The sequence below is a fragment of the Schistocerca americana genome, chromosome 4 (genome assembly GCF_021461395.2).
Source record: "Schistocerca americana isolate TAMUIC-IGC-003095 chromosome 4, iqSchAmer2.1, whole genome shotgun sequence".
Taxonomy (NCBI): Eukaryota; Metazoa; Arthropoda; class Insecta; order Orthoptera; family Acrididae; genus Schistocerca; species Schistocerca americana.
This window is the reverse complement of record NC_060122.1, coordinates 150,694,436-150,766,524: the sequence shown is the minus strand read 5'-3', so window position 1 is coordinate 150,766,524 and position 72,089 is coordinate 150,694,436.

Here is a 72,089-nt window from a genome sequence, read left to right as displayed (position 1 = left end):
TTCATTTCCTTTCCCAGCAATGAGTTATCTGTTTTCTCAGTGACTTTAATATTGCTGTCATCAGTGAAGAGAATTTTTTCACCATGAGTAACATTACTGGAAAAGTCATTGATGTATATCAGGAATAGTATTGGTCCTAATATGTTACCTTGTGGAACACCCGTATTAATGTATTTTGGTTCTGATAAGTGTTTTACTATATGTTTGGATCTATTTGAAGTGTGTGTTATCTCTACTCTTTGTACCCTATCTGCTAGGTATGATCGAAACCAGTCATTAGCTACCCGTCTTATTCTTAATGCTTCTAATTTATTTAATAGAATCTTGTGATCAGCTGTATCAAAGGCCTTAGAAGGATCCAAAAATATGCTTGTGACACACTCATCTTTATCAAGAGCATCAAGTACAACTTTTGTGAATTCTACTATGGCTGACTCCGTATTTTTGCCACTTCGGAAGCCAAACTGTGATTCGCTTAGAAGATTATATTTATTCAGCTAATTCATTAATTTGTCTTTCATAATTGCTTCTATTATTTTTGAGAATGGTGACAGCAGGGAAATGGGCCGGTAATTTTCTATGTCTTCTGCATTACCTTTCTTAAGCAAAGATACAACTCTTGCCTGTTTTAACTATTCTGGAAATGTCCCTGATGTGAAGGATTCATTTATTATATATGTTAAGGGGCCTTGTATAATCCCTATGCATTGTTTCAGTTCACACATTGGTACTTCATCTAAGCCTACTGACCTTTTATTTTTTAGTTTTTGAACAGTCTTATTGACTTCATTCTCTGTGGTTGGAAGTAACATAATTGCAGTTAGTGCAACATTATTTACAGGTGCTATATTTTTTGGGGGAATTTTTGCTGTAGCTTCTCTGCAATACTTGAAAAATGCTCGTTTACATAGTTTGCTAAGTGTTGTGGATCATTTATTACCATATCCAGCTCCCTTAGCAGTATGTTATTCTGCATTTGTTTGCCTCTCCCGGTTTCGTTTTTTATAACATCCCAGACTGCTTTGCTTTTATTCTCTGTATTCTATATTTTTTTGTCATTAAATGACTTTTTTGCAGCAATCAGCACCTACCTATAGATATTTATGTATCTATGATAGAAATTTAAGTATTCTGCATCATTGCGAATCTTTTTCATGGAGCTGAGGTGTTTAAGTGTTTGGGAAGACTTCTTAATACATGCTGTTATCCATCTGTTTTTGTGACATGTTGATACAGACATGCATACTTTTGGAAATGCCTTTTCAAAGTTCTATTTAAACTATGTGGAGAATTTAGAGAATTTTATATTTACATTCGTTTCCTTATACACTTCATCCCAGCTTTGTTTTTCTAGTTCTTTTGAAAAATCTTTTATTTTCATTTCTGATAGATGTCGTTTGAAGGCTTGTAGTTTAGGGATTGATTCGATGTCTGCTGTTATTTGATAGAGATGGTTTGATATTCCAAAATCTTTTGCAGCTACATCACATTTTTCTCTGTCAGTATTTGTGGCCACATGGTCAATTACTGATGCAGTCATTGTAGTAACACTTGTTGCACTATTGACCAATAGGGACATGCCAAAACTTTGAAGGATGTTTATGAAGGTGCTGCTGGATTCATTTATGATGTTAGTGTTGATGTTCCACACAGAATTATGTTGACCATTGTACTTGAGACTTTGTCAAGAACTTCTGCTAATTTATTGAAAAAAGTGTTCACATTACCACTGGGAGATCTATACGAACACAAAATGGTTAATTTCTTGGTGATATCAAGCCTTGTCATTGAGTTTCTTTAGGCAAAAAAGCAGAACACCTCAGGTATCTATAGGCGCTTGCAGAATGGCTACTGAGACCTGGCAGTGAACAAAAGCTCGGTGAGTCGTTGAGCGAGGCGTCTGTCACCATCGCAACACGCTCGCGCAAACTTGGCCACTCTTCCGTGTGCCGGTCGGAAGCACACACCTGTGACTTGTGCAGTGTTGGAACGTGCGAATAGTCTCATTCGAGGCCGTGACGGACGGATCACAATTAGACTCCCCGCTGTACAAGTGGATGTCTGTGTTAGTAGTGCTGACACACTGGTCCACCATAAACAACAACGAAGGACTTTGAAGGGTGTGTTCTGTTTGATGTCCTCTCTCGAAGTGCAGTGATCAACTCTAAGGTGTATTGTGCCTGCGCATAGGGAACTGAAGACACGACTTCAGCGTGTTCGTCGCCATAAAAATGCAGACGAACTTCTCTTTCTTGATGACAGAGCAGCTGGCCGAGGGGGCCGAGCGGTTCTAGGCGCTTCAGTCCGGAACCGCGCAGCTGCTACGGTCGCAGGTTCGAATCCTGCCTCGGGCATGGATGTGTGTGATGTCCTTAGGTTAGTTAGGTTTAAGTAGTTCTAAGACTAGGCGACTGATGACCTCAGATGTTAAGTGCCGTAGTGCTCAGAGCCATTTGAACCATTAGATTAGATGTCAGAGCAAGACCTCAGACAAGTCTGCCCACCTGAGAGGAACTTACAAAACTTCATTTTACTGTTCTTCCTGATCCACGCTACAGGCCATATTTCGCACCTTGCGACTTCCGTTGCACTCTGCGGGAAGCAGTACGTGATTGATGGGGAGGTTATTGATGTAGCAAGACATTGGCTGCGACGTAGCGGGGGATACAAAAAACCTCAGGGAGGGGGCGCTAAAGATATCTTGAACTACCTTTACTTTTACCATAATAAAAATAATCAAGTCACATGCAAAGTTTAAATAAATTTTATTTAAACTGATTATACACATGTACAAGACAATGCCATCTTATGACATAAAAAAGTAACAATTGTGGTTCTCTTCCTTAAATGATGAATTCTATGCTCCTATTCTTCCTGGCAAATTGGTTAATTACATTGTCAATAGGGCTATCGATGCCAGGGTGAGTGTTCAACAGAGCTAAGCCATTAAGTCTATCCTCCTTGTTTGTCGACCACAGCCATGTCTTTGTACGTTGCAATGTTGAAAAACTTCTTTCTACTGTAGCAATAGATGCAGGCAGACAAGCAAATATTTTGTACAGCGTTTGCAAAGTATGATAGTCGGATCTCGGACAAACAGACAACGCTTGCATGACAGTATCACGATGATTAAGGGCGTTTATGCTCGTTTACTTGTATTTAAGAATCTCTCCCATTAGTCTCTTTTTAATCACAAAGAGTGATTCTTCTTCAAAGAACGGTAGCTCAGATAAGCACGGGTTCAGTTTATGTGCCAGATCATCACCGTCATGTTTCAGTAGTTGTGAGGGCAAAAGTATGTTGAATTTTAAACGATAAATATTTTCTTCAGCTAAATATTCTTTCATGTCAGTCATAACATGGGAAAGTACAACTACTCGATAACTCGAATCAGTCGAGACGCCTGACGAAAGAAACGAACGAATAGGGTGCGGGCTGACTGGCGGGAGCGGCGCGGGTGGCAATGCGGTGGGCCCCACAAGGGGGGGGGGGCGGGGGGGAGGGGGGAGGCGCCCTTCCCGCCTGCCGCCCTAAGTGTCCGCTACTGCTACGATGTCGACCTGTAGAGTGATACTCTGCGAGCATACGGGGTCTCCCAAGAAGGTGGCGTGAGGCCGTCGTGCTAAACGGAGATTATGTTGAAACATAGGGTTTTGTAGCCAAAAGATTGGGGAACAGTATGGTGTACTAGTATCCTGACTAAAACTAACCTGCTTTCAGAAAAAAAAGTGTTTCATTATTTATTGAACGCCCTCTTGAAACAAAATTTCAATTAAGTCCTACATTTTATACTTATCGTTCTATTTTTGTAGGCGTATAGTAAAAATCCTATAAACTATTGCCTTAGTAACAGTCTAAGTACTCTGTTACCGGTACTTTTAATTTTCAAACTTTCCCTTTTTTTTTATTTCCTCATAGAACTTTCATCAGAAGTAAGTTTCAGAGTCAGAATTCTTCGTCATAATTGGAACCCAAAATATCTTGGTGTCACCCTGGATCGTACACTATGCTTCAAACAACACCTTCTTAACTTAGCTCAAAAGTTGAGGACTCGAAACAACATCCTCCATAAGCTATGCGGAACTACCTGGGGATCTTCAGCAACTACCCTGCGATCTTCAGCTCTGGGCTTGGTGTACTCAAGTCATCATACAAGGCTTGTTGACACCCAGCTGAACACGACAATGCGCATAATATCTGGCGCAATCAAATACACTCCAGTTTACTGGCTTCCACTGTTAACCGCTATAATGCCTCCTGATCTACGCAGATGTACTGCCCTTATGAGAGAATTCCACAAGATCTCCAGGAATTCTAACCTACCCGTGCACAGCGACCTGCCGCTTTTAAATCGCAAGAGACTGAAATCACGACATCCAACTTTGTGCGATGCTGCTGACATGGTTGCTAAGGATTTCAAACCTCTTGAAGAATGGAAAGGTCGGTGGGAAGCAGTGACAGATGTACACCTGCACAACATCTTCTCAGGTGCTAAACTTCCAAGTGGATTCGACCTACCACGCAAGACCTGGACTACTCTCAACAGAATCTGTACCGGCCATGGCCGATGCAGGGATGGTCTCTTTAAGACTTTAAGTGGAAGGTGCTGCCTCATCCAGCCTGTGACTGCGGGGCTCCATACCAGACTCTTCACCACATTGTCAGTGAATGTAGGATTCGAGCCTATCACAGCGCCAAAGAGGACTTTCTGCTAGCAACTCCAGATGCAGTGCGCTGGATTGAAGGACTGGATATTCAGTTGTAAAGACAAAATTAAGTTTCTTGTGTGTTAATATGTACATATGTATATGTAATTTAATTTCATGATATGTCTGTATTAGCCATACGCTAAATAAAAATAAATAATTACTGTCTCTCTCCAACACCCAACAATAGTTGGCTACCACACTTTCAGTTCATCTCCTTAATACCCTTGTGAAGTGTTGACCTTCCTCTTCACTATAATGCCACAGATTTTCAGAGAAGTAGCCAATATTTGAGGGTAGGAGTGGACTTTTACATTCATGATACAACGTAACTTCTTGAAATTTTTCAACACGGTTTTGTCCGTGTTCTTGCAATTTAATGTTTTCAATTTTCTGGAAAGTTTTTAGTAAACGGAGCTGAAATTAGTCCGTGCATATTTTGGTCTTAGATTCATTGCATTTTCAAATTCGTGGTCTTTCCTCAGTTTGTGAATTTGAGGGCTAACAAAAATTCCACTTTTCACTTTTCCTTCATTGATGAAGGGTTATTTCATACTTAAAAGGTACTTAAAAGCAGGACCGATCTTGTAGAAGTGCACTTACAAACTGCTTTACAACCCAAACTTGATAAAAAGCAGGCATTTTTGGGTAACTAGCTTGCTGTTCTAATAAAAGTCTTGTAACTATAAAAATAAATTTTTTCGATACGGAAAAGCTTTATGTGGAAATCAGCATAAAAATTTAATTTAGAACCGATATTTATTCTCAGTCATCTGACATGAAACTGACTGTTGCTATTACCTGGATACATCAAGAAAACGAGAAAGAAGGTTTGCACGAAAAGTATATGGGTGCAATATGATCATAAGATGGATTGAAAACAAGAAAAAAATTTGAGAATTTGCGGAAGTATTCGGATATTTGCGAAATGAATGTAACGATCAGAAAATATCTAAAAAAATAAATATCCAAGAACTATAAATGTAGGAGGATATCTATGACTGAAGTCATAGGTAACTGAACCAGTATGCAGAGAAAAAAGAAAAATTATAGCGTGGGCAGGGGAAGAACTGAAGTTGAATGTGATGCTAGTTGGAAAACATGGAACATAAAAAATTCTTCTTCTAGCATGGCACCGACAGATCTGGCAGATGCCAAGAATCGAGATACCTTCGAAGAACCAGAACCGGTTCGCTGACGTGTCAGCTTTCGTCACTGTCGTCCGTTCACCGTGGAACACATAACATTTCCATAACCAGCAAGCAATCTATGTGCGTATAGCATAGCGAACGCCGTAGATCAAGCCTTTCAGGAGTACTCTTACCCCTCGATTTTCGGGTATTTTTTTGGCAGTACTGCACTGCGGAGTAACTTATGGCGTCGCACGGGTGGGATCCTCGCAGCTAGCACAGGGATCTCCCCGCGCTGCGTAATTCTACGTTGTCGTGGCACTGTCTCTCAGGTACTTCCCCACGCTGTATAGCTACTGATTCCTGTGCACCCGGCTACCTTTCAGGGATTTACCCCGTTCTGTATTCGCGCTCACACCAATACCTCTTAGGGTGTTCCCCGTTCTATATGCGGATTCGCGTGCATACCACGTAACCTCCTGTTCACGTGCAAAGTTGTGTAGCCTTATGAATCAATTGAAATGCAGCAGAACTAATTTTTTACCAAACCATGTTATGGAGGATGCTTTAAAGGGCGAAGTTACAAGGTATGACGACTTCTGGCTGGTTGGGTTAAGGCCAGGTTCTCATTCAAATGAGCAAGAAATAGGCAAAGTTTGGAAATTTTTTTGGAGGCAATGAAAAGACGTTCAAAGGACCCATTTGGCGGTTATGCTTGAGCATACTTTGAACTTTTTTTTTAGATTTTCAGTTTAAAAAAATGGTGTCCGTAATGAAGGTTAGATCAAGGGCCTGCCAGTTTGAAGCGTGCAGACTGCGTGCAGTGTAGTAGCCCCTCAGGAGTTACCTGAAATCAAAAATGGATAATATAATAGGTTTGTTTATAAATAAATAAATCTTCTGCTACTAGTCATGATCGTGATTGGTAGCAGAAGATTTATTTATTTATATTTTTATTATATTTATTTATAAACAAACCTATTGTATCTACAGTCGCAGGCTTTCAAAAACCATTTATAATGGATCAAATCAAAAAATGGATAACATCAGTCGAGACTACATTAAATTTATAGGCACTTATACCCAACCACAATGAAATAACTTAAAATTTAACGTTATAGTGCTAACTCGGTCTTGGGAATACGATTTTTGGGGTTTTCTTCACTTTTAAAATAGGTAATGTTAACAAAACTCCTATATTACAGGTATAAGCTCCCAAGAAAGGTGTTTGCTTTTCGGGGGTTATAGGTGGAAGTTAACGGGTTGAACCGTTTTATTTTATCCAGCACGCAGTTTTGAAAAATCGTTTCTTGAGAAAAACTTGCTTAAGATTCTGGGAAAAATTTTATATCTATTATTATTCAATTTGCATAAAAACTACATATTATTATATATTTATGATGTCGCAGGATACAAATCTGAAGTTAAGATTTTCAAAATACAGGATGGTTAATCCAGTATGGCGGACCAAAAGTCATGTTTAAACCAAAATTTGATCAAAAAACGTGTTCTCGTTACTTACGTTTAGTCTAAAATTCCAGGACCGTACATAAACCCATCCTCTAATTCCAAATATTCGGCTGTAGAAACATTTGTAACGCACAGATTAAAAAAATTTTTCGTCCCAGCACTGTAGACACAGATACATTTCAAAAAATGCCATAAAAATTAGAATTTTCTGCCTTTTTGAATAATAAGCGACCTTAAGGGACCCTAACACGCTCAATATTTATTGCGCAATAATATATTGGCAATATAATGTGCGAAAGTGCGAGGTCAAGAAAGACACAATATTACTGCGCAATATTTATGCCCGGACCACGTTGCTTAGAACTCTGTCCTACGTGAAACTCGCGTGTACTGAGATTGTAGTCGCTACGTGATGGAAAATGCAAAGCAAGGGGAAGTGATTGGCGAAAAAAATGGCTTGGAAGGCGTTCGACTCACGGCCATATTCACATGTTAAGGGAACTCGCAGCAGAGCCAGATAACTATCTGAATTTTTTTAAGAACGAACGAGAAATCTTTCGACGAATTGGACACCTTCGTTACACACAAAAGATACTGATCACATATTCGTCAGATTTCACTTTCCGCAATTCTGGAAGGATCTACAAATCTGAAAAGCGTAATGTACATTATTAAAGAGGATCGGTGGGTAGTGCTGTTATGTATTTCTCCAAGAAATAATTCAATCTTCTGAAACAAAGAGATAAGAAGTTGCAACGTTATTTTCCTAGACTTTTGTCAGATGTTCCTGCAGCTAATTACTGCATAAGTTTTAAATATATTATCAACTACTTCCCTGAATGTGTTTCAGCAAGATATTTCCTTTCATACGTTTTTTTCTGACGTATTGATATTCATATGGCTGTGGCGTTGCTGAGTCAGTTACTTGCATGTCCACAGATCACGACGACTCAGCAGGAACTGCCGAATACTGCACAGCATTGTCCCTAACGCGTTAATATACTTAGCTACCGTCAATTTTTAAAGCTTTTTCGATATAGTGCGCAAACCGTGAATAAACCTCTTAGACGGTATATATTAATTCGCAATACTGAGTACTACTGAGCGCGTGAGGACCTCTTAAGACGAAATCGGTAATTTAATGACTTTTTTTTTAAGATCTCAGATTAACTCTTAAATGTGAAATTTTGCAGTTCGCTATTGATTCAAAAGAAAATTCCGGCCTAGAATTCAAGTCTGGCTACAATTAGCGTTTCACAAATTATTGGAGTTTCGTACTTTTTCGTGTTTTTTAATTAAATTTTCTAGATCATGTAGTAGAAATATTTGAGATACTATAAAGGTTTTATAGCCGTATTTGAAGTTGGTACAGGTATGGCTAGGGAGGTACACTTTTCCCAGCTGATTACATATCACAATTCTCAGGAATGACGAGAGGTGATAAACTTCCTGGGAGTGTCACGTTCAAAATTATGCTCCCAAAGTAAGCCGCACTACACGAATCAACAGAGTGTATAAATTTAACTGTGTTAGCAGTGCACAGGGTGTGTTCATTTCATTAGGTCAGGCTGTAAAAACTTCGACCGTAATATTTGTTCTATATTATCACTTCGAATACGCAACTTTAGCGGCCAGGCTCCCTCTAGCAAACACTTTCAGAGGTGAAAGTATGAAAATAATCATTGTTTGTACTAATTATTTTCACATTTATAGCTCTCTCTCCCTCTCGCTCTAGTAGTCAGCTTAATATTTGAACTCGCGATCTTTTATTCAAAGAAGCCCTCTTTTATCGGTTAATACGCAGTTTGTCCCCCCCCCCCATGGACCAAGGACCTTGCCGGGATGGGGAGGCTTGCGTGCCTCAGCGATACAGATAGCCGTACCGTAGGTGCAACCACAACAGAGGGGTATCTGTTGAGAGGCCAGACAAACGTGTGATTCTTGAAGAGGGGCAGCAGGCTTTTCAGTAGTTGCAGGGGCAACAGTCTGGATGATTGACCAATTTGGCCTTGTAACATTAACCAAACGGCTTTGCTGTGCTGGTACTGCGAACGGCTGAAAGCAAGGGGAAACTACAGCCGCAATTTTTCCCGAGGGCATGCAGCTTTACTGTACGATTAAATGAATACGGCGTCCTCTTGGGTAAAATATTCCGAAGGTAAAATAGTCCCCCATTCGGACCTCCGGGCGGGGACTACTCAGGAGGACGTCGCTATCAGGAGAAACAAAACTGGCGTTCTACGTATCGGAGCGTGGAATGTCAGATCCCTTAATCGGACAGGTAGGTTAGAAAATTTAAAAAGGGAAATGGGTGGGTTAAAGTTAGATATAGTGGGACTTAGTGAAGTTCGGTGGCAGGAGAAGCAAGATTTCTGGTCAGGTGAATACAGGGTTGTTGTTGTTGTTGTGGTCTTCAGTCCTGAGACTGGTTTGATGCAGCTCTCCATGCTAATCCATCCTGAGGAAGCTCCTTCGTCTCCCAGTACCTACTGCAACCTACATCCTTCTGAATCTGCTTAGTGTATTCATCTCTTGGTTTCCCTCTACGATTTTTACCCTCCACGCTGCCCTCCAATGCTAAATTTGTGATCCCTTGATGCCTCAGGACATGTCCTACCAACCGATCCCTTCTTCTAGTCAAGTTGTGCCACAAACTTCTCTTCTCCCCAATCCTATTCAATACCTCCTCATTAGTTACGTGATCTACCCACCTAATCTTCAACATTCTTCTGTAGCACCACATTTCGAAAGCTTCTATTCTCTTCTTGTCCAAACTATTTATTGTGCATGTTTCACTTCCACACATGGCTACACTCCATACGAATACTTTCAGAAACGGCTTCCTGACACTTAAATCTATACTCGATGTTATCAAATTTCTCTTCCTCAGAAACGCTTTCCTTGCCATTGCCAGTCTACATTTTATATCCTCTCTACTTCGACCACCATCAGTTATTTTGCTCCCCAAATAGCAAAACTCCTTTACTATTTTAAGTGTCCCTAATCTAATTCCCTCAGCAACGCCCGACTTCATTCGACTACATTCCATTATCCTCGTTTTGCTTTTGTTGATGTTCATATCAAGCCTTGTCATTGAGTTTCTTTAGGCAAAAAAGCAGAACACCGCAGGTATCTATAGGCGCTTGCAGAATGGCTACTGAGACCTGGCAGTGAACAAAAGCTCGGTGAGTCGTTGAGCGAGGCGTCTGTCACCATCGCAACACGCTCGCGCAAACTTGGCCACTCTTCCGTGTGCCGGTCGGAAGCACACACCTGTGACTTGTGCAGTGTTGGAACGTGCGAATAGTCTCATTCGAGGCCGTGACGGACAGATCACAATTAGACTCCCCGCTGCACAAGTGGATGTCTGTGTTAGTAGTGCTGACACACTGGTCCACCATAAACAACAACGAAGGACTTTGAAGGGTGTGTTCTGTTTGATGTCCTCTCTCGAAGTGCAGTGATCAACTCTAAGGTGTATTGTGCCTGCGCATAGGAAACTGAAGACACGACTTCAGCGTGTTCGTCGCCATAAAAATGCAGACGAACTTCTCTTTCTTGATGACAGAGCAGCTGGCCGAGGGGGCCGAGCGGTTCTAGGCGCTTCAGTCCGGAACCGCGCAGCTGCTACGGTCGCAGGTTCGAATCCTGCCTGGGGCATGGATGTGTGTGATGTCCTTAGGTTAGTTAGGTTTAAGTAGTTCTAAGACTAGGCGACTGATGACCTCAGATGTTAAGTGCCGTAGTGCTCAGAGCCATTTGAACCATTAGATTAGATGTCAGAGCAAGACCTCAGACAAGTCTGCCCACCTGAGAGGAACTTACAAAACTTCATTTTACTGTTCTTCCTGATCCACGCTACAGGCCATATTTCGCACCTTGCGACTTCCGTTTTGCCCAAAGAAGGATGCACTCTGCGGGAAGCAGTACGTGATTGATGGGGAGGTTATTGATGTAGCAAGACATTGGCTGCGACGTAGCGGGGGATACAAAAAACCTCAGGGAGGGGGCGCTAAAGATATCTTGAACTACCTTTACTTTTACCATAATAAAAATAATCAAGTCACATGCAAAGTTTAAATAAATTTTATTTAAACTGATTATACACATGTACAAGACAATGCCATCTTATGACATAAAAAAGTAACAATTGTGGTTCTCTTCCTTAAATGATGAATTCTAAGCTCCTATTCTTCCTGGCAAATTGGTTAATTACATTGTCAATAGGGCTATCGATGCCAGGGTGAGTGTTCAACAGAGCTAAGCCATTAAGTCTATCCTCCTTGTTTGTCGACCACAGCCATGTCTTTGTACGTTGCAATGTTGAAAAACTTCTTTCTACTGTAGCAATAGATGCAGGCAGACAAGCAAATATTTTGTACAGCGTTTGCAAAGTATGATAGTCGGATCTCGGACAAACAGACAACGCTTGCATGACAGTATCACGATGATTAAGGGCGTTTATGCTCGTTTACTTGTATTTAAGAATCTCTCCCATTAGTCTCTTTTTAATCACAAAGAGTGATTCTTCTTCAAAGAACGGTAGCTCAGATAAGCACGGGTTCAGTTTATGTGCCAGATCATCACCGTCATGTTTCAGTAGTTGTGAGGGCAAAAGTATGTTGAATTTTAAACGATAAATATTTTCTTCAGCTAAATATTCTTTCATGTCAGTCATAACATGGGAAAGTACAACTACTCGATAACTCGAATCAGTCGAGACGCCTGACGAAAGAAACGAACGAATAGGGTGCGGGCTGACTGGCGGGAGCGGCGCGGGTGGCAATGCGGTGGGCCCCACAAGGGGGGGGGGGGCGGGGGGGAGGGGGGAGGCGCCCTTCCCGCCTGCCGCCCTAAGTGTCCGCTACTGCTACGATGTCGACCTGTAGAGTGATACTCTGCGAGCATACGGGGTCTCCCAAGAAGGTGGCGTGAGGCCGTCGTGCTAAACGGAGATTATGTTGAAACATAGGGTTTTGTAGCCAAAAGATTGGGGAACAGTATGGTGTACTAGTATCCTGACTAAAACTAACCTGCTTTCAGAAAAAAAAGTGTTTCATTATTTATTGAACGCCCTCTTGAAACAAAATTTCAATTAAGTCCTACATTTTATACTTATCGTTCTATTTTTGTAGGCGTATAGTAAAAATCCTATAAACTATTGCCTTAGTAACAGTCTAAGTACTCTGTTACCGGTACTTTTAATTTTCAAACTTTCCCTTTTTTTTTATTTCCTCATAGAACTTTCATCAGAAGTAAGTTTCAGAGTCAGAATTCTTCGTCATAATTGGAACCCAAAATATCTTGGTGTCACCCTGGATCGTACACTATGCTTCAAACAACACCTTCTTAACTTAGCTCAAAAGTTGAGGACTCGAAACAACATCCTCCATAAGCTATGCGGAACTACCTGGGGATCTTCAGCAACTACCCTGCGATCTTCAGCTCTGGGCTTGGTGTACTCAAGTCATCATACAAGGCTTGTTGACACCCAGCTGAACACGACAATGCGCATAATATCTGGCGCAATGAAATACACTCCAGTTTACTGGCTTCCACTGTTAACCGCTATAATGCCTCCTGATCTACGCAGATGTACTGCCCTTATGAGAGAATTCCACAAGATCTCCAGGAATTCTAACCTACCCGTGCACAGCGACCTGCCGCTTTTAAATCGCAAGAGACTGAAATCACGACATCCAACTTTGTGCGATGCTGCTGACATGGTTGCTAAGGATTTCAAACCTCTTGAAGAATGGAAAGGTCGGTGGGAAGCAGTGACAGATGTACACCTGCACAACATCTTCTCAGGTGCTAAACTTCCAAGTGGATTCGACCTACCACGCAAGACCTGGACTACTCTCAACAGAATCTGTACCGGCCATGGCCGATGCAGGGATGGTCTCTTTAAGACTTTAAGTGGAAGGTGCTGCCTCATCCAGCCTGTGACTGCGGGGCTCCATACCAGACTCTTCACCACATTGTCAGTGAATGCAGGATTCGAGCCTATCACAGCGCCAAAGAGGACTTTCTGCTAGCAACTCCAGATGCAGTGCGCTGGATTGAAGGACTGGATATTCAGTTGTAAAGACAAAATTAAGTTTCTTGTGTGTTAATATGTACATATGTATATGTAATTTAATTTCATGATATGTCTGTATTAGCCATACGCTAAATAAAAATAAATAATTACTGTCTCTCTCCAACACCCAACAATAGTTGGCTACCACACTTTCAGTTCATCTCCTTAATACCCTTGTGAAGTGTTGACCTTCCTCTTCACTATAATGCCACAGATTTTCAGAGAAGTAGCCAATATTTGAGGGTAGGAGTGGACTTTTACATTCATGATACAACGTAACTTCTTGAAATTTTTCAACACGGTTTTGTCCGTGTTCTTGCAATTTAATGTTTTCAATTTTCTGGAAAGTTTTTAGTAAACGGAGCTGAAATTAGTCCGTGCATATTTTGGTCTTAGATTCATTGCATTTTCAAATTCGTGGTCTTTCCTCAGTTTGTGAATTTGAGGGCTAACAAAAATTCCACTTTTCACTTTTCCTTCATTGATGAAGGGTTATTTCATACTTAAAAGGTACTTAAAAGCAGGACCGATCTTGTAGAAGTGCACTTACAAACTGCTTTACAACCCAAACTTGATAAAAAGCAGGCATTTTTGGGTAACTAGCTTGCTGTTCTAATAAAAGTCTTGTAACTATAAAAATAAATTTTTTCGATACGGAAAAGCTTTATGTGGAAATCAGCATAAAAATTTAATTTAGAACCGATATTTATTCTCAGTCATCTGACATGAAACTGACTGTTGCTATTACCTGGATACATCAAGAAAACGAGAAAGAAGGTTTGCACGAAAAGTATATGGGTGCAATATGATCATAAGATGGATTGAAAACAAGAAAAAAATTTGAGAATTTGCGGAAGTATTCGGATATTTGCGAAATGAATGTAACGATCAGAAAATATCTAAAAAAATAAATATCCAAGAACTATAAATGTAGGAGGATATCTATGACTGAAGTCATAGGTAACTGAACCAGTATGCAGAGAAAAAAGAAAAATTATAGCGTGGGCAGGGGAAGAACTGAAGTTGAATGTGATGCTAGTTGGAAAACATGGAACATAAAAAATTCTTCTTCTAGCATGGCACCGACAGATCTGGCAGATGCCAAGAATCGAGATACCTTCGAAGAACCAGAACCGGTTCGCTGACGTGTCAGCTTTCGTCACTGTCGTCCGTTCACCGTGGAACACATAACATTTCCATAACCAGCAAGCAATCTATGTGCGTATAGCATAGCGAACGCCGTAGATCAAGCCTTTCAGGAGTACTCTTACCCCTCGATTTTCGGGTATTTTTTTGGCAGTACTGCACTGCGGAGTAACTTATGGCGTCGCACGGGTGGGATCCTCGCAGCTAGCACAGGGATCTCCCCGCGCTGCGTAATTCTACGTTGTCGTGGCACTGTCTCTCAGGTACTTCCCCACGCTGTATAGCTACTGATTCCCGTGCACCCGGCTACCTTTCAGGGATTTACCCCGTTCTGTATTTGCGTTCACACCAATACCTCTTAGGGTGTTCCCCGTTCTATATGCGGATTCGCGTGCATACCACGTAACCTCCTGTTCACGTGCAAAGTTGTGTAGCCTTATGAATCAATTGAAATGCAGCAGAACTAATTTTTTACCAAACCATGTTATGGAGGATGCTTTAAAGGGCAAAGTTACAAGGTATGACGACTTCTGGCTGGTTGGGTTAAGGCCAGGTTCTCATTCAAATGAGCAAGAAATAGGCAAAGTTTGGAAATTTTTTTGGAGGCAATGAAAAGACGTTCAAAGGACCCGTTTGGCGGTTATGCTTGAGCATACTTTGAACTTTTTTTTTAGATTTTCAGTTTAAAAAAATGGTGTCCGTAATGAAGGTTAGATCAAGGGCCTGCCAGTTTGAAGCGTGCAGACTGCGTGCAGTGTAGTAGCCCCTCAGGAGTTACCTGAAATCAAAAATGGATAATATAATAGGTTTGTTTATAAATAAATAAATCTTCTGCTACTAGTCATGATCGTGATTGGTAGCAGAAGATTTATTTATTTATATTTTTATTATATTTATTTATTAACAAACCTATTGTATCTACAGTCGCAGGCTTTCAAAAACCATTTATAATGGATCAAATCAAAAAATGGATAACATCAGTCGAGACTACATTAAATTTATAGGCACTTATACCCAACCACAATGAAATAACTTAAAATTTAACGTTATAGTGCTAACTCGGTCTTGGGAATACGATTTTTGGGGTTTTCTTCACTTTTAAAATAGGTAATGTTAACAAAACTCCTATATTACAGGTATAAGCTCCCAAGAAAGGTGTTTGCCTTTCGGGGGTTATAGGTGGAAGTTAACGGGTTGAACCGTTTTATTTTATCCAGCACGCAGTTTTGAAAAATCGTTTCTTGAGAAAAACTTGCTTAAGATTCTGGGAAAAATTTTATATCTATTATTATTCAATTTGCATAAAAACTACATATTATTATATATTTATGATGTCGCAGGATACAAATCTGAAGTTAAGATTTTCAAAATACAGGATGGTTAATCCAGTATGGCGGACCAAAAGTCATGTTTAAACCAAAATTTGATCAAAAAACGTGTTCTCGTTACTTACGTTTAGTCTAAAATTCCAGGACCGTACATAAACCCATCCTCTAATTCCAAATATTCGGCTGTAGAAACATTTGTAACGCACAGATTAAAAAAATTTTTCGTCCCAGCACTGTAGACACAGATACATTTCAAAAAATGCCATAAAAATTAGAATTTTCTGCCTTTTTGAATAATAAGCGACCTTAAGGGACCCTAACACGCTCAATATTTATTGCGCAATAATATATTGGCAATATAATGTGCGAAAGTGCGAGGTCAAGAAAGACACAATATTACTGCGCAATATTTATGCCCGGACCACGTTGCTTAGAACTCTGTCCTACGTGAAACTCGCGTGTACTGAGATTGTAGTCGCTACGTGATGGAAAATGCAAAGCAAGGGGAAGTGATTGGCGAAAAAAATGGCTTGGAAGGCGTTCGACTCACGGCCATATTCACATGTTAAGGGAACTCGCAGCAGAGCCAGATAACTATCTGAATTTTTTAAGAACGAACGAGAAATCTTTCGACGAATTGGACACCTTCGTTACACACAAAAGATACTGATCACATATTCGTCAGATTTCACTTTCCGCAATTCTGGAAGGATCTACAAATCTGAAAAGCGTAATGTACATTATTAAAGAGGATCGGTGGGTAGTGCTGTTATGTATTTCTCCAAGAAATAATTCAATCTTCTGAAACAAAGAGATAAGAAGTTGCAACGTTATTTTCCTAGACTTTTGTCAGATGTTCCTGCAGCTAATTACTGCATAAGTTTTAAATATATTATCAACTACTTCCCTGAATGTGTTTCAGCAAGATATTTCCTTTCATACGTTTTTTTCTGACGTATTGATATTCATATGGCTGTGGCGTTGCTGAGTCAGTTACTTGCATGTCCACAGATCACGACGACTCAGCAGGAACTGCCGAATACTGCACAGCATTGTCCCTAACGCGTTAATATACTTAGCTACCGTCAATTTTTAAAGCTTTTTCGATATAGTGCGCAAACCGTGAATAAACCTCTTAGGCGGTATATATTAATTCGCAATACTGAGTACTACTGAGCGCGTGAGGACCTCTTAAGACGAAATCGGTAATTTAATGACTTTTTTTTTAAGATCTCAGATTAACTCTTAAATGTGAAATTTTGCAGTTCGCTATTGATTCAAAAGAAAATTCCGGCCTAGAATTCAAGTCTGGCTACAATTAGCGTTTCACAAATTATTGGAGTTTCGTACTTTTTCGTGTTTTTTAATTAAATTTTCTAGATCATGTAGTAGAAATATTTGAGATACTATAAAGGTTTTATAGCCGTATTTGAAGTTGGTACAGGTATGGCTAGGGAGGTACACTTTTCCCAGCTGATTACATATCACAATTCTCAGGAATGACGAGAGGTGATAAACTTCCTGGGAGTGTCACGTTCAAAATTATGCTCCCAAAGTAAGCCGCACTACACGAATCAACAGAGTGTATAAATTTAACTGTGTTAGCAGTGCACAGGGTGTGTTCATTTCATTAGGTCAGGCTGTAAAAACTTCGACCATAATATTTGTTCTATATTATCACTTCGAATACGCAACTTTAGCGGCCAGGCTCCCTCTAGCAAACACTTTCAGAGGTGAAAGTATGAAAATAATCATTGTTTGTACTAATTATTTTCACATTTATAGCTCTCTCTCCCTCTCGCTCTAGTAGTCAGCTTAATATTTGAACTCGCGATCTTTTATTCAAAGAAGCCCTCTTTTATCGGTTAATACGCAGTTTGTCGCCCCCCCATGGACCAAGGACCTTGCCGGGATGGGGAGGCTTGCGTGCCTCAGCGATACAGATAGCCGTACCGTAGGTGCAACCACAATGGAGGGGTATCTGTTGAGAGGCCAGACAAACGTGTGATTCTTGAAGAGGGGCAGCAGGCTTTTCAGTAGTTGCAGGGGCAACAGTCTGGATGATTGACCAATTTGGCCTTGTAACATTAACCAAACGGCTTTGCTGTGCTGGTACTGCGAACGGCTGAAAGCAAGGGGAAACTACAGCCGCAATTTTTCCCGAGGGCATGCAGCTTTACTGTACGATTAAATGAATACGGCGTCCTCTTGGGTAAAATATTCCGAAGGTAAAATAGTCCCCCATTCGGACCTCCGGGCGGGGACTACTCAGGAGGACGTCGCTATCAGGAGAAACAAAACTGGCGTTCTACGTATCGGAGCGTGGAATGTCAGATCCCTTAATCGGACAGGTAGGTTAGAAAATTTAAAAAGGGAAATGGGTGGGTTAAAGTTAGATATAGTGGGACTTAGTGAAGTTCGGTGGCAGGAGAAGCAAGATTTCTGGTCAGGTGAATACAGGGTTGTTGTTGTTGTTGTTGTTGTTGTGGTCTTCAGTCCTGAGACTGGTTTGATGCAGCTCTCCATGCTAATCCATCCTGAGGAAGCTCCTTCGTCTCCCAGTACCTACTGCAACCTACATCCTTCTGAATCTGCTTAGTGTATTCATCTCTTGGTTTCCCTCTACGATTTTTACCCTCCACGCTGCCCTCCAATGCTAAATTTGTGATCCCTTGATGCCTCAGGACATGTCCTACCAACCGATCCCTTCTTCTAGTCAAGTTGTGCCACAAACTTCTCTTCTCCCCAATCCTATTCAATACCTCCTCATTAGTTACGTGATCTACCCACCTAATCTTCAACATTCTTCTGTAGCACCACATTTCGAAAGCTTCTATTCTCTTCTTGTCCAAACTATTTATTGTGCATGTTTCACTTCCACACATGGCTACACTCCATACGAATACTTTCAGAAACGGCTTCCTGACACTTAAATCTATACTCGATGTTATCAAATTTCTCTTCCTCAGAAACGCTTTCCTTGCCATTGCCAGTCTACATTTTATATCCTCTCTACTTCGACCACCATCAGTTATTTTGCTCCCCAAATAGCAAAACTCCTTTACTATTTTAAGTGTCCCTAATCTAATTCCCTCAGCAACGCCCGACTTCATTCGACTACATTCCATTATCCTCGTTTTGCTTTTGTTGATGTTCATATCAAGCCTTGTCATTGAGTTTCTTTAGGCAAAAAAGCAGAACACCGCAGGTATCTATAGGCGCTTGCAGAATGGCTACTGAGACCTGGCAGTGAACAAAAGCTCGGTGAGTCGTTGAGCGAGGCGTCTGTCACCATCGCAACACGCTCGCGCAAACTTGGCCACTCTTCCGTGTGCCGGTCGGAAGCACACACCTGTGACTTGTGCAGTGTTGGAACGTGCGAATAGTCTCATTCGAGGCCGTGACGGACAGATCACAATTAGACTCCCCGCTGCACAAGTGGATGTCTGTGTTAGTAGTGCTGACACACTGGTCCACCATAAACAACAACGAAGGACTTTGAAGGGTGTGTTCTGTTTGATGTCCTCTCTCGAAGTGCAGTGATCAACTCTAAGGTGTATTGTGCCTGCGCATAGGGAACTGAAGACACGACTTCAGCGTGTTCGTCGCCATAAAAATGCAGACGAACTTCTCTTTCTTGATGACAGAGCAGCTGGCCGAGGGGGCCGAGCGGTTCTAGGCGCTTCAGTCCGGAACCGCGCAGCTGCTACGGTCGCAGGTTCGAATCCTGCCTGGGGCATGGATGTGTGTGATGTCCTTAGGTTAGTTAGGTTTAAGTAGTTCTAAGACTAGGCGACTGATGACCTCAGATGTTAAGTGCCGTAGTGCTCAGAGCCATTTGAACCATTAGATTAGATGTCAGAGCAAGACCTCAGACAAGTCTGCCCACCTGAGAGGAACTTACAAAACTTCATTTTACTGTTCTTCCTGATCCACGCTACAGGCCATATTTCGCACCTTGCGACTTCCGTTTTGCCCAAAGAAGGATGCACTCTGCGGGAAGCAGTACGTGATTGATGGGGAGGTTATTGATGTAGCAAGACATTGGCTGCGACGTAGCGGGGGATACAAAAAACCTCAGGGAGGGGGCGCTAAAGATATCTTGAACTACCTTTACTTTTACCATAATAAAAATAATCAAGTCACATGCAAAGTTTAAATAAATTTTATTTAAACTGATTATACACATGTACAAGACAATGCCATCTTATGACATAAAAAAGTAACAATTGTGGTTCTCTTCCTTAAATGATGAATTCTATGCTCCTATTCTTCCTGGCAAATTGGTTAATTACATTGTCAATAGGGCTATCGATGCCAGGGTGAGTGTTCAACAGAGCTAAGCCATTAAGTCTATCCTCCTTGTTTGTCGACCACAGCCATGTCTTTGTACGTTGCAATGTTGAAAAACTTCTTTCTACTGTAGCAATAGATGCAGGCAGACAAGCAAATATTTTGTACAGCGTTTGCAAAGTATGATAGTCGGATCTCGGACAAACAGACAACGCTTGCATGACAGTATCACGATGATTAAGGGCGTTTATGCTCGTTTACTTGTATTTAAGAATCTCTCCCATTAGTCTCTTTTTAATCACAAAGAGTGATTCTTCTTCAAAGAACGGTAGCTCAGATAAGCACGGGTTCAGTTTATGTGCCAGATCATCACCGTCATGTTTCAGTAGTTGTGAGGGCAAAAGTATGTTGAATTTTAAACGATAAATATTTTCTTCAGCTAAATATTCTTTCATGTCAGTCATAACATGGGAAAGTACAACTACTCGATAACTCGAATCAGTCGAGACGCCTGACGAAAGAAACGAACGAATAGGGTGCGGGCTGACTGGCGGGAGCGGCGCGGGTGGCAATGCGGTGGGCCCCACAAGGGGGGGGGGGGGGCGGGGGGGAGGGGGGAGGCGCCCTTCCCGCCTGCCGCCCTAAGTGTCCGCTACTGCTACGATGTCGACCTGTAGAGTGATACTCTGCGAGCATACGGGGTCTCCCAAGAAGGTGGCGTGAGGCCGTCGTGCTAAACGGAGATTATGTTGAAACATAGGGTTTTGTAGCCAAAAGATTGGGGAACAGTATGGTGTACTAGTATCCTGACTAAAACTAACCTGCTTTCAGAAAAAAAAGTGTTTCATTATTTATTGAACGCCCTCTTGAAACAAAATTTCAATTAAGTCCTACATTTTATACTTATCGTTCTATTTTTGTAGGCGTATAGTAAAAATCCTATAAACTATTGCCTTAGTAACAGTCTAAGTACTCTGTTACCGGTACTTTTAATTTTCAAACTTTCCCTTTTTTTTATTTCCTCATAGAACTTTCATCAGAAGTAAGTTTCAGAGTCAGAATTCTTCGTCATAATTGGAACCCAAAATATCTTGGTGTCACCCTGGATCGTACACTATGCTTCAAACAACACCTTCTTAACTTAGCTCAAAAGTTGAGGACTCGAAACAACATCCTCCATAAGCTATGCGGAACTACCTGGGGATCTTCAGCAACTACCCTGCGATCTTCAGCTCTGGGCTTGGTGTACTCAAGTCATCATACAAGGCTTGTTGACACCCAGCTGAACACGACAATGCGCATAATATCTGGCGCAATGAAATACACTCCAGTTTACTGGCTTCCACTGTTAACCGCTATAATGCCTCCTGATCTACGCAGATGTACTGCCCTTATGAGAGAATTCCACAAGATCTCCAGGAATTCTAACCTACCCGTGCACAGCGACCTGCCGCTTTTAAATCGCAAGAGACTGAAATCACGACATCCAACTTTGTGCGATGCTGCTGACATGGTTGCTAAGGATTTCAAACCTCTTGAAGAATGGAAAGGTCGGTGGGAAGCAGTGACAGATGTACACCTGCACAACATCTTCTCAGGTGCTAAACTTCCAAGTGGATTCGACCTACCACGCAAGACCTGGACTACTCTCAACAGAATCTGTACCGGCCATGGCCGATGCAGGGATGGTCTCTTTAAGACTTTAAGTGGAAGGTGCTGCCTCATCCAGCCTGTGACTGCGGGGCTCCATACCAGACTCTTCACCACATTGTCAGTGAATGCAGGATTCGAGCCTATCACAGCGCCAAAGAGGACTTTCTGCTAGCAACTCCAGATGCAGTGCGCTGGATTGAAGGACTGGATATTCAGTTGTAAAGACAAAATTAAGTTTCTTGTGTGTTAATATGTACATATGTATATGTAATTTAATTTCATGATATGTCTGTATTAGCCATACGCTAAATAAAAATAAATAATTACTGTCTCTCTCCAACACCCAACAATAGTTGGCTACCACACTTTCAGTTCATCTCCTTAATACCCTTGTGAAGTGTTGACCTTCCTCTTCACTATAATGCCACAGATTTTCAGAGAAGTAGCCAATATTTGAGGGTAGGAGTGGACTTTTACATTCATGATACAACGTAACTTCTTGAAATTTTTCAACACGGTTTTGTCCATGTTCTTGCAATTTAATGTTTTCAATTTTCTGGAAAGTTTTTAGTAAACGGAGCTGAAATTAGTCCGTGCATATTTTGGTCTTAGATTCATTGCATTTTCAAATTCGTGGTCTTTCCTCAGTTTGTGAATTTGAGGGCTAACAAAAATTCCACTTTTCACTTTTCCTTCATTGATGAAGGGTTATTTCATACTTAAAAGGTACTTAAAAGCAGGACCGATCTTGTAGAAGTGCACTTACAAACTGCTTTACAACCCAAACTTGATAAAAAGCAGGCATTTTTGGGTAACTAGCTTGCTGTTCTAATAAAAGTCTTGTAACTATAAAAATAAATTTTTTCGATACGGAAAAGCTTTATGTGGAAATCAGCATAAAAATTTAATTTAGAACCGATATTTATTCTCAGTCATCTGACATGAAACTGACTGTTGCTATTACCTGGATACATCAAGAAAACGAGAAAGAAGGTTTGCACGAAAAGTATATGGGTGCAATATGATCATAAGATGGATTGAAAACAAGAAAAAAATTTGAGAATTTGCGGAAGTATTCGGATATTTGCGAAATGAATGTAACGATCAGAAAATATCTTAAAAAATAAATATCCAAGAACTATAAATGTAGGAGGATATCTATGACTGAAGTCATAGGTAACTGAACCAGTATGCAGAGAAAAAAGAAAAATTATAGCGTGGGCAGGGGAAGAACTGAAGTTGAATGTGATGCTAGTTGGAAAACATGGAACATAAAAAATTCTTCTTCTAGCATGGCACCGACAGATCTGGCAGATGCCAAGAATCGAGATACCTTCGAAGAACCAGAACCGGTTCGCTGACGTGTCAGCTTTCGTCACTGTCGTCCGTTCACCGTGGAACACATAACATTTCCATAACCAGCAAGCAATCTATGTGCGTATAGCATAGCGAACGCCGTAGATCAAGCCTTTCAGGAGTACTCTTACCCCTCGATTTTCGGGTATTTTTTTGGCAGTACTGCACTGCGGAGTAACTTATGGCGTCGCACGGGTGGGATCCTCGCAGCTAGCACAGGGATCTCCCCGCGCTGCGTAATTCTACGTTGTCGTGGCACTGTCTCTCAGGTACTTCCCCACGCTGTATAGCTACTGATTCCCGTGCACCCGGCTACCTTTCAGGGATTTACCCCGTTCTGTATTTGTGCTCACACCAATACCTCTTAGGGTGTTCCCCGTTCTATATGCGGATTCGCGTGCATACCACGTAACCTCCTGTTCACGTGCAAAGTTGTGTAGCCTTATGAATCAATTGAAATGCAGCAGAACTAATTTTTTACCAAACCATGTTATGGAGGATGCTTTAAAGGGCAAAGTTACAAGGTATGACGACTTCTGGCTGGTTGGGTTAAGGCCAGGTTCTCATTCAAATGAGCAAGAAATAGGCAAAGTTTGGAAATTTTTTTGGAGGCAATGAAAAGACGTTCAAAGGACCCGTTTGGCGGTTATGCTTGAGCATACTTTGAACTTTTTTTTTAGATTTTCAGTTTAAAAAAATGGTGTCCGTAATGAAGGTTAGATCAAGGGCCTGCCAGTTTGAAGCCTGCAGATTGCGTGCAGTGTAGTAGCCCCTCAGGAGTTACCTGAAATCAAAAATGGATAATATAATAGGTTTGTTTATAAATAAATAAATCTTCTGCTACTAGTCATGATCGTGATTGGTAGCAGAAGATTTATTTATTTATATTTTTATTATATTTATTTATAAACAAACCTATTGTATCTACAGTCGCAGGCTTTCAAAAACCATTTATAATGGATCAAATCAAAAAATGGATAACATCAGTCGAGACTACATTAAATTTATAGGCACTTATACCCAACCACAATGAAATAACTTAAAATTTAACGTTATAGTGCTAACTCGGTCTTGGGAATACGATTTTTGGGGTTTTCTTCACTTTTAAAATAGGTAATGTTAACAAAACTCCTATATTACAGGTATAAGCTCCCAAGAAAGGTGTTTGCTTTTCGGGGGTTATAGGTGGAAGTTAACGGGTTGAACCGTTTTATTTTATCCAGCACGCAGTTTTGAAAAATCGTTTCTTGAGAAAAACTTGCTTAAGATTCTGGGAAAAATTTTATATCTATTATTATTCAATTTGCATAAAAACTACATATTATTATATATTTATGATGTCGCAGGATACAAATCTGAAGTTAAGATTTTCAAAATACAGGATGGTTAATCCAGTATGGCGGACCAAAAGTCATGTTTAAACCAAAATTTGATCAAAAAACGTGTTCTCGTTACTTACGTTTAGTCTAAAATTCCAGGACCGTACATAAACCCATCCTCTAATTCCAAATATTCGGCTGTAGAAACATTTGTAACGCACAGATTAAAAAAATTTTTCGTCCCAGCACTGTAGACACAGATACATTTCAAAAAATGCCATAAAAATTAGAATTTTCTGCCTTTTTGAATAATAAGCGACCTTAAGGGACCCTAACACGCTCAATATTTATTGCGCAATAATATATTGGCAATATAATGTGCGAAAGTGCGAGGTCAAGAAAGACACAATATTACTGCGCAATATTTATGCCCGGACCACGTTGCTTAGAACTCTGTCCTACGTGAAACTCGCGTGTACTGAGATTGTAGTCGCTACGTGATGGAAAATGCAAAGCAAGGGGAAGTGATTGGCGAAAAAAATGGCTTGGAAGGCGTTCGACTCACGGCCATATTCACATGTTAAGGGAACTCGCAGCAGAGCCAGATAACTATCTGAATTTTTTAAGAACGAACGAGAAATCTTTCGACGAATTGGACACCTTCGTTACACACAAAAGATACTGATCACATATTCGTCAGATTTCACTTTCCGCAATTCTGGAAGGATCTACAAATTTGAAAAGCGTAATGTACATTATTAAAGAGGATCGGTGGGTAGTGCTGTTATGTATTTCTCCAAGAAATAATTCAATCTTCTGAAACAAAGAGATAAGAAGTTGCAACGTTATTTTCCTAGACTTTTGTCAGATGTTCCTGCAGCTAATTACTGCATAAGTTTTAAATATATTATCAACTACTTCCCTGAATGTGTTTCAGCAAGATATTTCCTTTCATACGTTTTTTTCTGACGTATTGATATTCATATGGCTGTGGCGTTGCTGAGTCAGTTACTTGCATGTCCACAGATCACGACGACTCAGCAGGAACTGCCGAATACTGCACAGCATTGTCCCTAACGCGTTAATATACTTAGCTACCGTCAATTTTTAAAGCTTTTTCGATATAGTGCGCAAACCGTGAATAAACCTCTTAGGCGGTATATATTAATTCGCAATACTGAGTACTACTGAGCGCGTGAGGACCTCTTAAGACGAAATCGGTAATTTAATGACTTTTTTTTTAAGATCTCAGATTAACTCTTAAATGTGAAATTTTGCAGTTCGCTATTGATTCAAAAGAAAATTCCGGCCTAGAATTCAAGTCTAGCTACAATTAGCGTTTCACAAATTATTGGAGTTTCGTACTTTTTCGTGTTTTTTAATTAAATTTTCTAGATCATGTAGTAGAAATATTTGAGATACTATAAAGGTTTTATAGCCGTATTTGAAGTTGGTACAGGTATGGCTAGGGAGGTACACTTTTCCCAGCTGATTACATATCACAATTCTCAGGAATGACGAGAGGTGATAAACTTCCTGGGAGTGTCACGTTCAAAATTATGCTCCCAAAGTAAGCTGCACTACACGAATCAACAGAGTGTATAAATTTAACTGTGTTAGCAGTGCACAGGGTGTGTTCATTTCATTAGGTCAGGCTGTAAAAACTTCGACCATAATATTTGTTCTATATTATCACTTCGAATACGCAACTTTAGCGGCCAGGCTCCCTCTAGCAAACACTTTCAGAGGTGAAAGTATGAAAATAATCATTGTTTGTACTAATTATTTTCACATTTATAGCTCTCTCTCCCTCTCGCTCTAGTAGTCAGCTTAATATTTGAACTCGCGATCTTTTATTCAAAGAAGCCCTCTTTTATCGGTTAATACGCAGTTTGTCCCCCCCCCCCATGGACCAAGGACCTTGCCGGGATGGGGAGGCTTGCGTGCCTCAGCGATACAGATAGCCGTACCGTAGGTGCAACCACAATGGAGGGGTATCTGTTGAGAGGCCAGACAAACGTGTGATTCTTGAAGAGGGGTAGCAGGCTTTTCAGTAGTTGCAGGGGCAACAGTCTGGATGATTGACCAATTTGGCCTTGTAACATTAACCAAACGGCTTTGCTGTGCTGGTACTGCGAACGGCTGAAAGCAAGGGGAAACTACAGCCGCAATTTTTCCCGAGGGCATGCAGCTTTACTGTACGATTAAATGAATACGGCGTCCTCTTGGGTAAAATGTTCCGAAGGTAAAATAGTCCCCCATTCGGACCTCCGGGCGGGGACTACTCAGGAGGACGTCGCTATCAGGAGAAACGAAACTGGCGTTCTACGTATCGGAGCGTGGAATGTCAGATCCCTTAATCGGACAGGTAGGTTAGAAAATTTAAAAAGGGAAATGGGTGGGTTAAAGTTAGATATAGTGGGACTTAGTGAAGTTCGGTGGCAGGAGAAGCAAGATTTCTGGTCAGGTGAATACAGGGTTGTTGTTGTTGTTGTTGTTGTGGTCTTCAGTCCTGAGACTGGTTTGATGCAGCTCTCCATGCTAATCCATCCTGTGGAAGCTACTTCGTCTCCCAGTACCTACTGCAACCTACATCCTTCTGAATCTGCTTAGTGTATTCATCTCTTGGTTTCCCTCTACGATTTTTACCCTCCACGCTGCCCTCCAATGCTAAATTTGTGATCCCTTGATGCCTCAGGACATGTCCTACCAACCGATCCCTTCTTCTAGTCAAGTTGTGCCACAAACTTCTCTTCTCCCCAATCCTATTCAATACCTCCTCATTAGTTACGTGATCTACCCACCTAATCTTCAACATTCTTCTGTAGCACCACATTTCGAAAGCTTCTATTCTCTTCTTGTCCAAACTATTTATTGTGCATGTTTCACTTCCACACATGGCTACACTCCATACGAATACTTTCAGAAACGGCTTCCTGACACTTAAATCTATACTCGATGTTATCAAATTTCTCTTCCTCAGAAACGCTTTCCTTGCCATTGCCAGTCTACATTTTATATCCTCTCTACTTCGACCACCATCAGTTATTTTGCTCCCCAAATAGCAAAACTCCTTTAGTATTTTGAGTGTCCCTAATCTAATTCCCTCAGCAACGCCCGACTTCATTCGACTACATTCCATTATCCTCGTTTTGCTTTTGTTGATGTTCATATCAAGCCTTGTCATTGAGTTTCTTTAGGCAAAAAAGCAGAACACCGCAGGTATCTATAGGCGCTTGCAGAATGGCTACTGAGACCTGGCAGTGAACAAAAGCTCGGTGAGTCGTTGAGCGAGGCGTCTGTCACCATCGCAACACGCTCGCGCAAACTTGGCCACTCTTCTGTGTGCCGGTCGGAAGCACACACCTGTGACTTGTGCAGTGTTGGAACGTGCGAATAGTCTCATTCGAGGCCGTGACGGACGGATCACAATTAGACTCCCCGCTGTACAAGTGGATGTCTGTGTTAGTAGTGCTGACACACTGGTCCACCATAAACAACAACGAAGGACTTTGAAGGGTGTGTTCTGTTTGATGTCCTCTCTCGAAGTGCAGTGATCAACTCTAAGGTGTATTGTGCCTGCGCATAGGAAACTGAAGACACGACTTCAGCGTGTTCGTCGCCATAAAAATGCAGACGAACTTCTCTTTCTTGATGACAGAGCAGCTGGCCGAGGGGGCTGAGCGGTTCTAGGCGCTTCAGTCCGGAACCGCGCAGCTGCTACGGTCGCAGGTTCGAATCCTGCCTCGGGCATGGATGTGTGTGATGTCCTTAGGTTAGTTAGGTTTAAGTAGTTCTAAGACTAGGCGACTGATGACCTCAGATGTTAAGTGCCGTAGTGCTCAGAGCCATTTGAACCATTAGATTAGATGTCAGAGCAAGACCTCAGACAAGTCTGCCCACCTGAGAGGAACTTACAAAACTTCATTTTACTGTTCTTCCTGATCCACGCTACAGGCCATATTTCGCACCTTGCGACTTCCGTTTTGCCCAAAGAAGGATGCACTCTGCGGGAAGCAGTACGTGATTGATGGGGAGGTTATTGATGTAGCAAGACATTGGCTGCGACGTAGCGGGGGATACAAAAAACCTCAGGGAGGGGGCGCTAAAGATATCTTGTCTTGAACTACCTTTACTTTTACCATAATAAAAATAATCAAGTCACATGCAAAGTTTAAATAAATTTTATTTAAACTGATTATACACATGTACAAGACAATGCCATCTTATGACATAAAAAAGTAACAATTGTGGTTCTCTTCCTTAAATGATGAATTCTATGCTCCTATTCTTCCTGGCAAATTGGTTAATTACATTGTCAATAGGGCTATCGATGCCAGGGTGAGTGTTCAACAGAGCTAAGCCATTAAGTCTATCCTCCTTGTTTGTCGACCACAGCCATGTCTTTGTACGTTGCAATGTTGAAAAACTTCTTTCTACTGTAGCAATAGATGCAGGCAGACAAGCAAATATTTTGTACAGCGTTTGCAAAGTATGATAGTCGGATCTCGGACAAACAGACAACGCTTGCATGACAGTATCACGATGATTAAGGGCGTTTATGCTCGTTTACTTGTATTTAAGAATCTCTCCCATTAGTCTCTTTTTAATCACAAAGAGTGATTCTTCTTCAAAGAACGGTAGCTCAGATAAGCACGGGTTCAGTTTATGTGCCAGATCATCACCGTCATGTTTCAGTAGTTGTGAGGGCAAAAGTATGTTGAATTTTAAACGATAAATATTTTCTTCAGCTAAATATTCTTTCATGTCAGTCATAACATGGGAAAGTACAACTACTCGATAACTCGAATCAGTCGAGACGCCTGACGAAAGAAACGAACGAATAGGGTGCGGGCTGACTGGCGGGAGCGGCGCTGGTGGCAATGCGGTATGCCCCACAAGGGGGGGGGGCGGGGGGGAGGAGGGAGGCGCCCTTCCCGCCTGCCGCCCTAAGTGTCCGCTACTGCTACGATGTCGACCTGTAGAGTGATACTCTGCGAGCATACGGGGTCTCCCAAGAAGGTGGCGTGAGGCCGTCGTGCTAAACGGAGATTATGTTGAAACATAGGGTTTTGTAGCCAAAAGATTGGGGAACAGTATGGTGTACTAGTATCCTGACTAAAACTAACCTGCTTTCAGAAAAAAAAGTGTTTCATTATTTATTGAACGCCCTCTTGAAACAAAATTTCAATTAAGTCCTACATTTTATACTTATCGTTCTATTTTTGTAGGCGTATAGTAAAAATCCTATAAACTATTGCCTTAGTAACAGTCTAAGTACTCTGTTACCGGTACTTTTAATTTTCAAACTTTCCCTTTTTTTTTATTTCCTCATAGAACTTTCATCAGAAGTAAGTTTCAGAGTCAGAATTCTTCGTCATAATTGGAACCCAAAATATCTTGGTGTCACCCTGGATCGTACACTATGCTTCAAACAACACCTTCTTAACTTAGCTCAAAAGTTGAGGACTCGAAACAACATCCTCCATAAGCTATGCGGAACTACCTGGGGATCTTCAGCAACTACCCTGCGATCTTCAGCTCTGGGCTTGGTGTACTCAAGTCATCATACAAGGCTTGTTGACACCCAGCTGAACACGACAATGCGCATAATATCTGGCGCAATCAAATACACTCCAGTTTACTGGCTTCCACTGTTAACCGCTATAATGCCTCCTGATCTACGCAGATGTACTGCCCTTATGAGAGAATTCCACAAGATCTCCAGGAATTCTAACCTACCCGTGCACAGCGACCTGCCGCTTTTAAATCGCAAGAGACTGAAATCACGACATCCAACTTTGTGCGATGCTGCTGACATGGTTGCTAAGGATTTCAAATCTCTTGAAGAATGGAAAGGTCGGTGGGAAGCAGTGACAGATGTACACCTGCACAACATCTTCTCAGGTGCTAAACTTCCAAGTGGATTCGACCTACCACGCAAGACCTGGACTACTCTCAACAGAATCTGTACCGGCCATGGCCGATGCAGGGATGGTCTCTTTAAGACTTTAAGTGGAAGGTGCTGCCTCATCCAGCCTGTGACTGCGGGGCTCCATACCAGACTCTTCACCACATTGTCAGTGAATGCAGGATTCGAGCCTATCACAGCGCCAAAGAGGACTTTCTGCTAGCAACTCCAGATGCAGTGCGCTGGATTGAAGGACTGGATATTCAGTTGTAAAGACAAAATTAAGTTTCTTGTGTGTTAATATGTACATATGTATATGTAATTTAATTTCATGATATGTCTGTATTAGCCATACGCTAAATAAAAATAAATAATTACTGTCTCTCTCCAACACCCAACAATAGTTGGCTACCACACTTTCAGTTCATCTCCTTAATACCCTTGTGAAGTGTTGACCTTCCTCTTCACTATAATGCCACAGATTTTCAGAGAAGTAGCCAATATTTGAGGGTAGGAGTGGACTTTTACATTCATGATACAACGTAACTTCTTGAAATTTTTCAACACGGTTTTGTCCGTGTTCTTGCAATTTAATGTTTTCAATTTTCTGGAAAGTTTTTAGTAAACGGAGCTGAAATTAGTCCGTGCATATTTTGGTCTTAGATTCATTGCATTTTCAAATTCGTGGTCTTTCCTCAGTTTGTGAATTTGAGGGCTAACAAAAATTCCACTTTTCACTTTTCCTTCATTGATGAAGGGTTATTTCATACTTAAAAGGTACTTAAAAGCAGGACCGATCTTGTAGAAGTGCACTTACAAACTGCTTTACAACCCAAACTTGATAAAAAGCAGGCATTTTTGGGTAACTAGCTTGCTGTTCTAATAAAAGTCTTGTAACTATAAAAATAAATTTTTTCGATACGGAAAAGCTTTATGTGGAAATCAGCATAAAAATTTAATTTAGAACCGATATTTATTCTCAGTCATCTGACATGAAACTGACTGTTGCTATTACCTGGATACATCAAGAAAACGAGAAAGAAGGTTTGCACGAAAAGTATATGGGTGCAATATGATCATAAGATGGATTGAAAACAAGAAAAAAATTTGAGAATTTGCGGAAGTATTCGGATATTTGCGAAATGAATGTAACGATCAGAAAATATCTTAAAAAATAAATATCCAAGAACTATAAATGTAGGAGGATATCTATGACTGAAGTCATAGGTAACTGAACCAGTATGCAGAGAAAAAAGAAAAATTATAGCGTGGGCAGGGGAAGAACTGAAGTTGAATGTGATGCTAGTTGGAAAACATGGAACATAAAAAATTCTTCTTCTAGCATGGCACCGACAGATCTGGCAGATGCCAAGAATCGAGATACCTTCGAAGAACCAGAACCGGTTCGCTGACGTGTCAGCTTTCGTCACTGTCGTCCGTTCACCGTGGAACACATAACATTTCCATAACCAGCAAGCAATCTATGTGCGTATAGCATAGCGAACGCCGTAGATCAAGCCTTTCAGGACTACTCTTACCCCTCGATTTTCGGGTATTTTTTTGGCAGTACTGCACTGCGGAGTAACTTATGGCGTCGCACGGGTGGGATCCTCGCAGCTAGCACAGGGATCTCCCCGCGCTGCGTAATTCTACGTTGTCGTAGCACTGTCTCTCAGGTACTTCCCCACGCTGTATAGCTACTGATTCCCGTGCACCCGGCTACCTTTCAGGGATTTACCCCGTTCTGTATTCGCGCTCACACCAATACCTCTTAGGGTGTTCCCCGTTCTATATGCGGATTCGCGTGCATACCACGTAACCTCCTGTTCACGTGCAAAGTTGTGTAGCCTTATGAATCAATTGAAATGCAGCAGAACTAATTTTTTACCAAACCATGTTATGGAGGATGCTTTAAAGGGCAAAGTTACAAGGTATGACGACTTCTGGCTGGTTGGGTTAAGGCCAGGTTCTCATTCAAATGAGCAAGAAATAGGCAAAGTTTGGAAATTTTTTTGGAGGCAATGAAAAGACGTTCAAAGGACCCGTTTGGCGGTTATGCTTGAGCATACTTTGAACTTTTTTTTTAGATTTTCAGTTTAAAAAAATGGTGTCCGTAATGAAGGTTAGATCAAGGGCCTGCCAGTTTGAAGCGTGCAGACTGCGTGCAGTGTAGTAGCCCCTCAGGAGTTACCTGAAATCAAAAATGGATAATATAATAGGTTTGTTTATAAATAAATAAATCTTCTGCTACTAGTCATGATCGTGATTGGTAGCAGAAGATTTATTTATTTATATTTTTATTATATTTATTTATTAACAAACCTATTGTATCTACAGTCGCAGGCTTTCAAAAACCATTTATAATGGATCAAATCAAAAAATGGATAACATCAGTCGAGACTACATTAAATTTATAGGCACTTATACCCAACCACAATGAAATAACTTAAAATTTAACGTTATAGTGCTAACTCGGTCTTGGGAATACGATTTTTGGGGTTTTCTTCACTTTTAAAATAGGTAATGTTAACAAAACTCCTATATTACAGGTATAAGCTCCCAAGAAAGGTGTTTGCCTTTCGGGGGTTATAGGTGGAAGTTAACGGGTTGAACCGTTTTATTTTATCCAGCATGCAGTTTTGAAAAATCGTTTCTTGAGAAAAACTTGCTTAAGATTCTGGGAAAAATTTTATATCTATTATTATTCAATTTGCATAAAAACTACATATTATTATATATTTATGATGTCGCAGGATACAAATCTGAAGTTAAGATTTTCAAAATACAGGATGGTTAATCCAGTATGGCGGACCAAAAGTCATGTTTAAACCAAAATTTGATCAAAAAACGTGTTCTCGTTACTTACGTTTAGTCTAAAATTCCAGGACCGTACATAAACCCATCCTCTAATTCCAAATATTCGGCTGTAGAAACATTTGTAACGCACAGATTAAAAAAATTTTTCGTCCCAGCACTGTAGACACAGATACATTTCAAAAAATGCCATAAAAATTAGAATTTTCTGCCTTTTTGAATAATAAGCGACCTTAAGGGACCCTAACACGCTCAATATTTATTGCGCAATAATATATTGGCAATATAATGTGCGAAAGTGCGAGGTCAAGAAAGACACAATATTACTGCGCAATATTTATGCCCGGACCACGTTGCTTAGAACTCTGTCCTACGTGAAACTCGCGTGTACTGAGATTGTAGTCGCTACGTGATGGAAAATGCAAAGCAAGGGGAAGTGATTGGCGAAAAAAATGGCTTGGAAGGCGTTCGACTCACGGCCATATTCACATGTTAAGGGAACTCGCAGCAGAGCCAGATAACTATCCGAATTTTTTAAGAACGAACGAGAAATCTTTCGACGAATTGGACACCTTCGTTACACACAAAAGATACTGATCACATATTCGTCAGATTTCACTTTCCGCAATTCTGGAAGGATCTACAAATCTGAAAAGCGTAATGTACATTATTAAAGAGGATCGGTGGGTAGTGCTGTTATGTATTTCTCCAAGAAATAATTCAATCTTCTGAAACAAAGAGATAAGAAGTTGCAACGTTATTTTCCTAGACTTTTGTCAGATGTTCCTGCAGCTAATTACTGCATAAGTTTTAAATATATTATCAACTACTTCCCTGAATGTGTTTCAGCAAGATATTTCCTTTCATACGTTTTTTTCTGACGTATTGATATTCATATGGCTGTGGCGTTGCTGAGTCAGTTACTTGCATGTCCACAGATCACGACGACTCAGCAGGAACTGCCGAATACTGCACAGCATTGTCCCTAACGCGTTAATATACTTAGCTACCGTCAATTTTTAAAGCTTTTTCGATATAGTGCGCAAACCGTGAATAAACCTCTTAGGCGGTATATATTAATTCGCAATACTGAGTACTACTGAGAGCGTGAGGACCTCTTAAGACGAAATCGGTAATTTAATGACTTTTTTTTAAGATCTCAGATTAACTCTTAAATGTGAAATTTTGCAGTTCGCTATTGATTCAAAAGAAAATTCCGGCCTAGAATTCAAGTCTGGCTACAATTAGCGTTTCACAAATTATTGGAGTTTCGTACTTTTTCGTGTTTTTTAATTAAATTTTCTAGATCATGTAGTAGAAATATTTGAGATACTATAAAGGTTTTATAGCCGTATTTGAAGTTGGTACAGGTATGGCTAGGGAGGTACACTTTTCCCAGCTGATTACATATCACAATTCTCAGGAATGACGAGAGGTGATAAACTTCCTGGGAGTGTCACGTTCAAAATTATGCTCCCAAAGTAAGCCGCACTACACGAATCAACAGAGTGTATAAATTTAACTGTGTTAGCAGTGCACAGGGTGTGTTCATTTCATTAGGTCAGGCTGTAAAAACTTCGACCATAATATTTGTTCTATATTATCACTTCGAATACGCAACTTTAGCGGCCAGGCTCCCTCTAGCAAACTCTTTCAGAGGTGAAAGTATGAAAATAATCATTGTTTGTACTAATTATTTATAGCTCTCTCTCCCTCTCGCTCTAGTAGTCAGCTTAATATTTGAACTCGCGATCTTTTATTCAAAGAAGCCCTCTTTTATCGGTTAATACGCAGTTTGTCCCCCCCCCCATGGACCAAGGACCTTGCCGGGATGGGGAGGCTTGCGTGCCTCAGCGATACAGATAGCCGTACCGTAGGTGCAACCACAACGGAGGGGTATCTGTTGAGAGGCCAGACAAACGTGTGATTCTTGAAGAGGGGCAGCAGGCTTTTCAGTAGTTGCAGGGGCAACAGTCTGGATGATTGACCAATTTGGCCTTGTAACATTAACCAAACGGCTTTGCTGTGCTGGTACTGCGAACGGCTGAAAGCAAGGGGAAACTACAGCCGCAATTTTTCCCGAGGGCATGCAGCTTTACTGTACGATTAAATGAATACGGCGTCCTCTTGGGTAAAATATTCCGAAGGTAAAATAGTCCCCCATTCGGACCTCCGGGCGGGGACTACTCAGGAGGACGTCGCTATCAGGAGAAACAAAACTGGCGTTCTACGTATCGGAGCGTGGAATGTCAGATCCCTTAATCGGACAGGTAGGTTAGAAAATTTAAAAAGGGAAATGGGTGGGTTAAAGTTAGATATAGTGGGACTTAGTGAAGTTCGGTGGCAGGAGAAGCAAGATTTCTGGTCAGGTGAATACAGGGTTGTTGTTGTTGTTGTTGTTGTTGTGGTCTTCAGTCCTGAGACTGGTTTGATGCAGCTATCCATGCTAATCCATCCTGTGGAAGCTACTTCGTCTCCCAGTACCTACTGCAACCTACATCCTTCTGAATCTGCTTAGTGTATTCATCTCTTGGTTTCCCTCTACGATTTTTACCCTCCACGCTGCCCTCCAATGCTAAATTTGTGATCCCTTGATGCCTCAGGACATGTCCTACCAACCGATCCCTTCTTCTAGTCAAGTTGTGCCACAAACTTCTCTTCTCCCCAATCCTATTCAATACCTCCTCATTAGTTACGTGATCTACCCACCTAATCTTCAACATTCTTCTGTAGCACCACATTTCGAAAGCTTCTATTCTCTTCTTGTCCAAACTATTTATTGTGCATGTTTCACTTCCACACATGGCTACACTCCATACGAATACTTTCAGAAACGGCTTCCTGACACTTAAATCTATACTCGATGTTATCAAATTTCTCTTCCTCAGAAACGCTTTCCTTGCCATTGCCAGTCTACATTTTATATCCTCTCTACTTCGACCACCATCAGTTATTTTGCTCCCCAAATAGCAAAACTCCTTTACTATTTTAAGTGTCCCTAATCTAATTCCCTCAGCAACGCCCGACTTCATTCGACTACATTCCATTATCCTCGTTTTGCTTTTGTTGATGTTCACCTTATATGCTCCTTTCTAGACACTGTCCATTCCGTTCAACTGCTCTTCCAAGTCCTTTGCTGTCTCTGACAGAATTACAATGTCATCGGCGAACCTCAAGGTTTTTATTTCTTCTCCCTGGATTTTAATACCTACTCCAAATTTTTCTTTTGTTTCCATTACTGCTTGCTCAATATACAGATTGAATAACATTGGGGAGAGGCTGCAACCCTGTCTCACTCCCTTCCCAACCACTGCTTCCCTTTCATGCCCCTCGACTCTTATAACTGCTATCTGGTTTCTGTACAAATTGTAAATAGCCTTTCGCTCATTGTATTTTACCCCTGCCACCTTTAGAATTTGAAAGAGAGTATTCCAGTCAACATTGTCAAAAGCTTTCTCTAAGTCTACAAATGCTAGAAATGTAGGTTTGCCTTTCCTTAATCTTTCTTCTAAGATAAGTCGTAAGGTCATTATTGCCTCACGTGTTCCAACATTTCTGCGGAATCCAAACTGATCTTCCCTGAGGTAGGCTTCTACCAGTTTTTTCATTCGTCTGTAAATAATTCGCGTTAGTATTTTGCAACTGTGGCTTACTAAACTGACAGTTCGGTAATTTTGACATCTGTCAACACCTGCTTCCTTTGGGATTGGAATTATTATATTCTTCTTGAAGTCTGAGGGTATTTCGCCTGTCTCGTACATCTTGCTCACCAGATGGTAGAGTTTTGTCAGGACTGGCTCTCCCAAGGCCGTCAGTAGTTCTAATGGAATGTTGTCTACTACCGGGGCCTTGTTTCGACTCAGGTCTTTCAGTGCTCTGTCAAACTCTTCACGCAGTATCGTATCTCCCATTTCATCTTCATCAACATCCTCTACCATTTCCATAATATTGTCCTCAAGTACATCGCCCTTGTATAGACCCTCTCTATACTCCTTCCACCTTTCTGCATTCCCCTCTTTGCTTAGAACTGGGTTTCCATCTGAGCTCTTGATATTCATACAAGTGTTTCTCTTATTTCCAAAGGTCTCTCTAATTTTCCTGTATGCTGTATCTATCTTACCCCTAGTGAGATAAGCCTCTACATCCTTACATTTGTCCTCTAGCCATGCCTGCTTAGCCATTTTGCACTTCCTGTCGATCTCATTTTTGAGACGTTTGTATTCCATTTTGCCTGCTTCATTTACTGCGTTTTTATATTTTCTCCTTTTATCAATTAAATTCAATATCTATTCTGTTACTCAAGGATTTCTATTAGCCCTCGTCTTTTTACCTACTTGATCCTCTGCTACCTTCACTATTTCATCTCTCAAAGCTACCCATTCTTCTTCTACTGTATTTCTTTCCCTCATTCTTGTCAATCGTTCCCTAATTTTCACCCTGAAGCTGTCTACAACTTCTAGTTCTTTCAGTTTATCCAGGTCCCATCTCCTCAAATTCCCACCTTTTTGCGGTTTCTTCAGTTTTAATCTACAGTTCATAACCAATAGATTGTGGTCAGAGTCTACATGTGCCCCTGGAAATGTCCTACAATTTAAAACCTGGTTCCTAAATCTCTGTCTTACCATTATATAATCTATCTGATACTTGTCAGTATCTCCAGGATTCTTCCATGTATACAACCTTCTTTTATGATTCTTGAATCAAGTGTTAGCTATGACTAAGTTATGCTCTGTGCAAAATTCTACCAGACGGCTTCCTCTTTCATTTCTTAGCCCCAATCCATATTCACCTACTATGTTTCCTTCTCTCCCTTTTCCTACTGTCGAATTCCAGTCACCCATGACTATTAAATTTTCGTCTCCCTTCACTACCTGAATAATTTCTTTTTTTCTCATCATACATTTCTTCAATATCTTCATCATCTGCAGAGCTAGTTGGCATATAAACTTGTACTACTGTAGTAGGCATGGGCTTCGTGTCTATCTTGGCCACTATAATACGTTCACTATGCTGTTTGTAGTAACTTACCCGCACTCCTACTTTTTTCAAATGGTTCAAATGGCTCTGAGCACTATGGGACTCAACTGCTGAGGTCATTAGTCACCTAGAACTTAGAACTAGTTAAACCTAACTAACCTAAGGACATCACAAACATCCATGCCCGAGGCAGGATTCGAACCTGCGACCGTAGCGGTCTTGCGGTTCCAGACTGCAGCGCCTTTAACCGCACGGCCACTTCGTCCGGCCTCCTACTTTTTTATTCATTACTAAACCTACTCCTGCATTACCCCTATTTGATTTTGTATTTATAACCCTGTATTCACCTGACCAGAAGTCTTATTCCTCCTGCCACCGAACTTCACTAATTCCCACTATATCTAACTTTAACTTATCCATTTCCCTTTTTAAATTTTCTAACCTACCTGCCCGATTAAGGGATCTGACATTCCACGCTCTGATCCGTAGAACGCCAGTTTTCTTTCTCCTGATAACGGCATCCTCCTGAGTAGTTCCCGCCCGGAGATCCGAATGGGGGACTATTTTACCTCCGGAATATTTTACCCAAGAGGACGCCATCATCACTTAACCATACAGTAAAGCTGCATGCCCTCGGGAAAAATTACGGCTGTAGTTTCCCCTTGCTTTCAGCCGTTCGCAGTACCACAACAGCAAGGCCGTTTTGATTAGTGTTACAAGGCTAGATCAGTCAATCATCCAGCCTGTTGCCCCTGTAACTACTGAAGAGGCTGCTGCCCCTCTTCAGGAACCACACGTTTGTCTGGCCTCTCAACAGATACCCCTCCGTTGTGGTTGCACCTACGGTACGGCTATCTGTGTCGTTGTGGCACGCAAGCCTCCCCACCAACGGCAAGGTCCATGGTTCATGGGGGGGGGGGGGGGGGGGGGGGAATACAGGGTTATAAATACAAAACCAAATACAGGTAATGCAGTTGTAGATTTAATAATGAATAAAAAAAAATAGGAGCGCGGGTCAGCTACTATGACGACCATAGTGAACCCATTATTATAGCCAAGATAGATACGAAGCCCACGCCTACCACTATAGCGTAAGCTTATATGCCAACTAGCTCCGCAGACGACGAAGAGATTGAAAAAATGTATGATGAGACAAAAGAAATTATTCAGATAGTGAAGGGAGACGAAAATTTAACAGTCATGGGGGACTGGAATTCGATAGTAGGAAAAGGCTCAAGTGGTTCAAATGGCTCTGAGCACTATGGGACTTAACATCTGAGGTCATCAGTCCCCTAGACTTAGAAATACTTAAACCTAACTAACCTAAGGACATCACACACATCTATACCGGAGGCAGGGTTCGAACCTGCGACCGTAGCGGTCGCGCGGTTCCAGGCTGAAGTGCTTCGAACCACTAGGCCACACCGGCCGGCAGGACAAGGAAGAGAAGGAAACATAGTAGGTGAATATGGAATGGGGAGTAGGGAATAAAAGAGGAATCCGCCCGGTAGAATTTTGCACAGAGCATAACTTAATCACAGCTAACACTTGGTTCAAGAATCATGAAAGAAGGTTGTATACGTGGAAGAATCCTGGAGATACTAGAAGGTTTCAGATAGATTTTATAATGGTACGACAGAGATTTGGGAACCAGGTTTTAAATTGTAAGACATTTCCAAGGGCAGATGTGGATTCTGACCACAATCTATTGGTTTTGAACTGCAGATTAAAATTGAAGAAACTGGAAAAATGTGGGAATTTAAGGAGATGGGACCTGGATAAACTGACTAAACCAGAGGTCGTAGAGGGTTTCAGAGAGAGCATTAGGAAACGATTGACAAGAACAGGTCAAAGAAATACAGTAGAAGAAGAATGGGTAGCGTTGAGAAATGAAATAGTGAAGGCGGTGGAGGATCAAGTAGGTAAAAAGACGAGGGCTAGTAGAAATCCTTGGGTAACAGAAGATATATTGAATTTAAATTGAAAGGAGAAAATATAAAAAACGCAGTAAATGAGGCAGGCAAAAAGGAATACAAATGTCTCAAAAATGAGATCGACAGGAAGTGCAAAACTGCTAAGCAGGGATGGCTAGAGGACAAATGTAAGGATGTAGAGGCTTATCTCACTAGGGGTAAGATAGATACTGCCTACAGGAAAATTAAAGAGACCTTTGGAGAAAAGAGAACCACTTGTATAAATATCAAGAGCTCAGATGGAAGCCCAGTTCTAAGCAAAGAAGTGAAAGCAGGAACGTGGAAGGAGTATAGAGAGGGTCTATACAAGGGCGATGTACTTGAGGGCAATATTATGGAAATGGAAGTGGACGTAGGGGAAGATGAAATGGAAGATGTGATACTGCGTGAAGAATTTGACAGAGCACTGAAAAGTCCAAGTTGAAAAAAGGCCCCGGGATTAGACGCCATTTCATTAGAACTACTGATAGCCTTGGGAGAGCCAGCCGTGACAAAACTCTACCATCTGGTGAGGAAGTTGTATGAGACAGGCGAAATACCCTCAAACTTCAAGAAGAATATAATAATTCCAATCCCCTAAGAAAGCAGATGTTGAGAGGTGTGAAAATTACCGAACTATTAGTTTATTAAGTCACGGCTGCAAAATACTGACACGAATTCTTTACAGACGAATGGAAAAACTGGTAGAAGCCGACCTTGGGGAAGATCAGTACGGATTCCGTAGAAATGTAGGAACACGTGAGGCAATGCTGACTCTGCGACTTACCTCAGAAGATAGTTTAAGGAAAGACAAACCTAAGTTTCTAGCATTTGTAGACTTAGAGAAAGCTTTTGACAATGTTGACTGGAATACTCCCTTTCAAATTTTGAAGGTCGCAGGGGTCAAATATAGGGAGCGAAAGGCTATTAACAATTTGTACAGAAACCAGATGGCAGTTATAAGAGTCGAGGGGCTTGAAAGGGAGGCAGTGGTTGGGAAGGAAGTGAGACAGGGTTGTAGCCTATATCGGATGTTACTCAATCTGTACATTGAGCAAGCAGTAAAGGAAACAAAAAAAAATTTGGAGTAGGAATTAAAATCGATGGAGAAGAAATAAAAACTTTGAGGTTTGCCGATGGCACTGTAATTCTATCAGAGACAGCAAAGGACCTGGAAGAGGAGCAGAACGGAATGGACAGTGTCTTGAAAGGAGCATATAAGATGAACATCACCAAAAGCAAAACGAGGATAATGGAATGTTCGCTAACTAAATCAGGTGATGCTGAAGGAATTAGATTAGGAAATGAGACACTTAAAGTAGTGGAAGAGTTTTGCTATTTGGGAAGCAAAATAATTCATGATGGTCAAAGTAGGGAGAATCAAAATGTAGACTGGCAATGCCAACAAAAGCGTTTCTGAAGAGGAGAAATTTGTTAACATCGAGTATAGATTTAAGTGTCAGGAGGTCTTTTCTCAAAGTATTTGTGTGGAGTGTAGCCATGTTTGGATGTGGAACGTGGACGATAAATCGTTTAGACAAGAAGAGAATAGAAGCTTTCGAAATGTGGTGTTACAGGAGAATGTTGAAGATTAGATGGGTAGATCATGTAACTAATGAGGAAGTACGAATAGAACTGGGAAGAAGAGGAATTTCTGGAACAACTTGTCTAGAAGAAGGGATCGGTTGGTAGGACATGTTCTGAAGCATCAAGAGATCATTAATTTACTATTGGAGGGCAGCGTGGAGCGTAAAAATCGTAGAGGAAGACCAAGAGATGAATACAGTAAGCAGATTCAGAAGGATGTAGGGTGCAGTAGTTACTTGGAAATTAAGAAGCTCAGATAGGATAGAGTAGCATGGAGAGCTGCATCAAACCAGTCTATGGACTAAAGACCGCAACAACTACAACAATAACAACAGGCAGTTTTTAAACGCATCATACGGTGTCTGATAGTTGTGAATGCTCATTCAAATACACTATCAGATGTAACGCGAGGCAGACCCACAATATAAAAGAAGTGGGACGACTTCGTAACAGCAGAATGTGTTGGTCGCGAGAGCTCAGTGAGTTCGAATATGGCCTGTTAATTGGATGTCACCTGAGTAACAAATCCATCAGCAACATTTCAACCCGTGTAAAGCTGCCGAAGTCGATTGTTGGTGACGTAACTGTGAAGTGGAAATGAGGACGAACAGCTACAGCTAACATAAGATGAAGCGGATCTCGAGAAGTGAGTGAAGAGGACAGTCGAGCATTGTGGAGTGTGGTTGTAAAAACTCGCACGAAATCAGCGGAAGGAATCACTCGTGAGATCCAAAGTTGTACCAATAGTCCAGCGAGAAAAATGACGGTGAGCAGAATGTTAAAAATGATGGGGTACAATGGTGGAGCAGCTAGCTGCTCATAAGCTACACATTTCTGTAGCCAATGCTAAGCGACCTTGAGGTGCTGTAAAAAGCGACACCAGTGGAGAGAGGATGACTGGAAATGATTAATCTGGAGCAGTGAATCACGCTATACCATGTGGCAATCCGACGAAAGGGTTTGGATTTGGCGGATGCCTGGAGAGTGTTACATGTCATCAGGTGCAGTGCCAACAGTGAACTATACAGGAGGTGATGTCATAGTATGGGAATATTTTTCATGGTTACGGTGTGGTTCCCTTATTACACTGAGGAAGACGCTAAATGTGGAAGGATCTGAACACAATCTACAGCATTTTAAGTGCGCACAGTGGAGTAACAGTTCGCAGACGATGATTTTTATATCAGCACAACGGTCCCACCTGTCATAAAGCAGCATCTGTGAGGCAGTAGTTTATGGAGAATAACATTCCTGATACGCACTGGCCTACCCAGAGTCCCGACCTGAATCCAATGGAACGTCTATGGGATGAGTTAGAAAGTCGACTTCCCTCCAGGACCCAGCTTCCATCACTACCGTCTCTTTAGGAACTCCACAGACATTCAGACAACTCATTGAAAGAGTCCCCAGCAGAGTTCAAGCCGTCATAAAGGCGAAGGATGGACACGCGGCATATTAATGTCCACTAATGCGTGCCCGAATACTTTTAATTAGCTAGCGTACTTTGCAGTTCATCACGTTTTAAGATTCTGCAAGTTGACGGTTGTGAATGCACAGCACACTACGGGAAATTTATACCCTTCGAAAAAAAAATCTGAATATCTCTAAAAAATTAAAATTTTCGTAGATTAGCTGAGTAATCTAAGTCTTCATAAAATGCATACTGCACAGTGCTAACAAAATTATTTAGAGCGCCGTTTACATGTTCTCGCATCACAAGAGCTGACCTCCTAGAGACGAATACACGAAATCATTTCCCGGCAACGAAATTGGCGAAATATCTCTTGTCTGATACCCGAATAATATAATAGCCATACAGTTTCCTGTTTCAACTCATTAAAACCCGATAATTTCCCCTTTTTGACCAATCCCAGTTCCGGAATCAATTTATTCAGAGATCTATGCTAATATGTCCCAAATAGCTTAAACAAAATAAGAATAACACCATGTTCACTCCTCTGAAGGGCCTAAGTAAACATTACAGTTCCAAAGCACCGATAACTTGCTACTTAACGTTCATCAAATTCCCCCATGCATATGACTCATATTGAGGTTGCACAATCTGACTCCCACGCTATCTAAACAATTTCAACGACTCGTGCTTCAGATACGGAGACCGAACGAAAATATGGAAACAGCAAAAACACAACACATAAACATGCATATGTTGTGTAAGACACAAATTGGCTTTCAAATTAGCTTCCAGTCGTCTAGGAATCGATTATGTAGGTCCTGTGTGGTTTTCAAGAGAATCTTATACTATTCTTCGCGCAAAGTTGCGGGAAGTTCAGGTAACGACGATGGACGTGGATAGTGATCACGTGCCCTTCTCTCCAAAGTACTCCACGAAGGCTCTATGACGTCGAGATCTGGTGAGTACAGGGTGCGGCGCTTAAATCCGTACAAAACCCAATTTGAACTTCCTGCCAAATCATTGGAACAACTCCGCCGGAGGTCGCGATTGGCGTTCTCGAAAGCCATAGGCATCTAGTAAACAGTCAGAACCTCAAAATGGCCGAGATATGCAGACATGTGCGGAGTACATCTACATCTACATGGATACTCTGCAAATCGCATTTAAGTGCCTGGCAGAGGTTTCATCGAACCACCTTCACAATTCTCTATTATTCCAATCTCGTACAGCGCGCGGAAAGTACGAACACCTATATCTTTCCGTACGAGCTCTGATTTCCCTTATTTAACGTCTTGATCGTTTCTCCCTATGTAGGTCGGTGTCAACAAAATATTTTCGCATTCGGAGGAGAAAGTTGGTGATTGGAATTTAGTGACAAGATTCCGTCGCAATGAAAAACGCCTTTCTTTTAATGATGTCCAACCCAAATCCTGTATCATTTCTGTGAGACTCTCTCTCATATTTCGTAATAATCCAAAACGTGCTGCCCTTCTTTGAACTTTTTCGGTGTACTCCGTCGGTCCTATCAGGTAAAGATCCCACACAGCGCAACAGTATTGTAAAAGAGGACGACAAGCGTAGTGCAGGCTGTTTCCTTAGTAGACCCGTTATATTTTCTGAGTGTCCTGCCAATGAAACGCAGTCTTGGTTAGCCTTCCCTACAATATTTTCTGTGTGTTCCTTCCAACTTAAGATGTTCGTAATCGTGATTCCTTCCAATTTAAGATGTTCGTAATTGAATTTACGGCCTTTTGATCTGATTGATTTATCGTGTATCCGAAGTTTAACGAATTCGTTTTAGCATTCATGTGGATGATCTCACACTTTTCGTTTTTTAGGGTCAACTGCCAATTTTCACACCATTCAGATACCTTTTCTATATCGTTTTGCAATTTGTTTTGATCTTATGATGACTTTATTAGTCGACAAACGACAGCTTTATCTGCAAACAACCTAAGACGGCTGCCCAGATTCTCTCCAAAATTGTTTATATAGATAAGGCACAGCAAAAGGGCCCATAACACTACCTTGAGAAAGCCCAGAAATCTGTTTTACTCGATGCCTTTCCGTCAATTACTGCGAACTGTGACCTCTCTGATAGGAAGTCACAAATCCAGTCACATAACTGAGACGATATTCCGTAAGCATGCAATTTCACTACGAGCCGCTTGTGTGGTACAGTGTCAAAAGCCTTCCGGAAATCCAGAAATACGTAATCGTTCGGAAATCCGTTGTCAATAGCACTCAACACTTCATGCGAATAAAGAGCCAGTTGTGTTTCACAAGAAGGATGTTTTCTAAATCCGTGCTGACTGTGTGTCAATAGACCGTTTTCTTCGAGGTAATTCATAATGTTCGAACACAATATATGTTCCAAACCCCTGTTGCATATCGACATTAATGATATGGGCTTGTAATTAAGTGGATTACTCCTACTACCTTTCTTGAATATTGGTGTGACCTGTGCAATTTTCGAGTCTTTGGGTGCGGATCTTTCGTCGAGCGAACGGTTGTGTATGATTGTTAAGTATGGAGCTAATGCATCAGCATATTCCGAAAGGAACCTAACTGGTATACAGACTGAACCAGAAGACTTGCTTTTATTAAATGATTTAAGTTGCTTCACTATCCGAGGATATTTACTTCTACGTTACTCATGTTGGCAGCTGCTCTTGATTCGAATTCGGGAATAATTACTTAGTCTTCTTTTGTGAAGGCATTTCGGAAGGCTGTGTTTACTAACTCTGCTTTGGCCGCGATTATCGAAAGTCTTCGCGCTGGGCATTCTCCCACTGAAGTAGTTCGATTCTTCGGGTACCCGAGATCAACTGCTTACGATATTGTGGCCAAGTATAATCCTTCGAAGAAGTCCGGGCAAAATTCCGCTAACCCGGCGAGGAAACCTCATTCGAGGAAACGCGTGCCACGAACTGCTGCAGTTATCGAGAAGGCTCAGGCACTGATTTCAGAGGAACTGGGGCAATGACTGAGGAAACTGGCGTCAGTACTGAATGTCAGCGAGCGAACAATGCGTCGGGTGGCAGAGGAGGATCTCTTACGAGACATCTAATCCAAAACTGGCTCTCGTATAACGTATAACGTCTGATCGAAGGAGTTCTGCCCCCGAACAGCCCGGATTTGAGCCCCCTCGACTGGTATGTTTGGAGCGTAGTCGCAAGAGTTACCAAAAAGACGAAACACCTTAATGTCGCATGTCCACGCACCACTATCGAAGCAGCATTCGCGAATTCGGCAGCGCTGTTTTAAAGAGTGCGTGCGATCGCTTCAGGACAAGATTGGAGGCGGTCATTGGGGCTGATTGGGGATACATCGAGTAATGCTACTCTTGAAAGATACCACTACTTATATGTAAAAGGATTGCCGTTTTCATTTGTATTTTTTTTAATAAATTTGCTTTAAAAAACGTTTCATTTGTCCGCACCTTGCATAGTCGCCAGGGGAGATGCGACAATTCATCCTCGCGCTCACAAAACGAGTCGTGGACGATGCGAGCTGTGTGAACGGGGCGCTATGGTCTTGAAACACATCGTCATCGTTGGGAAACAAACATTGTACCATATGATGTACTCGGTCAGACAAAATGGCCACTTAATCCTGAGCAGTACAGCGACCTTGCAGTCTACCCACGAGGCCCATACAATATCACGATATGGCTGCCCAAACCATCACCGAAGCCCCACCATGTTTCACTCTTGGGACGCAAACTCGGACAGGAGTTGGAAACAGTGTGTAAGAAGACTCATCCGACCAAATGACATTCTTCCATTGCTCCATAGATAGCGATGGTTTGGGCACCACGTTTTGCTCTTATGGGCATTTGCATCACTGATCTGTGGTTTTGAAATTCCATCTCGCCATCCAAGTCCCTGCTTAAGGAACTCCATGTGGTTTTCGTGCTGATCGGGTTCGTGAGTGTGCTATTTAGTCCTGTAGTCTTCTGCAGCTGTCGTCCTCTCTATTTTTGGTCACAGTCGTCTTCGCTGACCTTCTGTCACAAACAATTCAACACACACATTCGTCCGCATTGTGACTTAGCGTCGATGTTTTACTACCTTCCCCGTATGCGGCATACATCTTGGATACCGTGTCTCTTGAAAGACCAACAGTTCAGGCCCTTGGTTGAGGAAGTGCCCCCCATACGAGGACCAACAATTAGCCCACTTTCGAATTCAATTAGCTCCGACATGATGCACTCGTGACTACACACAACACTGTTCTAACCACGTCAGACACTTGAAACGTATCGAGGACATCGCAAAGGCGCCGTTCGTGACCAAATGCAACATCGAACCTGCCGGCTTGTCCAGCATCTGCATTTATGTTCAAGCATGCATTTCCCGCGGTGTTTCGATAATTTTGTCCAAACCCCAGTAGATGTCACATTCACCTCTTCAGTCAATCAGATAATTCAACAAACGAAAATAATTTCATCCAACACTTAAAAATAGTAGTGGCTGTCTGAAACTGAAAGTATTACGTAAATATTAGATTTGTTATCAAACTGCCGTTGACCTGTCCTATTTGTTTAATGAAGAAATATTTAGTTGAAGTAATTCTCTGTCTTTTATACAGGGTGTAAATTTTAAGTTGACACACCAGAATAACTCGAAAAATAAGCTTCACACGGAAAGATGTGTAGAATCCAATGTTGATTATTTTCGAGGGGGTATCTGCTGGTGCTAAAATTAGCCCGCCTGGCAACTTCAACATTTCAGATGGGAACCCCCATTTTTTAATTGCAGAATCAAATTCTACGTAGAAAACTACATACATTCTGTATTAAACATTTGTTTTGATTCTTGGTAGTTGGCGCTGTAATTCATGAAAACCCATGTTTGGTTAGTTTGATAAGTAAAAGTTGTGTGGCCTCATGACCACGAAACAAATAAAACTTATCCCAATCTGCGGAAAAAATTAATACCGTTATTTGGGTCAACATTTGTAAAACTCTAATTCCTCTCCCCCAAACCCCACCCTATGAGGAGAGAAGGAGTTTTAGTTTTAGCGAATCAAAATTTACGAAGTAAGTAAGTCAGGTTACCTTCCATTCAGAAAGCTGTTGCACTCAGCAACTGTTATATTGAATTGTAAATTATAGATCGCAGCAATTAGTCGTCCTATTTTAAATTTTATTGTGCAGATCTAGATTTCGGCTAGAAGCTAGCCATTCTCAATGCACTATTATTTTCGCTCAATGTATGTAAGTCCCTGTTGATCGGGCTTCACCCACGTAGTATTCAATGAACTGTGGGTGAAGCCCATCAACAGGGACTTACATACATCGAGCGAAAATAATAGTGCATTGAGAATGGCTAGCTTCTAGGCGAAATATAGATCTGCACAATAAAATTTAAAATAGGACGACTGATTACTGCAATCTATATTTTACAAGTAAATAAGTATTTTTTATTTATCCGTAACCATTTTCCACGCAAAAATGAGAACATGGAGTTTCTTGAATTATAGCGCCAACTACCAAGCATCGAAACAAATGTTTAAAACAAAATGTACGTAGTTTTCCACGTAGAGTCTGATTCTGCAATTAAAAAAAAAAGGGGGTTCCCATTTGAAATGTTGAAGTCGCCAGGCGGGCTAATTTTAGCGCCAGCAGATGTCCCCCTCGAAAATAATCAACATTGGATTCTACACATCTTTTCGTGTGAAGCTTATTTTTCGAGTTATTCTGAATCAGATAATTCAACAAACGAAAATAATTTCATCCAACACTTAAAAATAGTAGTGGCTGTCTGAAACTGAAAGTATTACGTAAATATTAGATTTGTTATCAAACTGCCGTTGACCTGTCCTATTTGTTTAATGAAGAAATATTTAGTTGAAGTAATTCTCTGTCTTTTATACAGGGTGTAAATTTTAAGTTGACACACCAGAATAACTCGAAAAATAAGCTTCACACGGAAAGATGTGTAGAATCCAATGTTGATTATTTTCGAGGGGGTATCTGCTGGTGCTAAAATTAGCCCGCCTGGCAACTTCAACATTTCAGATGGGAACCCCCATTTTTTAATTGCAGAATCAAATTCTACGTAGAAAACTACATACATTCTGTATTAAACATTTGTTTTGATTCTTGGTAGTTGGCGCTGTAATTCATGAAAACCCATGTTTGGTTAGTTTGATAAGTAAAAGTTGTGTGGCCTCATGACCACGAAACAAATAAAACTTATCCCAATCTGCGGAAAAAATTAATACCGTTATTTGGGTCAACATTTGTAAAACTCTAATTCCTCTCCCCCAAACCCCACCCTATGAGGAGAGAAGGAGTTTTAGTTTTAGCGAATCAAAATTTACGAAGTAAGTAAGTCAGGTTACCTTCCATTCAGAAAGCTGTTGCACTCAGCAACTGTTATATTGAATTGTAAATTATAGATTGCAGCAATTAGTCTTCCTATTTTAAATTTTATTGTGCAGATCTAGATTTCGGCTAGAAGCTAGCCATTCTCAATGCACTATTATTTTCGCTCAATGTATGTAAGTCCCTGTTGATCGGGCTTCACCCACGTAGTATTCAATGAACTGTGGGTGAAGCCCATCAACAGGGACTTACATACATCGAGCGAAAATAATAGTGCATTGAGAATGGCTAGCTTCTAGGCGAAATATAGATCTGCACAATAAAATTTAAAATAGGACGACTGATTACTGCAATCTATATTTTACAAGTAAATAAGTATTTTTTATTTATCCGTAACCATTTTCCACGCAAAAATGAGAACATGGAGTTTCTTGAATTATAGCGCCAACTACCAAGCATCGAAACAAATGTTTAAAACAAAATGTACATAGTTTTCTACGTAGAGTCTGATTCTGCAATTAAAAAAAAAAGGGGGTTCCCATTTGAAATGTTGAAGTCGCCAGGCGGGCTAATTTTAGCGCCAGCAGATGTCCCCCTCGAAAATAATCAACATTGGATTCTACACATCTTTTCGTGTGAAGCTTATTTTTCGAGTTATTCTGGTTTGTCAACTTGAAATTTACACCCCGTATAAAACAAATTAGCACACCAGGAAGTAAATCATCACAGAAAGTCTTATATTCTGCGTTTGTATCATTTTACATATTTCAGAAATTACTTTAGATATTAAATTGAAATTCATATCGTCATTAACCATAATCATTACAAACGGCTGCGTAAAGTATCATAACTATTAGGTTCTGAGAAATGCCTTTGATAATCCACTGGAATGTACGTAATATTCGCCCACTGCAAAGCACAAGCGCGCAGCTTGGCTGGAGGAACCCTCCAGTTGACGTGTAACATATGGTCCTTACACTGTGCGAAGAGTTCACTGGGGCAATGAGTCACTCCATGAGTCAAGAACGTTCCTGACAGATTCCCAACCGGCGATGTATTAAAATATTGCTACGCCTCAGGGCCATAATACCGGTCCTTTGCCAATGTGCTTATGTCAGTGGATTTCCCCATTTGCGACTGTTATCGTCAGTAGAATGATTCACTCATTCGTCTCTGCACCGCTTGCATATTTCCCTTGCCGTGTGACGTGTCCGCAACGTCATCAGGCGGCGTTTAGCATAAAGGGTGAACTAGAACTCCATCATCATTAAAAAACTCACCGACGGCATTCCTCAGGGATACGTATTGTCACCCACGTTGTTTGTCATATACATGAACGATCTTCCGGTGTTGCCACGTGTCGTCCTGGCTCAATTCGTGGATGACACCGCTCTCTTAACTAGCATCTGGAGAGTGAACGCCGTTATCGGGCGTCTACAACGCCAAATTATGTTGACCGAATAGTGGGAAAAGAACAATACAATTACCCTTAATGCTGCCAAAACGGTGCGGCTATATTTAGCAGACGTCCTGATCTGCGTGATCGACTGATGACACGACAGTTACCCGGAGCGACCACTTTAAGTACCTAGGAGTCACAGTGGGTGATAAACTATTATTCAAGCAACAGATGTGGAACAGGAGGGTGAAGATCATTCGCCTAATCGCACAGCTATACTCTTTGCTGGCAAGCTCCCACTTGCACAAACGAAAAAATCTGAAATTATACGGAGCAACGATCCTACCGACTATCCTATAAGGTAGTTCTACATGGGGAACAACCAGTACCTTAAACTGAAACTGATACAAACTCCGTAAAACAGGTTCTCAAGTCTGTTACTTGGGGTCACCAGGTACCTGGGACATACAGTACATCAGGAGCATGATCAACCCATGATTCGGGAATACATTACATTCTTCGACAAGAATAATATTATTTCTGGATGTCAACATGGCTTCAGACCACAGAGATCAATTGAAACTGCCACTGAGAAAAGAAAACCTTTTTCCTCAAAACAAAAGTGTCCAATGTAACACCACATTATGCCAAAAAGGTGTATATCATGCAGGAACAAAACTTTACAACAGTTTACCAAGACATATAAAATATCTTACTGAGCTACAAAGCTTTAAAAAGTCTGATAAATCTGATAAACCATGTCTTAAATGCAGTGGATAACCACAGACATATCTCAGGTTTATTCTTGGACCTAACAAAAGCTTTTGATGTGATTGATCATTCTATACTCCTGAGGAAGCTCGAATGGTATGGTGTAAGAGGTGTGCCAAATCAGTGGATCAAATCATATTTGGAATATCGCTCTCAGGTAACTGAAATTAAGTACACGGAAGGAAATGAACCCCAGGTACACCTTTCAGAACCATGTGGACTAACTCTCGGTGTTCCACAGGGCTCCATTTTAGGTCTCTTTCTTTTTTTGGTCTACGTTAATGATTTCCCATCACACGTTAGGGATTCTGAACTAGTACTGTTTGCAGATGACACCAGTCTATTGATTGAAGGGAATAATGAGGAAAATCTTACTGCATCTGCAAAAGATATTACAAAAGGAGTGTCTGAATGGTTTACCAGAAACAGGCTAATAGTTAATCCCCAAAAAACGATACTCATGAATTTCCACACTGATCAAAATAAAAATCCGGCAGAACCTGTAATATGTATAGACAACCAAAACATTTGTTCTGTCAATGAAACTAAATTTCTTGGGATTCATATCCAGGAAAATCTTAAATGGAACACTCATATCACAGCCCTAAATTCAAAACTAGCAAAAATGAGCTACGTGGTAAGAATTCTCTGCAACAGTACTAGTGGAGAAACAGTTAGGGCTGTATACTTTGCTCGTGTACATTCAATACTGAAGTATCATTTTCTGGGGAAATGTACATCTGGCCATAACAGTTTTCAGGAAACAAAAGGCAATTATAAGAATAATGAAACAAGTAAGCAGCAGAAAACCATGCAAACCTTTCTTTAAAGATCTAAAGATCCTACCCCTTCCCTGCGTTTATATACTGGAAGTAGTCACGCATGTCAAAAAAAGCATACTGAGAAAAGAAAACCTTTTTCCTCAAAACAAAAGTGTCCATGATTACAGTACCAGGTCAGACAGTGACATACATGTCAATCAATGTAACACCACATTATGCCAAAAAGGTGTATATCATGCAGGAACAAAACTTTACAACAGATTACCAAGACATATAAAATGTCTTACTGAGCTACAAAGCTTTAAAAAGTCTTTGACATCCTACCATCTGAAAAACTGCTACTATTCAATCTCACAGTATCTTATGCAAGATAAAATGTAATTTGTATCTTTAATTGTAGAAATAAGTTATAAATATACAGTATTTCAAAAATTTGTATTTATTAACTGTATAGATCCAATTTGTCATAAAAATTTATAAAATGTATGTTTGACATTTGAAAATCCAATAGCTAAATAGGTTTTCTGTCCAATATCCTGTGTACAATATATGTACTTAAAAAGAGATTTATATGGACAAATCAATAAATAAATAAAATAAACATTACCGGAGTTACGCAAAAACTTTTGGACGAAATTGAAGCGCTGCGTCCTACGTCACGACCCCTTGAAAACACAGGATTCGTCGCACCGCGACGCTGGCCCCAAGTGAGAGTGCCAAAGCAATCGTACAAATCCCACAGTACCTAAAAATCAGAGGAACAAGCAGCTCCTGGGAGCTAGAGGACCATAGTCCACAGTCCTTATTAAGGGTCAAGTAAAGAGCCTTCCTTACATTTCCACTAAATACACAGTAGGTCCAGTCACGAAGTTGGGAGTACTTAAAAACACAAACACACACAAACACACACACACACACACACACACACACACACACACACGAAGACAACCGTCAAAACTTCGGACGGGGTTCAGGGATATTTTCTTATTACTTGGGTGTAAAGGGCCCGTGGCCCCAGTGACTCGTGACAGAGCAATTGAATCCCGTTTGATTTCTCACTCCAGCCCATCTATTATCTGTACTGACCTGGAGACATATATATAACAGCGTGAATGTAGATGGTATGTGCTGTCCGCCTTGTTTGGAGACATACTTGTTGCACGTACCCACAGTACGAACTGTTGACAACAGTAACGCCCACTTTGCAATTCCCCCTCAAGCTTGTCTTCAGTATTGTTTGCTGCTCGGGGTAGCAGCGTGGTCTGATGCGCATTATCACGGTTCGCGCGGCTACTCCCGTCGGAGGTTCGAGTCCTCTCTCGGGCATGGGTGTGTGTGTGTTGTCCTTAGCGTAATTTAGTTTAAGTTAGATCAAGCAGTTTGGTCCCACAGTAACTTACTACAAATTTCCAAAATTACTGCTTCTTTCTATCTCTAGAGCCGTACCGAGGTGCTTGGGCAGCCCCTGCAGAAGTGCCATATCTGCGACTTCCCCTTCCCCCCTCTCCCGTCTCCCTTTCCCCCAGCAAAACTTTATTTCGGCAATTCTTTTTACGGATTCAGCAAATTTTATTTTGTTAATAGGTTTCATGAAAATGAAGCAGTATTGAAAAGTGCTATTGGCAAAAGCTTCCATGCACAGCGATCTTTCGTTTCATTTGTGCCTTGAAACTGACGGGGTGCAGATTTGGCGAAATATCAGAGATTGTCGAACACTTTATCTGGCTGCATTCTCAGAAGTTGTCTAAATATTCGGTACGCTGGGAGACGAAAAAGTTTCAAAGTAAATATAATTGCTGGGCGGTATAGTGAACTACATACGGGATGATTCGGCTGCCCCTACAGACGTGGTTTTATGGAACCCGCAATATTACATCTGGCCTTCAAAAACCACACTAGAGATTTTCATATTCTCCCACTCGCTACGCGCAAACTATTAGTCTTACAGAAAAAAATGAACAAGACGTTTTTGCGGGAAGTTTAATGTAGTTAAATTTTGTACTGTGACACCTTATCGCTAGAGGCCGTAGTTTTTGAGTTATTTAAGGAAAACCTACAAAAGTGCCCTTCAAACGCCCAACCACTCCAGTACTCAGCTCCCTCTGGTCAGGATTTCTAGTACGTTCTTCATGGCACTCCCTCCTACCACTGTACAAGAATTTGCCACTCCACGAGTTACTTCCCACCGCATTCGAGCTTTTTTGGTCTTCATTGACTGGCCTTATTGTGCCAACGGCTTAGTCGAGCACTTAAAAATTGTAAAACTGATATTTTTGTAAATTTTATCTAACAATTTTGTGAATGTTAATAGAAAAAATAAAGAATTACAGCGTTGTATTCGTCAGGTTTTCAGACTATTTAACTACTGTGCATGTAAGGGTTAAGTTTGGATCACATTGTCAACATAATTAGTTTTAGTGTAAGGTCTACAAAAGTCGTTTCTCTTGCAGTACCCTCGAGGGCACGTTTAAACTGGCAATGTTAACGAAATAGCCGACTATAATGGACCAATCAATAGCTACCGAAAAAGCTCCAATATCGAGAACACGTCTATACGAAGTACAGTGGCAGAAGGGAGTGCCACGAACAACATACTAGAAATCCAGTCTGGTGAGGGATGAATGTGGGTGGAGGTGCGTTTAAACGTCACTTTTGTAAGTTTTTCTTCAATAACTCGAAAACCGTGGCCTCCAGCGAAAACATATCCCAGTAACATTTAAGTACATTACATTTGCTACATAAAGCTCCTCCCCATTTTTTCTGCAGGGCTAAATAGTATGGGCTTAGGGAGCGACAGAAAATAAATATCTCGCACGTGGTTTTTGAATGCTGGATATTACGTTGCGGGTTGAACAAAACGTCATCGGTAGGGGCAACTGAATCGCCTTGTGTACCTCCACCTTCTCTCGCTCCACTCATCAATCGGCAGAAATCGGGAAAAATAGCAAACCATCATTGAAATAGCATTTTCGTTTCGGCGCCCGCCTGCATTTCGTTGAGATACTACAATACAGTATCGAATTAGCAGCAAGAACTAAGTGCTGGCGTAAGCTGTCGCCAGCACACAGGTCGGCAAAGAAGTAGCGCTGGATGAAGCACGCCTATCACGATAGAGGTCAGAGACACACTGACAACCAACACGCCGCAAAACGCCCTCTCGACAGCATGTACTTAGGCCGCCGCCGGTGACCAGAGGGCCTCACTGACTCACTTCCGAGTTTGTCAGTGCATTCACAGAGCGGGCTCAGTTCACGTCGCAGGTTACGACAGTACATAGCGTTCAGATTAGTGGTCATAGCGAGTCTAAGTTTGTAATAGCGGGATTACCGATATTGTCTGCAAGAGGACTCCTACTGATGAGCTTGTACCACAACACATGGACTCTATTCAAGTTAAGTATCCAGTTTACGTAAATAAAGAACTGTATTAACCCACGTGTGCATTTGTGTTGCTGAAAGAGGACACCGGCCACCCAGAACAACATCCTCTCCCTTGCTTCCTTGAGGTACAAGGCTCTACAGTGGCGTCGATGACTCTACAAACTCCATCGCTGAATATTAGTGAGCTATGTTGTAACCTCCCCACAAAATTCTTTCTCTTTTGGGACCTGCCTACAAAATTCTTTTTGATTTAATCTAAGCTCAAAATTCATTCATATTTAGCGTAAGCTCAAAACAGAATAAAATTCCGTAACCTCGTAATAAAAAATAAATTGAGTAACCTGGTAAATTTTGGACGACAGCAGTGCTGCGTCATGGCCCTGTAAGATCATTCTGAATAAAAAGCAAAAATTCTTACCTCAATAAAGTCGCCAACTATCTGCTCTTACAATAACTTTTTCCGGCACAGCTCTGTGCAATGCTGACCGAAAGATGTCATTTATGAAAGGAAGCAACTGATTTTTCTTTTGCAACAATCGGAATGATCATGGATTGGAGAAATTAGTAAATTCTTTAAATTGAAATGAATGCTTGTTGGAAATTACTTTATGTCACAAAAATTATTATTAGGACATTTTCAAAAGATTTACATGGAAGTTCACATAACATTACTAGATATGCGCGAGGCTGCTTTTTACCTTATACAATAATACTCAGACTCCGGCATCGCTGCACCGCGACCGGCCCAGCCAACATGATACACTATACCAGACCAGAGCAGACTCCAGACCAGACACAGACTAGCAACAACTTACTGCTACAGCTACACATTCCTACTGAGTCAACACTGCTCTCTGGTCAGCGATTCTCTTATACCTTGGGTGTTGTGTGATGTCCGTAGGTTAGTTAGGTTTAAGTAGTTCTAAGTTCTAAGGGACTGATGACCATAGATGTTAAGTCCCATAGTGCTCAGAGCCATTTGAACCATCTTATACCTTGCATATCGCAGGCAGCGCATGAACAATACATCGAAATTACATCTCCTCGAACCTCTTACAATGTACGCTGCTGTTGTATGAACCGTGCTTACTGTTGCTACGGAACTTCAACAAAATAACGCACTGTGACAACAGCGTACGTTTACAGTCGCGCACCGAAGGTAATGCTTTTTTTCGTAGGCAGAATGTAGAAACACAAGGGGTAAAAGAACTCATGTATCTTATTTCTTTCTTGGATTTTTTCGTCTGGTCATTTTTTTTGTGGCCTCTCTGTTCCTGCGCCCTTGGTGGGGGGCCTATCTCGCCACGGCTTCAATACAGCCCTGTCTGTCTCGTGTTTGTTTTACCTGCAATCGCCTTCATAAGGAGCCACTGGGGAGCACTTTTTAGTGGCGCTTCCGCTGGCAAAGCATTTGTTTAAACAATAGGCGATCAACGACAGAGCGGCCCGCCGGTCTAATGGCGTGCGCGAGTTTGCTTACGTCACGCGAGCGCGAGTCGCTTATGTGAAGTTCATTGAAGTAACATGGCGAACTCCTAGAGGATAACAGTATCACGATTACATTCCAAGCCGTATATCCACGACCGCGAGCGTATAAAGAAGAATCTTCTTGTGTGATGAACTACGTCTAGACCCAGAGGACATCACTAGTATTCACTTTTCAATCGCGACCAGTGCAGTCAATGTTAAAATTATTGACGAAGAAGCATGCACGAAGGTGGTTACCGGTGCTGCCGGCAAACTACAGTTAGGTACTCAGATGGACATACCGGCGCTGTTACAATTGAACATGTAGGATTAGACATGATCACCCTCCAGTATTCGAACTAACTTTTGAGTTACCCGCCGAGTCCGGTGTTTCCGCTCTTAAGCCGTACGGGACTGTCATTAGCCACGTGGCTGAGAAGTAGCAGACTTTTACAACGTATCCTGTACTCAATAGCGTAAGACAGATCAAAATCGAACTCACGAAGCACATTCCTTCATACTTAAACATTGCCAGTTGTCGCGCAAGTATCATGTGCGATGGACAACCGTGCACATGCTCAGGATGTGGAGAAGATTGTTTGCAGCGGCGGATCATCGAGATTCCATCAGGAGAAGCGATACAACATGTTCCTCCCTCGATTCTACCAATTACTTATGCGCAAGTGTCGGCATCTTCGACGTCTGGCGGTGGGGATCAGGATAGATTACCACCGCAGACAGACGGACACGTTATTGACGAGGCACATACTGCCCGCTCGCTGCAGCGGGAGTCAAGAAACACAAAGACCAACTGGCACCGCACAACAAGCGGATGGATGCTAATTCACGAGTCATACCCGCCCAAGATTTCCTCTCGGAAGGCGCAGAGGAGGCACATTTACACTGACATTCTGACATGGAGACGCTCATTCTGAAGCAGCGTTCGCCCCGCAAACACAAGAAACGCCGGCGGACGCCGTCTGACGACTGTCTCTTGTGGACACGACGCTCCTGCTACGGAGTCGTCGGCTAACACTGTTCCCTCTTTTGGAACTGAGACGATGGATTATTCTTCTACTGGACACCCGCTCGGAGATTAAGGGGGGCGAGGGAACACTGTCGCAAACGCGAAGAATCACGACGAGGGCCTCTTTGGTAGCCGATGTAACACAACGAGAGCCCTCTCCAGTGACTCGTGGGCAGACGACGTGGAAGACGATTCTTTGGTGGGCACATCATTTGCTATCTCCCTGTGGATAGCATTATAATAGAGACAACAGGGTGGCGTCGGGATGACCGTACAGTGATGACTGCCGCTGCATTCGAGGGCGAACGACAGTCATATTGATTCGCGACTATCAACATCAACACCATCCGGCCGCGAGCGAAGCTGTCATTTTTACGCGACACACATTATGCAGTCGACATAGACGTGGGCTTATTGCAAGAGGTACACGTTCTTGCCTTCCTGGACATCTCTGGATACATTACATGCATATCACACGCGACAGGTACGGGCAGTTGCGACGCAATACTTCTTAAAGAAGATTTAATAGCCACAGATGTACGTTACTTACTGCACGCCAGTACCATGGCGCGTACAGTCCAAGGGATACACCTCGTCAATGTTTGCGTACCGTCCAGAACCAGCAATGGTGTGAACGCTTGCTATTCTTTCCTGAGGAATTAACGCAATTATGCCAAGGCAGGATGGATTATGTGTTGATTGGAGGCGATTTTAATTGTATAAATCTATCAAGCACCAATTTCTCACCTTTCACCATGCCCAGCTCTCGAGGCTGTCATTCGCGAGCTTGGTGGACACTTGGGAAATCATTTATGCTGATGGACCCGGTTTCACGCACTTCACAGAACATTTGTCTAGCAGAATTGACATGATATATACCTCCTGCTCTCGTAGGGATGCGGCCACGGCAGCCGAGTTGTAGCCAGCAGTATTTACTGACCACAGTGCTTACTTCTGTACCATCACACTTTGACACCAACAGGTGTGGCGGAGCTGAAACCCGTGTAAATTTAACACCGCTCACCTGACCCCACCGGAATGTCAAGCGGTGGTGGGAGACACGTGGAGCTGAGCCTACGAGTACGAGGAGCGTATACTTCTGCTTTACAGTGGTGGCTGGACTGTGCCAAGCCTAGCCTTCGACGCAACTTGAACACGTTTAGTAGGGAAGCTGCGGCATGGAGGCGCAGCACTACAGAGTTCTACTACGCCGTCCTCAGGCAGTGTTCCGTTATGCCCCCATCACCGGACCGCAAGATGACTGCCAACAGAGCAAAAGCAAAGACTGTGACGTTGACAAGTCAACACTTGTAAGGGACCATCATCCGTACACGTCAAACAGTCGGAATCACCAACGAACGGCCCTCCGTGTACCATGTAGCCACAGAAAGAAAGCGTAGAGACAGGACATTGAGCCATGAGATGATGACAGAAGATGGCATCCGTCACGTTACCCATTATGCTCACCTGTACGCGGAGAAGAGATCTGATCCAGAGACCATCGTTGGTTAGACGCACGCCGTGGTTACTCTGGAACTCCAACAGGGACTGCTAAAGCAGGTAACTGTAGAAGAAGTGATCGATGCCATAGGAAAAGGGGCCCTCAATAAATCACCACGACTGGATGGGTTACCCCTGGAGTATTATAGGACATTCCAGAGCCCATTGGAACCTTATTGGACTACTATATGTCAAGAGTTCATGACGCCAGAGGTGCAACTTCCTGCTGCCTTTGTGGAAGGTGTCATCATCCCAATCCGTAAACCTCGCAGAGGATAATGTATTACGAATTACTGCCCATTAATTTTGTTGAAACGTGATATGAAAATCCTCATATCTACTGGCAGCTCGGACTCCGCATACAACGCCCTCGTGTCCTACGAGTGGATCAGACATCGATGGGTGGGATACATAATATCCGCGTCGCCCTGTGCCGCTGTAGGGGCCGGATTGCTCTCGCTAAGGTGCATCGTTACCGGGAGCACTTCCTGTGATATACTTCAGTCACAAGCATTTGAGCATATCAATGGCATGCACTTAACTGTTGTTCTTCAGAATATGCATTACCTGGGCACTTTCGTCGAGGTGGTGCTCCGTCTCCTACGTGGCGCAACATCGAAAGTGCTTGTTAACGGTAGACTATCTAACACCTTGCAGAGTCGCCGCTCTGTTAGATGGGGATGCCCATTATCGACAATATCGCACGCTTTAGCATTAGAACCTTTGTTGTGCGGTCTGCAACACCGCCTCACGGGTTTGTCTCTTTAAGGCTTCGTTTTTAGGTGCGTGTCTTATGCAGATGATCTGATGTTAACATTCCGTAATGAGCATGATGCACGCAGAGCCTTGGATTGTCGCTGTTGATGTTGAGCCGCTACTGGTACAGCTCTGTCGGTGGAATGGAGACGCGAGGCACAGTGACGGTAGTCCCCGTCGGATAACGTGGAACAGCACCTGAAAATCCCTAAAGAAAATTGTTCTTCGCGTAATGTACGAAAGTCCGTTTGTGAGTCCTCACAGTCTTCTCAGCGATGCGAACTGCTGGTTTTAATTGTCTGTTATGGTTTTATGATGATTTGCTACACCCGGTTAGTTAGTTATTGCAGTATTGAGTGAATCATTCATTACCGGCGTCGTTTCACACCACTGAAACGAGGCAAAATTCAATTGCGGTTTAGTATCAGTAGTTGTTTCTACGTTGCTAGGCAGAATTGTTCACTACGGCACAACGTAAATCCAGAGATAACCTATAATGCTATCTTGGTTTCGAGCGTCGTGATATTATTTCGGCGAAACACTCCTTTCAATGCTCAATGTTCATCAAGTCACTCTTTCAATTAAAATGTTCACAGTTAATTAATTTTGATTATCAACTATCACACAGTTCAATTAATGATGAAGCCAACACGCGAGATTGCCATTACTGACGAACAATTTTATTGTTCCTTCTTAACAATTAGTTTATAATCATCACACCACACGCACACCGATGGATCAGATCAATTACAATTCTTTTCAATTCGGAGATCGCGACAATTACGACAACTTCTACAATCGGCTTATTTGTATTATCTTCGTGTGGTCGTATTAATGTTTCCTACTCCAGGCTAATCAGGTATTGCAGTCTTCGATACTATGTCCATTCTTCGTTGTAACCGTTCACTTTGATGACGCCTGAGTCCAACAATATCTCCAATATTTAAAGTTCATTAACTCGTCGTACACTATCAGAATATCACTTCAGTTCAAGTTCTCAAGTCAGAATAACTGAGAACAAAGTCCGCGCATCTCTATCACACAATATTACTTTTTCTAAAATAGAAACAGTCTCGTAGCGTTCCGTTTGTAGTACTATAACAAACGATGCTCTCTCACGTCTTGATATCAAGCAAGCTAGCAAGCGACTAACATTTCCATGATCGAGCATTGTAGAAGCATTGAATTTCCTTTTCGCAGCGTTTACAATTCTCTTTCACAATAAATGTTATCTCTGACGAACATATTACTTTGGACTTAACTTTCGTCGTACTGATTTGCAGTTATTACTGAGATGTTTGATAGCTAATTAAAAATCACCTTTCTTTCTTTCTAGCTTTATATCATGACATACTCAGTAATTATTGAAATTGGTGTTCATCAAAACTTTAAGGTATTATATTATTGTCAAAGTTGTCGTACCTGTCAGGATAACACTGTTCCCTACTTTAAATTATCATGACATTCTTATTTGGGATGTTACACTAGCCATTTATGGTGCAGCTTCAGGGAGCCGTATAAATGTACATAAATCGACGGCCTTGAGAATATTTGCACTGGAATGATACCTGTAAGCGTCGCCGCCCAACTTACACCGTGCAATAAAATTCGCTGTCTTGGCATCGACTTCACAGACGACATTTCACGCACAACAACCCATAATTATTGGAGCCTCTTGCAACACATCCATGCTGGATTTATGGATCATTGTCTCCGTGCTTTGGACCTTCATAAACGGACCGAATTTATTAATGTCTATCAGGCGTCACGAATTCCGTATATGGCGCAAACGCTACAGATGCCTAAATACAGCTCGGAACCTCATGGAAGCATTCGGTTCATTTATAAGCTGTGGAATGACATTTAAGACTCGGTACGACTCCCTCACTGTTCCTAAAGAATGGGTGGACTTGGTCTTGTCAATTTCCATGACCGAGCTATGTCTCTATACGCTGGTATGCATCGCAAGCTTTGGCGACGATGGTCGACCAGCCCCGTTGGCTTACTGGTGGAGGCACCATCTTTCCTTGACCCTCCGGTGGTGCTTACTGAGATACTGGTGCCATTTTCCTACTTCTGGAGGCTTTACCTATAGTATGGCTACCTACGGGACGTTCTCTCTATCTCTCGCTTACCAGCGGCCACTGACATCTACCGTACACTACTTCACCGCCGGTCGCCTGATGTCGAATTGACACGTCCTCCCGTGGTTTGGAACATAGTATGGCGGACTGTCAACGCGGGAACCCTAGAGTCAGACGTACTTTCGACCTTGTACGTGACGGTGAACAGAAAACAGATTACTCGAGAGAGATTCAATAGGACCCATCTTGCACATTCGCCTTTATGTGTGAATTGCAACGTTCAGAATACAGACGAACAACGGCTACAATGTGAGCCGGCGGAAGAGATCTGGTATTTTGTGCGTCAAATTTTGGCTCTCTTTTTACTGATGTCGCCTGCTTATGTCGATTCACGCACTCTCCTCTACCCGGACGCTGTTTATTACCCGAGGACGAAACAATTCTGTCACGTGGATCAGAGATCACGCAATTCATTATTTGTTTGGAGGCGATGTCAGAGGACTCATGGTTTTTTGTAATTATTTAAACGGTCGTCATTGTGCTGTTGTGAAGAACCTTAAGTACAGCCAATACTTTTCGAACTTCTTGCGGAGAATCTTTTACGATGCGTTATTAGTCGCGGGAGACAAATTTGATACATTCACAGGTAGGAGATTGAGCAGATAGCAGCACCTACACGACATTGCGAGAAGACATATGAAGAGGGGGCAGCAGCGTTCGTGGAGTACCGAAGCCACATTTGCGTGCTACGGAAGCATAGCCTTATGTTTTGTTTTCCTTTTCTCGGAGACAAGTCATGGAAAAGGCGGATTTATTTTTTGTCAGTAAATAAATTAATATTGTCCTGTTGCCATTTACACCTTCCACATGTTTCTGTTTGGCGACAGAGACGTTGTGGCCAGGCCTCTTAAAATGACCGCTGCCCACTTTGCCCCTGGGACCATTCCTTGTATTTAAAACAAAACCGGCCGTGCAGCAGGTAACCTCGCCTTTCAAAAGTCGGCTCGTGACGTATTGGGATTGCTGCTCACTGTTATTTGGCACTACGGTCGTGTAAGACGTACTCTTGGCTAGAGACACGGACGTCGGTACAAATGATTTCGTCTGTGATGCTGGAAAACAACCATCAATATACAAAATGGAGTATGAGGAGTATTCAGGTAGACCGCAGAAAATTAAAGGTTTCTACGGCCGTTGGAGGAAAACGTTCTTCAGAGAAGACAACTGGTGAGCGTCTCTCGAATTTCTTCCCACTTGTGTTGGATCTGTTGACATGTGATGGAACACACAAGTACTCAAAGCATCTTCAAATCAGTAACTTTCCCGATCACGAACAAAACTGTGCCACACCGATCAAAAATTCTGCAGTCTTTAGCAAGTATGTCAAAACACATTCAACATATGTTCTGCCCTACAGAGACACTACCTGAAAGCTCTTTGAAAAGAAATTGTATCCTTATTAATGCAGTGAGAAAGATGAGATACCGGAGCCTTGATCACCGACGATTACAAGAGGAAAGTAATCACAGCCTTCATACAGCTGCTTCATTGTCAATTACCTTGTTAGGAAGCAATTATTTCTTGAACACAGATCAATCTGGCGATCTTCAGTTTTCTCCAACGTCAATGATGATGAGTCCGTAGTGGGAATTACACATAGTCTGCAACAATCTCGCAAAAATGTTTTTGTTGTTGTAATAAAGCGACCCACAGTCAGCTGTCTTGATGACACGAATATGGTTACCATTTGTAGCTGCCACACAGCTGGGTACATTGGTTACCTTATTAGCAAACCTTGAACTGTTCTTCCTTTGTATAATGGCAGCACCCAGTATTTACTTTTAAATTACCTCTTTTCGATTTTCTCGGTGTATAAGTATGCAGACGACATGGTTGTGATGGTAGAGAGTGCAAGAGAGATGGAACAAATGTTAGATGATCTAAACAGAAAATTAGAAGAATATGGAATGAAGATTAACAAGAAGAAAACGAAAAGCATGGTAATTGGAGGAAAGGGGAGAAAATGCCGTATGAAAATAGGGGGAGAGGAAATAGAGCAAGTGAATAACTACAATTACTTGGGAAGTGTGATAATGGATGATACAGAAGGGTCCAAAAAATGTATCCACTGTTTAAAAGTCCATAACTGGCAAACTAATTGACGGAGTTCTCATCCTTGGTAGGGTAATAGTTTGTAGTTCCGGCAATCGCCACACTAGCGTTGTGTTGCGTTGTTTTATTTTGTCAGATGGCAGTCGCCAGATAGTGTTTTGTTCTTAGTTGCACCTAGTTACTCGAGTAAACATGGCTGGCGCAAGGCTTGCATTCGATGAAAGGAAGTCAGTTTTGAAGCGGTATTTTAAGTACGAAAACATTAATGAACACAAACAACGATCTGGACGACCTGTAACAGAAACATGTGCAGCTAAGTCCCGTCGTGTGTTACAACAATTCACTCGCTCACCACAGAAGTCTGTGAGACAGTGTGCCCGTGAAACTGGTATGAGTCGCTCAAGTGTTCGGCGAATTTTGAAGGCAGCAAAGTGGAAGTGCTACATCCCACGATTGCTACACGCAAGAATTTGCAGAGATGATTGTGTGGTCTGATGAGGCAAAGTTCAAACTCAATGATACAGTAAATTGCGACAATTGCATCTACTGGGCCGCCGAAAATCCGAACGTCCATGTAGACAAAGCCGTGAATTTGCCAGTGTGGGTTGTCTTACGGGGCTTGATTGTGCCATTCTTCTTTGACGGCACATTTACCGGTGAGGTGTACCTTTAGAAGCTTCAGACATCCATTTTACCTGCCATCCGAGACTTGTATGGAGACGAAAGAGTTTACTTTCAACAAGATGGTGCCCCAGCCCACTACCAAAATCGTGTTAGGGCGTATCTCGACAAAAATCTACCAGGAAGATGGATAGGTCGTAGAGGTGCTGTGGAGTGTGCACCGCGTTCCCCAGACCTAACTCCTCTGAACTTTTACCTGTGGGGAACACTAAAGGACGTCGTTTATCGACAAAAGCCACGCACATTGGATGAACTTCGAGATTCCATCGTACATTCATGTGCAAATATCCAACTGAACATGTTGTAGTCAGTAGTTCGTGCTGCAGTTCGGCGGCATCGTTTGTGTGTGGATGTTAATGGTGACCATTTTGAACACCTACTGTGATATCTTTAAGTTGGACTTTAAGCTACACTTTCACCAAAATTGAGACAACTCCGTCAATTAGTTTGCAAATTATGGACTTTTAAATAGTGGATACATTTTTTTGGACCCCTCTGTATGTATTGCTCAACAGAAATTAGGAAAAGAATTGCAACGGCAAACGAAGTATTCAAGAGGAAATAGAAATTACTTTGTGGACCACTAAACAAAGATCTGAGGAAAAGACTTGCCAAATGTTACATCTGGAGCGTTGCACTAGATGGTGTGGAGACCTGGACATTGAGGAAGGAAGGCGAAAGAATATTAGAGGCACTAGAGAAGTGGGTATGGAGAAGAATGGAAGAAGTGAAATGGGAAGACCGAGTAACGAATGAAGAAGTGCTAAGAAGAGTTGGAGAAGAAAGAAACATGCTGAAAGTCATCAGAAAGAGAAAACGGAACTGGATTGGACATTGTTTGAAGAGGGACTGTTTATTGCAGGAAGGAATAGAAGGAATGGTGGAGGGAAAAGGGGGAAGAGGAAAAAGAAGATATCAAATGCTGGACAATAACAAAGAAGGCAAATATTCAGAAATGAAAAGACTGGCTATGGACAGACAAAAGCGGAAGAGGCTTAACCCATGACACGACCTGCCATAGGGCGGAATACCATACATACATACATTTTGATTTTCTTATTCAGTAAGAGAAGTAAAAGAGGGGTATCCTGTTAACCAGACTGCATGACGGAAGTAAAACTCGGCGCCGCTACAGTAACGGGAAATCAAAGCGTCAACAAAGGAACCGTTTCTCCTCCCAGCCGCGCTACCACCTGTGAAGGATCGGTGCGCCGCAGAGAAGCGCTTCTCGGTGGCTCCCGTGTGAAGCGGGCCCATGAGAGGTAAAAGAGAGGCGTTCTCCTCGTCTGACACCATGACGAAACACACACATAGCGACGCAGCAGGCGGCGTAGCAGCAGCGGCAGCATCAAAGCATCTCAGAGCAGCAGCTGCGCCTTCCAGAGTCTCGGCGTGCAGCGCAGCGCAGTGTGAAGGGCACCCTTCACAAGGAACTACCGAGGAGAGAACCGCTTCTCGGCAGCTCCCGACCCCTCACACTGAGCCGCGCTGCAAACCTCGACTCTTGGAAGCCGCAGCTGCTGCTCTGAGATGTTTTGATGCTGCCGCTGCACCATTGTGTGTGTTTCGTCAGGGAGTCAGACGAGAAGGATGCCTGTACCATGTTCGGAGCGACCGTCTGCGCATTTGGCTTGCAGTATTCATTTCGCATTTACACCTTCTAACAACAATGTAGCTTCCGCAAAGCCCTGAGTCAATAGTCCGAGTGTATTCTGCCCAAAAGGAAATTAATTTGCTTATAAGGTAATTATTCTGTCTAGTGCTTTTACACTTAAGTGACAAAGACACTGGTACAGGAATGCGTATTCAAATACAGAGATATGTAAACAGGCAGAATACGGCGCTGCGGTCGGCAAAGCCTATATAAGACGACAAGTGTCTGGCGCAGTTGTTAGATCGGTTACTGCTGCTACAATGGCAGGTTATCTAGACTGGTGCTAAGTTAGCGCACGAGCGATGAGACACAGCATCTCCCAGGTAGCTATGGAGCGGTGATTTTCCCGTACGACCATTTCACGAGTGTATTGTGAATACCAGGAATCCTGCAAAACATCAAATCTCCGACATCGCTGCGGCCGTAAAAAGATCCTACAAGAACGGCAGCAACGACGACTTAAGAGAGTCGATCAACGTGACACTTCCGCAAATTGCCGCTGGTCCACCAACAAGTGTCAGCGTACGAACCAGTCAACGAAACATAATCTATATGGGCTTTCGGAGCGGAAGGCCCACTCGTATACCCTTGATGATAGCATGACACATAGCTTTACGCCCCGCCTGCTCCCGGCAGCACCGACATTGCACTGTTGACCACTCGAAACATGTTGCCCGTTTGGACGAGTCTCGCTTTAAATTGTATCGAGCGGATGGACGTGTACGGGTATGGAGACAGCCTCATGAATCCATGGACCCTGCATATCAGCAAGGGACTGTTCAAGCTGGTGGAGCCTCTGCAATGGTGTGCGGCGTGGGGTGATGTGGGACCCGTGATACGTCTAGAAACGACTCTGACAGGTGACACGTATGTAAGCATCCTGTCTGATCACCTGCATCCAGGCTCATCCAAGAATTGTGCCCGGCGGGCGCGGTCGCGCTCCGCGGGCGCAAGTCAGTGTAGTTCAGGCCCCGTACTCGACAGTTTGTCGCTAGTAGAGATGGGCAAACGCGTTCATCCTAGGGAACTAGTTCACTGGTGATCGCTATTTTTTGAGAACCATTCATTTTTACTCGTTCACTGTTCACTTGTGCTTGGTATATGGTTCTTAAGAAGAATTGAAAATTAGCACCATAGGTGATTGAAGGATGGAAAGCGCCTAGAGGGGGCACTCGCTTCCCCCCTAGAGTACAGAGTTTTTATTCATAACAGAATTCCCACAGACTTGTAATTTTCCTGATTCTGTAAAATCTCTCGTTTAGCCAACTGTAGCGTTATGTGGCTGATCGCAGTGAAATAATATAAGGTGTCGCACGAAAAACCGGCCCCGAGTACAGACTGCTCGCCAATTACGCGCGATTTGTTGATCGCTACGAGCAGAATAGGTAAACATGTAATAATTAGGCAGTGAAGAAATAACAAATAAGCTAATGCAAACAACAACTTTGAAACATTACATGACGATTGGCGGGCGACAATGAGCAGTCTAGTACTCGGGGCCGATTTTTTCGTGCGCCAGACACATATGTAGAAGTTATCATATTCTCATTAGAAAATGTGACACCAGACACTCGATTATGGAGCGCGGGCTTCATTCCGTTGTTAAGTCGGTCTGCCTTCCATAACAATGAACATGCCCTTTTACCTTTGAGGCTTTGATCAAGAAAAAACGGAAAATGGCCACACGTGTGCTGTGCCGACTTCCTTTGAATGCGTAATAACAAAAAATCTTGCTTTTTTACAAGTATTTCTTCTGTTTTTTTGTCGAAGTAGTGAAGTAACCTGATTGCCGTTTTGTTACCTGAAAATATGTATGTATTACATACCACGTAATTTTTATGTAATTTACGTAATAATGAAATACATTTTAATTACCGGTCGTGCACGCTGAATAGAATACGAAAAGAACCAGAAGTTCAAAATTCAAAAAAGGTTTGAAACAGATCTAGAATGGGCGTGCGCAGCGAACGAAACGGACGACTCGTTACTGAACTAACTACAAGCAGTCGGCTGTGGAACTGCGAGTGGCAACTCGAAGAAGAACCGAGTCCGGCCGAGCGAGACCGAAACAGACGGGAACGGGACCGAGGCTAGAATGAGACCGGCCGACGTGTTAGTAGTTACAAGTTCTTACTGTTAGTAGTTACAAGTAAATATTTTTTGTTGTACTTCGTACTACAGCTGTTTGTATCCCTTTTCAGAGTTTAGACATCGGATCCTTAGTTTGCTGTTTTGTGAGCAGTAATTTTAATTGAGCAAATTTGAAAACTTGGATAGATGAACAGGATGGTAGAGCAGAACAGGCAGCACGCAGGGTGGATGTGAAACAACTATATGATATCACTAAAATGCTCTCAAAGAAAAGCTTCCAGAGGAACCAACCAGTAAGGAATAAGAAAGGGGAGATACTAACTACACATGAAGAGCAATGACGTAGGTGGAAGGAACACTTTAACGAAGTTCTAAATAGAGACCTTGGCTGTGAGGCAGAAGAACAAAAACAAACGCAAGAACAAACGGAATACAATGATCCTAATTCCAGCATTGGTGTAAATGCATCCACGAAAGCAGAAATCCGGATAGCCCTGAAGCAGATCAAGAATGAGAAAGCACCAGGACCAGATAATACACTCCTGGAAATGGAAAAAAGAACACATTGACACCGGTGTGTCAGACCCACCATACTTGCTCCGGACACTGCGAGAGGGCTGTACAAGCAATGATCACACGCACGGCACAGCGGACACACCAGGAACCGCGGTGTTGGCCGTCGAATGGCGCTAGCTGCGCAGCATTTGTGCACCGCCGCCGTCAGTGTCAGCCAGTTTTCCGTGGCATACGGAGCTCCATCGCAGTCTTTAACACTGGTAGCATGCCGCGACAGCGTGGACGTGAACCGCATGTGCAGTTGACGGACTTTGAGCGAGGGCGTATAGTGGGCATGCGGGAGGCCGGGTGGACGTACCGCCGAATTGCTCAACACGTGGGGCGTGAGGTCTCCACAGTACATCGATGTTGTCGCCAGTGGTCGGCGGAAGGTGCACGTGCCCGTCGACCTGGGACTGGACCGCTGCGACGCACGGATGCACGCCAAGACCGTAGGATCCTACGCAGTGCCGTAGGGGACCGCACCGCCACTTCCCAGCAAATTAGGGACACTGTTGCTCCTGGGGTATCGGCGAGGACCATTCGCAACCGTCTCCATGAAGCTGGGCTACGGTCCCGCACACCGTTAGGCCGTCTTCCGCTCACGCCCCAACATCGTGCAGCCCGCCTCCAGTGGTGTCGCGACAGGCGTGAATGGAGGGACGAATGGAGACGTGTCGTCTTCAGCGATGAGAGTCGCTTCTGCCTTGGTGCCAATGATGGTCGTATGCGTGTTTGGCGCCGTGCAGGTGAGCGCCACAATCAGGACTGCATACGACCGATGCACACAGGGCCAACACCCGGCATCATGGTGTGGGGAGCGATCTCCTACACTGGCCGTACACCACTGGTGATCGTCGAGGGGACACTGAATAGTGCACGGTACATCCAAACCGTCATCGAACCCATCGTTCTACCATTCCTAGACCGGCAAGGGAACTTGCTGTTCCAACAGGACAATGCACGTCCGCATGTATCCAATGCCACCCAACGTGCTCTAGAAGGTGTAAGTCAACTACCCTGGCCAGCAAGATCTCCGGATCTGTCCCCCATTGAGCATGTTTGGGACTGGATGAAGCGTCGTCTCACGTGGTCTGCACGTCCAGCACGAACGCTGGTCCAACTGAGGCGCCAGGTGGAAATGGCATGGCAAGCCGTTCCACAGGACTACATCCAGCATCTCTACGATCGTCTCCATGGGAGAATAGCAGCCTGCATTGCTGCGAAAGGTGGATATACACTGTACTAGTGCCGACATTGTGCATGCTCTGTTGCCTGTGTCTATGTGCCTGTGGTTCTGTCAGTGTGATCATGTGATGTATCTGACCCCAGGAATGTGTCAATAAAGTTTCCCCTTCCTGGGACAATGAATTCACGGTGTTCTTATTTCAATTTCCAGGAGTTGTAACCTCCCCACCGTAATTTTTAAAAGGAAAAAGACAATACTTAATACAAATGGGAGCCAAGTGTAACCTCCCCTAGCAATTAAATTTAACGACAATAAAAGTGAGAATCGCAATCTGACTTAAGTATAAGTTTTTCATAAAAAAAATTAAAGTCCATTCAGTGACAAGAAAATTCAATTAAACCGAAATATCGGTCCTTTGCCCTGTGCAAAACAATCAGAGTTAAAGTCTTACCTCAGAATAAATGGATGTCACATTTCTGCTCTTTTTGTTGCGCACCGCTTGGAGGAACTGCATTGCAAATGATAATATTCCTTTTTTTTTTTTTTTTATTTGTGATTTTACTGAAAATTTTCTTTAAAAAAAGTGGAGTGAAATGGGAAGTGCAACGAATCTTTAGTTCAATAAAAATTAAATTTTTGAAAAAATGCTTTTGAAATAAAAAATTATTATTGGGGGACTTGTTGGAGAATAATTACAATAAATAAAATTTTTCATTATCTAATTATTATATTAATTAACAGTATACCTTATTCACCATCTTGACCAGTGTTGCCGACCGCCTACATCACACAACCGCACTGGGCTGCTACTACTGACCGACCGCTCTGCATGACGACTATTAGCGTACAGCACGCGACGACTACTGACAGAGTACTGCTCTCAACTAGACAGAGCTACAGACTCGCAACGACTAACTGACAGACTGAGAACCGCTCGCAACACTCGCGCGGTCAAGCGCATACTCTCTGGTCACAGATGCTACAATGCCTCGCCATCGCTGCTATGTTACATACGTGTTTCATAACCCTCCACTGGGGGGGGCAAAAATTTGGCAGCGATGGTGAGTCATTTGGACTTGCCAAGCGCGGCAAAATTTTTCTTTAATTAACAAAATTCTACAACTTACAGAATATTTAAATGTTGTGCACACGCACTAAGTACAAAATAT